Source organism: Halichoerus grypus, chromosome 10 (genome assembly GCF_964656455.1).
Source record: "Halichoerus grypus chromosome 10, mHalGry1.hap1.1, whole genome shotgun sequence".
Taxonomy (NCBI): domain Eukaryota; kingdom Metazoa; phylum Chordata; class Mammalia; order Carnivora; family Phocidae; genus Halichoerus; species Halichoerus grypus.
Genome location: NC_135721.1, coordinates 44,040,516 through 44,112,604, shown reverse-complemented (window position 1 = coordinate 44,112,604; position 72,089 = coordinate 44,040,516). Strand labels below are relative to the sequence as shown.

Below are 72,089 nucleotides of genomic sequence, written 5' to 3'. Positions count from 1 at the left end.
CAGGAGTTGTCAGCTGGCTATTATGCTCATACTCTCATTGTCTTTATCCAATTCTTGTTTGTTTTGAGAGCTGTGTATTTAATCTGTCATGATGTGGATTTCTGCCAATCACTGTAAGCCAATGAACTGGACAAAATCTTCTCCCCAGTTGGATCAGCACATCACCACAGGCTCCTGGCCTCTGGTGGTGTGTCTGTCATTGACTTTACCCTCCATCTAGAGTTCAGGAGACAAAACAATTTGATAGCAATAGCAGCTGTGAAGAACATCTGGATAAGAGTTAGGTGAACTGAGGTACGCTATTTCCTATTATCTATGAATGTAACTTGGTGATTCATCCCTTTAGTTTTAACAGAGCTCATCCCTTTCCACCTCCAAACCTCCTACCACCAAACCACATTTGTTCATTCTTAAGTAATTTTTCAAGTGCACATCTGGGGGACCATAGCACAACTATGTAGATCTCTGCAATTTATGTGTATATTTAACACTTGGATTTATTTACAGATTTCTTCCTTATATCTAAAACAGAATTCTCCAATATCTCATTCCTTGGAATATTCATTTCATGAGCTACTCATAGATTTATTTAATTTTGTTGTATATATATATTTTGGAAATACTCCTTAGGAGTATATAAGTTAGGTAGGGTTTTTTACTACAGGGCTTTTCCAAGTCTTTGTATGCAAATGAATGAAAATAAAAGAATGTAATAGGATTTGCAGCTCATTAGGCATTTGGTCACAGGTTTCTGTATGCCTGTTTGTGTATCTCTATTTGGGAGAAATACCTATTGACAGATCACAAATTTAAATCAGTTTTAATAGTAGTCTAAAGCATTGTTTTTTCAAAGCATGGGTTGCGTCGTACTGTCATTTGAACTCATTAAATCGATTTAGTGGGTAATAACTAGTATCTTTTCTTTTTTTATTTTTTTTAAAGATTTTATTTATTTATCTGACAGAGAGATAGACAGAAGAGCACAAGCAGAGGGAATGGCAGAGGGAGAGGGAGAAGCAGGCTCTGCACTGAGCAGGGAGCCTGATGTGGGACTCGATCCCAGGACCCTGGGATCATGACCTGAGCCAAAGGCAGATGCTTAACCATCTGAGCCACCCAGGGGCCCTAGTATCTTTTCTTAAATGAGAGAATAAGACAGAAAATTCCACAGTATATTGCACGAAGACATCTAATACTTTTTTGTGAAATTTTGATTTTAGTTTTGAGCGTGTGTGTGTGTGTGTGTGTGTGTGTGTGTGTGTGTGAATGTATGTGTGTGAAAAGTGTTGGGACATAAAATATACTTCATATTGTAAATAGCAGTCACAATTTTGAATGCCACTAGTCTGAAGCATAGGCTTTTAGGTAACTGTAGGAGGATTAAATGAACTACCACTAGGGGGAGAGGTGGCCTAGCAGAGAGTAAAGTCCTGGGAATTTAGAAGCATGCATGAGCTGACTGCTTCTAAAAACAGAGTTAGAAAGAAGACATTAGGGAAAGGAAAAAATAAAAAAGTTTATTCCTACATCCCCTACGATGAAATGTCTGCTATACATCCCAGGGAACAGAAGGAGCAAATCTTGCAAAATCTTGCACATGAAAATGCACAGTATGTAAATAGCAGAAGAATCAGAATTGGGTAGTTCAGCTGTGTCCCTAACTAGAGAGCTAGGGCTGTGTGTGCAGAATGCTGGACACCAGAATAAGTCAGAGAGACCTAGGACCTGAGAGCTCCTTATGCCATCAGAAACTGTGAGTCATGTGAGTGCCTAAAGAGTCACTTGTGGGTTTTTTTTGTCTTTTCTTGGCTACTGAGAATGAGAATGCCTCCTCTGTGTTGGAAGGATGCCCCTGTGGTGTGGTTCATGGTGAGAGGCAGCGTCAAGCTCCCATTACAGAAGCAAAGGTGGCAGATATCTAAAGGCGGTAGATCGTTCTCTGAAGGCTACGGGTATGGTCAAGGCATGACAATGGGATACCTCAGCCAGGTGGTAGTACAAAAAGAAACAATGAGGCCATTCACAATGGCTCTGGAGCTTGGGGTACTGCAGCAGTGGCAGGGGGAGTTCAATGGTCGTAGCTCACATGGAGTTTCATAATGAAATTGCTTTAACTACATGGTCTGGCCTATGGTTTTAGCTATCTGTCAGACTTTCCTGGTTCCTTCTTGTCCAGATCTGGGGCTCCAGCTTCCCAATGAATCTTTGATCTAATGAAAAACCTTTTTATTTTGTTTGTTTTGATCTTACAGCTTCACTGAGGTATATTTGAGGTACAATAAACTGTACGTATTTAAAGTATAATGGTGTTTTGACTTACATATACACCCATTAGATCATCAAAACAACCCAATAATAAACATACCCATCACCACTAAAGATGTCCTCCCTCAACCCCACCTCTTACCCTCAACTTCTCCAGTCTCTCCAATCCAAGGCAACCACTGATCTGTTCTCTAATACTGTAGATAAGTTTAATTTGCATTTCCTAGAATTTTATATTCATGCAATGATACATTATATACTTTTCTCTCTGGTTTCTTATCTTTAGCATAATCATTTTGAGATTCATTCATATTATTGCATGTATCCATACTTCATTTAATTTCATTGCTAAGTGATATTCTATTGTGTGGATATGACACAACTTGTCAACAGGAGTGTTGATGAACATTTGAGTGGTTTTCAGTTCTTCCCATTATAAATAAAACTGCTGTGAACATTAGTATACAAGTTTATGTAGAGACAAATCCTTTTCACTTATCTTGGGTAAATATCTAGGAATGGGATCACTGCATTGCACACTAGATATGTATTTAACTTTTTAAAAACTGCCACACATTCTCTAAAGTGATTATATCATTTACATCAATACCAACAGTACATAAGATTTCTAGTTGTTTTGCACTCTCAGTATGGTCAGTCTTTCTAGTTTTAGTCATTTGGATAGGTGTATAGTGACATCTCATTGTGATTTTAATCTATCTTTCTCTAGGAGTGAAGTTGAGGAATTTTTCATGTGCTAATTTACCAGTCTTACAGTACAGCTAAGTATCTTGATTGTGGTGATGGTTACAAAAAGAAACACATGTGATAAAATTGCATACAGCCACACACACACACACACACACACACACACACACACTTAAGTACATGTATATAAATGGTAAAATTTGAATAAGTTCTCTGGATTGTACTGTCAGTTTCCTGGTATCAATTCTACAGTTATGCAAGATTTAACATTGGGAGAGACTGGTGAAGGGTTCTGGGGCCATTGTACACTTCTTGGCACATTCTTATTAATCTGTAATTATTTCAAGCTGAAAAAAATGTTTTTAAATTAACCCTTTCTTAAATCTTTTATCTCCCCAAGCTCCTTTGTATTTAACTCCTCACCTTCTCATCTAATTTTTTAAAAGTGTTGCCTATACTAACCACATGCTACTTCATATCTCCATTTTATTCTTTATGTATTACAGATTCACTGCTGCTGAATTGTGCTGTGTTCTGGATCTCCTGATACCACTAAGGTAATCAATGAGCCAGCATTTGTCTAATTATTTTTGTCCCTCTCATCTAACCAGACTTAACCTCTGTGGTACTGTTAATCACTTTTTCCTTCCAGAAGATCTCTAACTTCCTTGACTTTCTTAACACCACACTTTTCTGGATCTCTTCATATCAGTGAGTCTCCAGTTCCTACATAAACACTTATCTTCTACCTAATCCTTAAATTATGTGTTAATTGAGATGCCAAATTAATTATTGTATGTGTTAATTGAGATGCCAACTACAGATACAAAATATTAAACACGGCATAAGTTTATTTGCCTTTCATATCAGTAAGCTTTTCATCTTGTTGCTGAGGCACCTCTAATTGAATTGTACTTGTCTGCTTGACTGAAATAGAGACAGAGCCCTCTCTAAATTTCAGCAGTGGAAGGGAAAAGAGTGGCATCCTGAGCCAATCACCTTATCTGTATGTTAGAAATGACCCAGCAGTTGCACACATCACCTCTTCTCCTATCCCAGGGACTAAACTCAGTCAAAGGGCCATGTAGCTGAGATGCTGGAAAATGTGGTTTCTGGCATGATGAGCATAAGAAAGCTAAAAGCTCATTACTGTGGAACAGTGGAAGAATGGATTAGGAAGAACCTCTAGCAATCTTTTATTGGCAATATTCCTCAGGGTTTCATCCATAGTTAGCTTATTCTTTTATTTTATACATTTTCAAAAGGTAATTTCATCTAATTTCTTGATTTTCACTTACTTTTAGTCCCAATCATGGATCTCCTTCTACTCACCATCCCTATTCTTTGAAATCAACTATCTACTTGCCTGCTTGACTTCTACAGGTACCTTAACCCATTTTTCTATCCCATCTAGAATGGTGGTTTTCAAAGGTAGCCATCTAGTGGGTCAAAGCCCAGGATGTTTCTAAACATCCTCTTCTTCCTTTTCTGCTGGTGGCCACCCCAGGCAAAGATAAGCTCCTGCCTGAGAATTTATATTCTTCCCCTTGATAAAACTGTAATATCATTTTAGCCTAAAATTTTCAGAAGAGGTAAAACTAAGAAAACCCTTACTTATAGCTCTGACCTTAAAAACATTTTGAGCTGGCTAGAAAACTCCTGAAGACCCAGGTCACCCCACCCCAGCTCAGTCTCATTAGGAAATCTTAACTGCTTGCTCTGCTTGCCTCTGGGATTCTCCATGCCTTAGGCCAGTGAAAGGAAACATCTCTAAAGTACTTTTTGGTATGTAAAGCCTTGTCATCTATCTTTTCCTTACTCAAGTTCATACTCTGTTCCTCAGGAACTATTAAAAAAGTTTTTCCATTTGAAGAAATATAGGAAGACATTTTCTATGAGAGATTGTTAAGGAACAATATGGCATAAATAGACAAAAAGTAATAATTTGTCCTGGGATATGCACAGCCTCAGAGAAGTGAAAGAAACAGAAATGCCTTTCTAAAATTCTCTTCTTCTGCCTTCTGAACACCATCAGTTATTCACTCAAGAGGCTGATTGGAAGAAAAGGAAATATTCTGTGGGAAGACATGCTGAGGTATTAGGAGAGAACTCAGAGACAGTATAAACAAAGGGATTTTATTCATTAGCAATTTTAACTATGTCAAGTGACAATTACCAGAAAAGGGCCGTAAAGATTTTAGGGGGAAATCCCATTACATTAAAATTGACGTATATGAACTCATCCTACATTCTTTTTTTCTTTCAAAATGAGTGAATTTTATTTTTTAATTTATTTTTAGGTGTACAACATAATGATTTGTTATTTATATATATATATGTATTACAAAATGATCAAGCTAATCCTGTCTTTACTTTTATCTTGTCACCGTGTTGTCTTTAAAATTCTCAACTGACTAAAGTCAAGTCAACAACTGCAGAGGCCCTATAATATTTAATATACTGGGAATTATACCCAAAAAATACCCTAGAATGCTGGTGTTGGAAGGGACCTGTGATATTGACCATTTCGATACTTACACTTTATTTATCCCTCAGAGTTCTGCCCTGAACGGAAAAAGAATGTAAGGGAGCAGTTACAGATAAAGATAGCTCATGTTAAGTGTTATTTAGGTAATGATGAGATGAAGAAATCAGTTGAAATTACTGAATTCTGGTTCCTAGTTTTTGAACTTGATCAATAGAATCAGAAAACATATTTTCAAAGCTTTGGTTAATATGGTTAGCGTCCACTGAGATGTCCTCCAATGATCCCTGCTTCCTGGTATTGACACCCTTTGTGTAACCCCTTCTCCTGCACGTGGGGTGGCCCTAGTGACATGCTTTTTACCAATAGAATATGACAAAGATGATGGGATAAAGTGCCAATCAGGTAACAAGTAACTGTGACTTTGTGTTACTTGCATTCTTTCTCTCTTGCACTCTCAGTTAACCACTCTGAGGAAGAAAGCTGCCATGTTGTGAGCTGCCTACATGGAGAGAAACTTGGAAACTACATGGTGAAAAACTGAGGGAAGCATACAGCTTGAAACTAGCAAGGAACTGTGCCCTCAGTCCAGAAGCCCATGAGGAAATGAATCCTTCCAATAAGCATGTGAGTTTGAAATCTAATCTTTCTCCCGTCAAGTCTTCCATTGAATCTGCAACCCTGAATGACATCTTGATGTTGGCTTGTGAGAAACTCAAACACTTATTATTTCATAGCTTCTGTAGGTCAGAAATCTGGGCCTGACTTACAGAATGTATGAAATAATAAGTGTTTGCTTTTAGGTTACTGTGTTTGGGGTAATTTATTATGTCGCAAAGGATAACTAACACTGTCAGTTTCTTAATATGATAAAAGGGCAAAGATGACAACTTTAAGGCATATGGTTATTTTTCTAGAAGTACCAAATTGGGTATATTCTTTATGCAAATTAAAGCAGCTAACCATTGTTGAACTTGAATTCAAATATTTTAAACTGGAACTGAGTTTTCTGTTTGGCCATGTAAACTGAGTGTATGTCGTAGTGGCTATATATTTCTGGACCTTTTTTTCCCCAGTGGAGATTTGTATCTGTTATGGATTGTTGGTTTGATTATCCTATGCCCATTTACTAATCTTGTCCATATGTAAAGGGATGGGGGTGGGAGGGTATATTGTTCAACAAGGTTGTCCAAGAATGTCATGAGCTGATCTTCATTCTAAGTTAGAAGTGAACAAAGACTAGCTTGATCTTGGCTAAGCACAGTCTGAATCAAGGAATGGATGTCTCATGTCTGGGTAAGTTAATGAATAATGCTGGGATATGTCATGATTTTGTATGCTATTCTACTGTGAATCTCCTTAAGGTAAGGATGGGGCAGCTGTTGTCAACTGTCCCAGGTTAAGGCTGGACCTAATAAAGGAAATAAGTAGTCAGGAACAGACCTTAGCCATAAGGGAGAAGAATTTCCTTCCCCTCCCTAGGTCTCTCACTATTTGACCTTAAATTTGAGCAAGAAGGGCATGCTCTAGGCCTTGCTATTCCAAATATGGTCTTCGGCATGACATTGGAGCTTGGTAGAAATGTAGAACCTTAAGCCCCATCTCCAATCAACTGAATCATAATGTGCATTTAAACAAGGTTCCCAGGTAACTTAAATACACATTAAAATTTTAGAAACATTGTTCTAAAATATATTTGAGTGAAATAAACTGGCCCCTAGCACAGGGCATTAGACTCCAGACCAGACAAGGAAGCATCCTTTGAGGATGGGCTATGATCTGGGCTTGTAGGATACAACCTTCAGTTGTCGACTTTCCTCATCTGCTAATAAAGTGTTTTAAACACAGCCTGCTCCCAGCTATTATTGAGGGCATTTAAGAAAAGTTCTCTGCCTATGATTGCCATAAAGCCACACGGTAAATAACAATAGCAACCTGAAAGAAGCTGGTCCAGAAATTTGCTGGAGATGGTCCAAGGCAGAATAAACAGAAAATGTAAGTGATACAGATGGAAATGGGTTGGCTGAGGATGCAAGCGATGCCCGTAGCGTTCTGTGGAACATGCAGGCAACCCCTGAGAATTCTCAGAATGACACAAAGAGGGGACATTATAAAAACTTGGGTTCCACAGAGTCAAGCAGGATGAGACTTCAGTATCCGTGAACTAGGCAATGTTACCTTATTTGGTAGTCACATATTGGTGAGATCCTGACAGTCTGGGAGCACAGACAAGGAGCCCCTACTTCAGAAACTTTTCAATTCAGCATCAGGTTCAATTCTTGCTAGTTGTACCCCTGGTGTGTTCTCTGTCTCTGCATGGATTTGGCCCCCAGATTTTTCTAAGTCTTTGCTGTCCACTGCCATGTAAGCCTCTGGATTCCACTGCCTTTCTAATTGGAATTTAATAGGACATGTCCCTGATTCTGGATATGCGTTGGATTCTTTTGGTCCCAGAGCCTTCTCTGGCCCACTTCTCTACTCCATTTCCATAACAGAGCTCACAGCAGAATCTGCATCTACCTTTCCTTTGTATCTCCTCACAATGCCTATTTGTAGGATAGTGAGAGGCAGGGTGGTGGAGGGAGGGATAGGGCATGTGCAGGAAGGTCTGGGCATGACATATGGTGCTGAGTTTCTGATCATAAGCAAAACTCACTCAGAAGACATAAGATTTCACTAAAGAACATAATAGCTTACCATTAAAACAACAAGAAGTGACAAAGCATATGCTTGTGACTTACAAAAACTGCTAATTAAACAAAATATGCACATGCTGGCAGCTTACTAAATGTGGTATGTCACCACTTAGATTCCTGGCACCCTCAACACCCCTCCACCCCCATCTGCCAACATAATCTGAGTTCTGCAGACCATATATTCCATCTGTTTTTCCATCTCTGCAGTGCCAGATCTCCCTTGAGAAAAACTCAGGAATGCTCACCAAGAGTGGGAGATCTCTTCAGGAGATCCTAGCCACTCTCTGGATCTTGGTATGAGGTGAGAACAGCTGGTATCCAGATCTTGCTAGCTTCAAGCTGACAGCTCTCGACACCATCAGGCTCCAGATAAGCTGTCCCCTGACAGGAAAGAAGCAATAATTGAAAGTATTTCAAATTTGACACAGGCTATTTATTCTCTCACAGACCTAAATGCATCCACATCCAACTGCCAAGTTTCTAAGATGTATGTAAACCTACAGATTATCTCAGGTAAAAAACCGCTTCCCTACTGAACAAAAGCCATTGGGTTCTTTGCTTCTTCATATTTCTCTAAAGTTTCCAGTGTTTTCATGACATTCTTCTCTTTCCTTTACTTAATTCTGCTCCCCCCACTATCAAAACCTTCAATTTAAACTTCCTCTCTTGATAAAAATTAAAAGATCCTATTTCTGACAAAAGGAGTCCAGGAATGAGGGAACAGGCCTGGAAGGAGATGGTGATAAGCACATCAATTGTAATAGGATTAGGGAAAGCTTCCTAAAGAAAATTCCAGTAAATTCAGAGGATTCAAAGCACTGAGATCCAAAGGTAGTACTGTAACCCACCTTTTAGGTAAATAGCAACATCCAAAGGTAAACTTTTACTCTGGTTACTGAGTGACCCTCCAGCAGATCCTTCCCTTCAGAAGTTCTTTCAGAAACTATTTTTGATTGACTCTGAGGGGAAAAGAATCTAAGATCTTAAAACTCTCTTCTAGAAGGTTCCATAATCCAAGATGAACATTGGCTGTCCCCTAAATTCTGCTTTTCAGGACCAGAGTATATTAAATCACAGGAAGGAAAAAGTCTTGTAATATTGTAAATTGGTATTTTGTCTCCTCCTTCATCCTCCACATCCTCTTATTCCCTCCCCCTGTGTGACTACAGTTATTATTGAATTAATATTCCTAAAGGAAGTCACTCAAGTAATTATTCACACACACAAAAATATCCTGAAGCCTTCTTCTATAGACAGAGAACAACTGGCATAATTTTTAAAGTTCTGCCTCAGTAGTCATCCTATTACAATTGATGTGCTTGTCCCCAGAACTGATTGTCTCATAGATTGCTTTAGGCTTTGGACACACAAGAGTTATCATTTATGAAAAGGGATTCATTTGGATATTACTTCAGAATGGACACTGCTCTTAACCAAATAATAACCAAAATTTATTAATGTTGTCCAAGAGCCTGACATTTATATAGTTTCTACATTTATTGACTTATTTAATCATCAAACCAACCTTATGAAACAAGTACTATTACTATCCCAATATTATATATAATATGAAGGAAGGGAGTTCCAGTAGAGCATCTGGAGTGAGCATGACCTTGCCAGCATCTTGATGTTTCCCAGTGATATTAATTTCAGATTTCTGGCCTCCAGAACTGTAAGAGAATAAATTTCTGTTGTTTTAAGCCACCAAGTTTGTGGAAATGTATTATAGCTGACATAAGACACTAATACAATATATAACAAGTGAAGAGGCAGAAGAAATTTTCCTCAGTCCAAAGTGCTCCTAGCTGGACTGAGAATTAAACTGACAAGAGACAGATTAACAAGAGAAAAAAAGAAGTTTTATTATGTGTGAACAGAGGCCCAATAGTGAAATTGAGACCTGAAGAAATAAATAAGACAGGCAGTTTTTTATACTTTTTAGACAAAGAGACAATAAATCTGTGAAGAATTGACAGGACAAAGAAAGCTTAGCTTTGGGAGCTTCAATTAAGGAATTCTAAACAGAATTTGGGCTGGGGTAGTAAATTGGTAAAAAGTAACAAGGGTTGTGTATGCAGGTTTCTTGGTTTTGAATTTCCCATCTCTGGTGATAAGAATGTCTCTTTACCTCCTTCTACAGAGAGGGTGCCTTTCACACGAAAGATTTATTTCCCACTTTCAGGGGACAGAGGATGTTCTGAATATCCTTCTTGCCTAGATAGTCTCTTACGTAAATTTTATTGAAAATATTTAATATGCCAAACGACACATTTTGGTGTGGCCTGCCCTTGGTACCTATACTACCTGAGAAGGATCATAGAAGGCCCTCAGTTTATGCCAGTTCTTTCCAAGATGTTGGACAAAATATAGGATATTAAGAAAACCTGAAGATTCCAGATATAAAATTCACCATCTGCTGAGTTAACTACTTCAGGCTTCTCTCTGCTACAACTGCAGATATTTTGTATCCAAAATGCTTCAGGCATGGACAGGTGGAAATTTCTGTACCAATTAACTTATCTGTTCCTCTACAAAGACCATTTCACAGATAGATGGGAAAACACTATCATGGAGAAATCACAGATATCATTCTTTAAGATGATAACAGATCTTTAAAAAGTGTGAGAAAAAAAAATGGCTTTCAAGCTTGTGGGTGAATTTTTAGGGGAATCTTTAGAAAACCTTTACCATTAACAGCATTTTCTGGTATAAACCTTGCCTAGCTGGCAGGTATAGTTTGAAAAAAAAAAAAAAGTGGCTGAATCTTGATAAGGTGAGTCTATTGGGGAATAGTTGCTCATGATTCAGTGCATTGCTTATGACACAGTACATAGCTCCCTAGACCCAGATGATGCTAATATTTCATTCAAAGGTATCTTCCTCTTCAATCCACCCTGCTTCTTCCAACAGTAGATTGGTAGATTTCCTTCTATTCCCTGTAACTGTGAAGTCTCCTTTCTTTGGTGTTAATCATGGTAGGAGTGGGGGGTGGGGGGGAGGTTGGGTGAATCCAAATAACTAAGCATAATTTCTGGTGGCTTTAGGCGGTTTCTCCATTTCTTTTCCAGCTCAGAAACCTCTCAAGACCCACTTAAGAAAGCAAGAGTTAGTAGTTCCATAAATTTAAACATGGCCATTAAGTTTAGCATAAGTAGATAGCATGATACAGGTGTTCTCAAAAGTATCAAGCAGGTGGGAACTCTAGGGAGCTGATGCCTAAGGAAATGTCGTGTAGCTGGATATAAGGATGGGTTTCTAGGTTCATCAGAGCTGTTGGTGTGAAGTCATTGCCTCTGAGAGGGTGCAGTGAAATTGAATACTTACAAGAATCACCAAGGTATATACATTTGAAACCGAGGGAACATAAGCAAATACAGAATGAATGTTTAGGGGGAAAAACCACTAAATGTCATAGAAAGAAGGATGGGTATATCAAGATAAATGGGGAAGTAAAATGTAATGGAATACTAAATAAAAGTTCAGTCAAATAAGCTAAATCTTGACATAACATTGAATGAAAAAAAGCCAGTTGCAAGAAGTTACACAGTACTTGATAAAATTTATATATGCTTTTAAAGGACATAGATTCATAGTACATATTATTTATTGATTAATTGACATGTGGCTTAAAAATGAAAAAAAAAAACAAAGTAGAATAATATCCAGAAAAATTTATTGGTATTTGCCTGGAGAATTTACAATGAAGTTTTTTTTTTCTTCTTATAAAAATTAAGGATTTTAAACAAAGGAGACATTTTTATTCTGACTGGCAGGTTCATATGTGTTTGGTTAATTAGTCTCCATTTACTAAAAATAGTTATACTTTTTTAAGAGCTTATAAACAGGGAAAAATAACTTTTTTTCCAATAAAGAATGGGGTTAGTGCTATTCTTCAGAATTATGGAAGAATGCATGTAAGAAGAGTTCAGTATGCTTGGTACCATGATAGGTTTCCCTTGCTAAAAATGAACAAGCAATTAATTTTAAAAAAATAAAACAAACAGTACTTTGTGGCATATTTCTTTTCAATGTGAGAGTTTCCATTACTTTAAGACTTCAAACAAGCAGTGAGTTTCCAGGTATAAAAGACCTAATACTTAAAAATGCATGATAAAATATATTGTAGCTGGCGTGATATAGAGAGGGAACACCTGCAAGATAAAAAGAAGGGAGATTTAAAACAAAGAACAACTGACGCAGATCTCTCACCAAAATCTTTATTGCCCCCAAGAGCTGTTTACTTATTGTAAGTTATCCTTATTGCTTACATATATGGCTGGCCAAATTCTTCATGCAAGGTAATAAAAATTGAGGACTTTTGCTGTGTCCCAAGTAATGCCTTTTTCAGGGAAACCTTATTTCCCAGTCCTTTAATATTATCTCCTTATCCTCTCAAGCCTCAAAGTTCTGCCCTCTGACCTCACCTCACAAGGTTCACGAGAGCTCATTGCAGGCCTTCCCCATCATATATCCTCTGGAAGTCTTCTGATAGCTGGAAAGTGGTATCCTGGACATCTAGTGTTAATGCATCTCCAAGTGAAGTAATGTCTTAATAAGCCTTCAATAAAGCTTAGGATGTTTCAAGGCTATGATTGATATGTGGTGCTCCTGGCCTCTTCCAGTAGCTATATACTACTTTCTACCCTTGTACTAGGTATTTTTATGGCGATATTATCTCACTTTTGCTTTAATTCTTGGCAGTCATGTGGATAGGAGCCTGTCTACCAAACATTAGACTGGGAAGAAAATGAGCTAAGGAAGTACAGGATGGACTGAGGTCTTTCTATGGGCTGCTTGTGTTCTGCAGGTATAAGGAAACCTACTTATAACTTAGTCTTTTCTACTTTAAAGGAAAATTCTAATTGATTTAACACATACTTTGTGGGGTGTTTTGGGGGGGATGTTTTTGTTTTTCTTCTGCTTAGCACTCTAACTTTTTTAAAAAATTTATTTAACATACACTTTTATTGCATGTTCTATGTGCCAGGTACCATCCTAAATTCTTTACAAATAGCAACCTATTTAATTCCCATAACAATCTGATAATATAGGTGCTATTATTGAATGTTTTATTTAAAAGATGAAAGAACTGAAGATCAGAGAGGCTAAGTAACTTAAGATCAAATCTCTACTAAGTATTGGAGCTGGATTCATTTGAACTCAAGACTTTTTTTGGTTTTTGTTTTTAAGATTTTACTTATTTGAGAGAGAGAAAGAGCAAGAGAGCACAGCAGGGGGTGGGGCAGAGGGAGAGGGAGAAGCAAGCTCCCCCCTGAGCAGGGAGCCCACCACAGGGCTAGATCCCAGGACCCTGGGATCATGACCTGGGCTGAAGGCAGGTGACCTGAACTCAAAAAGTTTTACTTCCAGGTCATTTTTTTTTTTTATAGTAACAAAGCTTGCTGATCTCCCTCTTATTAGTGTCTTTATAATCAACACATCCAGCTCTCTGAGGCTTGACTGATTTCAGTAAAAAACCACCCATCATTGATCTTGGCCATAGCCATAAAGACCCCACAAGAAGAGCTCAAAAAGTGAATAAATGTAAAACAACAAATACCTAATACTTTTTTTTATTGAAGTATAATTGCCACACAGTGTTACTTCAGCTTCAGGTATACAACTTAGTGATTCCACAAGTCTGTGTGTTATACAATGCTCACCACAAGTGTAGCTACCATCTGTCACTATACAACCCTATTACAGTATAACTGAATATATTCCCTATGCTGTACCTTTCATCCCCATGACTTCTTTATTCCATAATTGGAAGCCTGTATCCCTCACTCTCCTTCACCCATTTTGTCCATCCCCCATCCCCCTACCCTCTTGCAACCATCAGTTTGTTCTCTGTATTTATGGGTTTGTTTCTGCTTTTTGTTTGTTTATTCATTTGTTTTTTAGATTCCACACATAAGTGAAATTACATGGTTTTTTCTTTCTTTGTCTGACATATTTCACTTAGCATAGTACCCTCTAGGTCAATCTATGTTGTCACAAATGGGAAGATCTCATAAAGCTGACTTAGAAGGGATATGCAATATTACATTGCATGTATATATCACATCTCCTTTATCCATCCCTCTATCGATGGAAAGCATCCAATACTTTAACCCACAATTTGTTTACGCACCACAGCATCACAAACCTGTGTGTGTGTGTGTATTTGGGAGAGGCATATTGTTCTTCCCCATCTCAGCATAAGTATAAGCAATTCCCACCCGTGGTCACAAACACATGGGGTCAGATAAATTGAAGTCAGGTTGGAGGTTTGGAAGGACAGAGAATAAGTCAGAACCCCGACCTCTCCTTTTTCTCATGTCTCAGCTTGTGTCCAAGCAAATAAAGGACACAAAAGCATTAGTGAAAGAACTAGCTATTACAGAAAAACATCCATGATCTCTCCCTCCTCTAAAGCTCAGATCCTTGAATAGTCAGAAATGCATACTCTATCAGGCTACAGCTATCTTATTTATTTAATTTGTGTATGGGGTCTCCAGAAAATTTGTGAATTCCTCAAATCCAGAAGCAGCTCTTTCCCTCTAGATCCTTCTTCTATATGACTTTGAATTTGATTATGAGGGAAGGGCAAGGGTAGAAGTTCAGAGGCCTTACAGAGGGCACTGACATAAGGAAATTGTGGCATCAGGAATAACCTCTTCCTGGTACATCCTGCGAATTGTCACAGGTAAGGTGTAGTTGCCCTACCCGCAGGTAGGTTGGCAAACTGTGCAAGTCAGAGTTGGCCTTGCCCTTCCCCAGCAGCAACCAGATGCCCAGTTCCCATGACCCTGAGCAGTCCAGGAAGGAGCAGAAACCTTCCAGGAATAGTGACGGGTGGGGTTGGGGGATGACATGAGGAGGCAGAGAGTTTGTGAGCCTGCAGTAGGACAATCTGTGGGACACAGGGACAAGGGAAGCAGGGAGACAAAATGAGCAGTGACTCTGTTTGGGACAGGGGAGAAGGCAGTTTGAAATTCATGTAACTAATCTCCCAGAAATCTCCTTTTTTATTGATTTATAATCAACTGATTAGTGACCTTAATTGCCTCTTCAAGCCTTTTTTGCCATGTAACATAATATAACTCAGGAGTTGATATCATATATACAAGCTATGCTCACACTGAAGGGGGGATATTATCATAAGATCAAGGGTCATTAGAGTCGTTAGAATTCTGCCAGACTTTTCTGCCATTCTTGCTTTCTTGAGATGGACCTCACTCAAACTTGTATAATGGGAATAATTTCTCTATTTCTTATATGAAAGCACCTGAAGGACATGAGACCTGAGAAATTTCTTCTCTGACTTCACATGTACTTACCTGTGGCCGTTCTCCCAACCAGCTCCCACTTATACAGAACATCAACTTATAATTGTTTTGCTCCACTCCTTTAGAGAAAATTTAGATTGCTCAAGTTATGGCTTCTAATCCTCAATAACAGTTCCTTTATTCTTGATAGTAGCTGAACTTCCACGCACCTTCCCATGGTAAAGTCCCATAAAACATTCCACCCTCTTGCTCCAAGTCAGAATGTTCCTTGGAGGTTTATCAGGCCAGGCATTCTCAAATAAACATGTTTGGCTTGATTTTCTTCCAGTATTTGGTTCACTGACTTGGATAGCCATTTCCAGAAATCCCTTCATGTGTCCCCACCCTTGAGTCTCACAGAATGGCCACTTGTGGAAGGCCCCTCCTGAGCAGCACTACACTCTTTACATTGAAGCAAGGTCTATGTCTTTATTCTCTCTCTTCTTTGCCCTTAGTATAAGCCTCTTGATTTGATTTGTTTCACTACTCAGTGTTATCAGGACAAGGTGGGATTGCAGTGCTAAGGAGATCAGGGTTTTTTGTTTCTTTTATACTTTTACCATTTGAATATGAACAACTACAAGTCATATAATGAACTTCAGAGTCATTGCCTTTTAACATGACAAGGATTATGGTGCCAATAGCACTAAACATTGAAATTCTGGTAGGATTTTATGAAAGACAAGTTAGAATGTCAGTGACCATTCAGGGGAATTTGTGATATGAATAAGACAGTCTATTCGTGTGGTACCTTATAATCAAAAGGTTCAAAGATTCCAAATATTTAATCATTAGCATCTTTAAAACTATTGTGAAGATAGCTTTAGAAACATAGAAGAACTCTAAAAAGCAGTAGTATTTGGACTTACTTCAAGATGACTTGGACTGTCTGAATCCAGAACCTTCTGAGTTCCAGAAAAAGAAAAAGTCACTGATAACTGGCAGAAGGCAAAAGACTTGATGACTTGAGCAACATGAGCCCCACATACTCACTATAGTCCCCCTTACACAAGTCCCAAGTCCCATGGGTGGGGGGACATAAATGGGCTGGCACAGATGTCTTCATATGCACTGGGTTATATTATAAGGGAGGAATATTTCTATCATTATGCTATAGGAGCTTAGGAAACCTGAGTCTTTATAATGGGCAGTAAGTAAGCATAGCTTTTATTTCAGAAGGAGATATCTTAGTTATATTGGAGAGTAAGTATACCTTTCTTCCTTTACTCTGGATGGAAACACTATCTCTATTTTCTAAAACCCTAAGTAAGCCTGTCCTTTGCTTTGGAGGAAAATGCCATGCCTTTTTTTTTAAATTCCAGTTTAGTTAACATACAGTGTTAGTTTCAGGTATACAATATAGTGATTCAATACTTCCATATATCACCCAGCACTCAACATGATAAATGTACTCTTAATCCCCTTCACCTATTTCACCCATTCCCCTATCTACCTCCCCTCTGGTAACCACCAGTTCATTCTCTATATGTGAATCTGTTTCTTTGGTTTGTCTCTTTTTTTCTTTGTTTATTTGTTTTGTTTCTTAAATTCCACACATGAGTGAAATCATATGGTATTTGCCTCTCTCTGGCTGACCTATTTCACTTAGCATTATACTCTAGATCCTATGTTGTTGCAAATGACAAGATTTCATTCTTTTTTATTGCTGAGTAATATTCCATTATACACACACACACACACACCCCACCTCTTCTTTATCCATTCATCTATCATTGGACACTTGGGTTGCATCCATATTTTGGCTATTGTAAATAACGCTGCATTGAACATAGTGGTGTATATATCTTTTTAAATTAGTGTTTTTGTATTTTTAAGTAAATACCCAGTAGTGGAATTACTGGATCATATGGTAATTCTATTTTTAATTTTTTAAGGAATCTCCATACTGTCTTCCACAGTGTCTGTACCAGTTTGCATTCCCACAAATAGTGCACAAAGGGTTCCTTTTTCTCCATATCCTCATCAAAACATGTTGTTTCTTGTGTTTTTGATTTAGCCATTCTGACAGGTGTGCAGTGTGCCTTTTCTGTTTTTAAAGGTTTTATTTGTTTGTTTATTTATTTATTTATTTATTTAGAGAGAGGGAGTGTTGTAGAGTGGGAGGTGGCAGAGGGAGAGGGAGAGAGAGAATCCTAAGCAAGCTCCACACCCAGCACGGAGCCCAACACAGGGCTTGATGCAGAGCTCAATCTCATGACCCCAAGATCTTGACCTGAGCTGAAATCAAGAGTTGGCTGCTTAACCAGCTGAGCCACCCAGGCACCCCTTTTCTGTTTTTAAAGATTCTTAACTATACAGACATCCTTCAGGACAGTCCAGGACAGTGTCTCTCTTGTAGAAAGTACAAAAAATGTCAGAGACACATGGACAATTATCTCTCAACTCTTCTTTGAACATTCTTTTCTTCCCCAATAAAACAAGAGTGTTCTTCCACTTGTGATAGTCAATGATTTTTTAGAAAGAGATGATTTGTATGGGCTTAAGAATCTGGGGAAGGATCTATAGGAAGTTGGCAACGAGAGATGCTGAGCATTCGACAGTTTTTAAAAAAGATGGAATTGAAGAATGAATGTATATAAAGCATTATACAACTAGAAAACTTTTATCATCCGTATGACAAATTCACAGTAACACTTACCTTATTATAGGCATGTCCTGCAGACGGCATCTCTGGTTAACATTTCCTTAATAGAATACCTCTTGGGTTTTAGTTAACCAAATTCCAACCACATATACAATGGGCATATCTACCAGCACAATGTTTTCAGCCAAAGTTTATATAAGAAAATTTTATATATGTATTTCCAAATCTCAATATAATTCTTTAACAAAATTTCAAGTGGGCTAAATCTCAGGTTACATTCCAAACACAGTAGATAAAGATCAGTTCAGTCTAACCCTGATTTGAGAGAAAAGTTTTCAAGATATTTAGTAAGGCACAATATCACAAATATTTCCAAGTGTCCTTTTATCTATTTTTACATTGCTCTGAGGAGAGGGCAGTATTTTGATTATATCTTCACCACATGACTTAATCCACTTCTTTAAATATATAGTATCACCAGCCTAGATTTGAAAAATCATGTCATCTAAACTTTAAGTACCAGTGTGTCAGAGGGAGGCTAAGTATAACCATAGCATATTTACATAATTATTTGGCCAAAGGGAAAGTACAAAGAAGAATGCACAATGTAAGTTGGCAAGAGAACTGAAAACTACAACCAAAGGTATGATAAAAATTGGAAGAGTGATATTTTATGACAAGAATGCCCCCAGAGAAATGACAGTTGGCCCTGAATGAACTGGGCTCAAAGCCTACCTTGCTTTTAGATATTTCAATTAGGTGATCCAATACATACCTTTATTTTTTGAGCCAAAGTATGCTGGGATCTTTCTTACCTACAGCTACAAATGTCCTATCTTATACCATGGGATTCTCCAACTGGAAGAACAGATTCTGGTCCTCACAGTTCCTTTCCAAAGGAGGAGGTCAAACTAAAATAGGAATTGGCACAAGCACTGTCACTGTGAACTGTTCTAACCCATCTTTATTACTTTAACCAGGGCAGAAAATCAAGACCCATGGGGTTGTACATCATAAATTCATTTAAACTGATAGAAAAGTGTTTCCACCAAAAATGCTAAATGGGTATTTAGTCAAGGCAGTCTATCTTTGAAAGAGCAAAAAGAATTTAACAAATATTAATTTTTAAAAAGTGACAATGTCCATTCATCTCATCTATTTATTCAAAAAGTAATAACCCTGCTTAGCAATGTTGTAGTATTCTTTGTTCATATGGCAAATTTTGTCAGTGGTCTCATATGACAACTTCTTTTCCAGATTAGGGAACTAGCCAAATACAGTTTGTTTCACAATAGAAACATGTGGCTAGGGAGGGGTGGTGATAAGATGGAAGACAGATTAGTGGTCTTGATATACACAAATACATGAAAAGTCCGGGTCTTGCCTTCAGTCAAAGGGAATTTCTTCAAAAGAGCATCATTTTTTTTCACTCAAAAAATATTAACAAAAATCCTATCGGATGTTAAAGTCATCCCAACTCCAGTCCTGACTGAGGTCAGAATCTTTTTTTTTTTTTTTTTTTTAAAGATTTTATTTATTTGACAGAGAGAAACACAGCGAAAGAGGGAACACAAGCAGGGGGAGTGGGAGAGGGAGAAGCAGGCTTCCTGCAGAGCAGGGAGCCCGATGCAGGGCTCAATCCCAGGACCCTGGGATCATGACCTGAGCCGAAGGCAGACGCTTAACGACTGAGCCACCCAGGCGCCCCAAGGTCAGAATTTTTAAGGACAAAAGAAGGAGGACCCAGTAGAGTCTGTTCTCACAAGTGCCCCCTAGGGACAGGGCAATGCATAGTTCAGTGGACCAGTGCCAACTGACCATGGCAAGGAAAGTAACAGAATTTGAAAGATATTAGAAAATTGTACAGTAATTTGACAAATCACTCATATGTCTGTCAAAACTAATAAAAAAAATTAGGTCTGCATTTTGATTATCTGTTTTATCCATTTAATTTTTAGATTTATTTGTAGTCTATTTTTCAAAAATTGATGAAACCTATTCATTTTCCTTCACTCCGATAGTTAGGAAGTACTGTTCTAAACATTATCTGAACCTCTAGACTGGTTGTATCATGCCATCAGAGACCTGGAGGAATTTGTGTGCAGCAAAATGTGTGGGAGAACAAGGTGCACAACCCAAATCCTACATGAACAGTATTGAAACATGTCATCACAAACTTGCTGGTAGTGATACATATTTAGTTACTCTTCCAGAAACCAGGGTTAAAATGGGCAAAAAGAAGACCCACAGAGTCTCCTCCCCCAACCACTTCCTCCTCCTCGGAGTTTCTCTATGAGACAGAAGCACACAAGAGAGGTAATTACAGACTAAATTTATTTATTTTTTATTTTGCCATTTGAAACCTAAATTATGGAAGACACAGAGGAGTTTTAAATGAGGCTGAGAAGAAGGGAAGGTCATAATGAGGTGGTCATGTTTAGAGGTATAGGAGAATGTTTCTTGCAGGGGTATTCTTTACACTTGGTCCCATGTCCATGATGAGTTGCGTGCAAAACTCAGGTTCCTCACGTCTCCCCAGAACTAGTCCTTGAACTTGCAGACATAGGGTAGGCTCATAAAACAGTTGTAATCTTTCCATCTCAGATATCCTAGAGAGACAAAGGAGCTCAGGTAGATGTGGCTGGTGGAGCTCTTGAACCCACGTGAGAGGCATCCCAGATCCTGCCCTAGGATCCAAAGCCTCTCCCTCATCCTCATCAGTGTCCTGCTCCAGAGGAGGGAGACTCAAAGAAAAGAGAGATGACAGGGGATGGGGGAAGACAAACCAACACTACATTTCCTACCTCAGGAGGATTCTCTAAAGGTCATGCCGAGAAATGGAGAAAAAGAGGATGGAAAAGTCTGGGCAGAAAGTAGCTCCTCTCTTACTTACCTGTGCTTCTTGACAGACTCCCACAATAGCCAGGGTTTGCGATGGTGGAGGGGTCTCTCTCCCAGGCAAAGTAATTCAGCACATCATTGCTACTCCACTCCCATCCACCTGCATTGGGCTCATAGCCCTATAGAAGATGGAGTGTGGTGAGGTTGAATAGCCATGAGAGTTCTCCTTGCATGAACCCCTCCCCAGCATCACCAAATTTGCTCTGCTCATCTAGATGCTCCCCTGGAGCCAGAGCTCTCCTCTGGGAAACTCTTCCCAGCTCCTTCCTCTTATTGGCAGATTCCAAACCAGTAATCACAAAGACCTACAGAACCACCCAGAGTAACGTGTTACTGACTCAACAGCAACTAGTGGTGCATTTGTAATTACCCCCTGAACCTCAAAGACAGTGTCTGTTCTATAGAGCAAAAATGGATCCTATCTTCACTTAGGATTCCCTCAGCACAATATGTGCAGACTCTGTGAAGCTCAGAGAACTGAATTACAAGGCCTCATGTGCAAATTGTGTACAAGCATGACAGGAGGCAGATTAACTTCAGCTGGAGACAAGGGACTTCCACAAAACTCAGCTGGTGAGCCGCTACAGAGCCCTCCCTTTCCCCCTCATGTCCTCCTGGATCTCTGAGCTCCAGGGCTCTTTAAGGCATTTACTGGGCAGGTACAGGGGACAGGGAGTGGGCTTGGGGGGGGGGGGGCAATAGCATCTTGAGAGGTTATGAAGAGAAGATGAGTTCATACCTCTGTGGGGTCATGGAGCCCAATCCAGATATTTGAGTAGGTGTTCGCACTGTTCTTGACTAGGGAGGCCACAAAGTTTGCCTCAGACCCAGTGAGCACAGACACAAGGTGTCCCGAGGACCTCTTCTGGCAGGCCATCTGTGTGGGGAAAGGAGAGACTCGGGGGAGGCTGAGACATCATTGGGGGGAGGGTAGGCAGAGGTAGGGGAGAAGGGGTATATATGCAAAAGGTGTGGGTGCTCAGTCTTGCTCCCAAGAAATTCTGGAGAATGGAACTGACCCCCCTCAGGTCTCTTACGTACTTTCCCTTAAAACCCCTAACTGAAATCCAAGTACTCACATCTGCATCCATCCAGGATTTTGGTGTCATAAACAAGGCATAGCAGTGGGAGGCATAAGCCTTGGAGCCTTTGGGACAGCTGATCCGTGGAGCGGGCACATCCTTCTGGGAGTCTTCACCTAGGGTGGGAGGAAATAAAAGAGAAGGAAGAAGTAAATAGGAGAGTGGGGATCAGGGTAGGGAGGTGACCTAGGGGAATATGTATGAAGCCAGTGCTTGGGAAATGATGCCAAAATCCTGACTGCCTCTCTCCATTGCCAACACTTTCAAGATTTCTTGATCTTGAACCAACCCCACTAAATGGGGAACCTTCTCTTTTCTTTTCATCCTTCCCTTTCAAAGTCCAACCCTTCCCCACTCTAGGTTGACCATTCTTGCACTGGGTCCTCATTTTCCTTCCCTGTATCTCATTACTGACCCTTCACGCTTTTCCTCTTTCACCTACCAACACAAATTAGAGTGCTGGGACAAAATGGAAATGACCTCCTTGCAGTGCTAGTGGCCCACGGTGATGCTGGCCACCCCTAGTTACCCTGAAGGAAGGAGTAATGATGGACAAGTTATAGGCAGTTTCTTTGTGTGAGGATATGTGTCACCACTTTACCACGGGGGCCTTCCTCTTCTTCTTGGCCCTGAGCATTCACAAGGACCCAGTGTTAGGAACAGCGAAAGCTCACCTTGGACCCGAGCCAGGAGCATCAGGCAGGAAAGCAGCATCCAGGACAGGCTGGGGAGGGCCATGGGAGGCAGCATCGTGTCTATGATCTGAGGAAGCAATCAGAGATCACTAAGGAAAGCATGATTGGAGAGAGGGCATGCAGAGATGCCACTCCTCTTCCTTGTCTTTCCATTGTTTAGTCCCCTAGGAACAAATTGATCTCAGTGACATCTATCCCCTTGTATAGCTCTGGGAAGAACTGGAAATCTGTGGCCCTCCTACCCCCTGAGAACTGACAAGCTTGCCTGTGCTGAGACCAGAGCTCCTGTGTTTCTGACAGGGATCCTCCTGTACCTTCCCCCAAGTATGTACAGTATAATTCCTGTCATGGGTCTCATCTTCTCTCAGCTTCTACTCACCTGTCTTGCAGGGATTTGCAATGGTTTCTCAGGTCAGAGAAGACTGGGCTTTTATAAGAAAATTTGAAGGAGGGGCACTGAAATGAATTACAGGATTGTGGAGGGGACAGGGGTCATGGGAGGTGCTTGGCATTGGTTCAAGGAGATTACCACCACAGGGAGGAGTCTCTTCCCATCAAAGGCTGGGAATTGCCACAAATATTTCCTCTTTCCTGTTTGCAGGTCAGAACTTTCCCAAGGAACAGGTGAAGTTTGTTCTTTCCCTGCCTCTTCTGTGTTAGGGGCTGTTGGCACAAATTGTAGTATTAAAAAAGGGGAACATCTAATGGAGTAATTCTTCTGGTTGATATCTCAAGAACTCCCTTCTGTAGGCATACATATGTACTTCTTCCTGTCTTGTGCAGTTAAATTAAACAATTTGGGGTGATAAGTGGAGGCAAGTATGGCAATTACAAGTATCACAGGTCTCATAGGTGAGAGCATAGAAGGAACTAAAGCCAAGAGTGGAGATGATATTTCAGGGTTGCCTCTTAAACATGGTGGTTAATTTTAAAGAAAACTCAGAATCATCTGATGATTCAATAGTTGAGCCAAGATATTATGGAAAATCAGATGCTTAAACTTGCCTTGCTAGTCTCCTGAGAGATGGAGCTTACCTAATGGATAATTACAATGGGATAAAATAAGAGGCAATGGAAATTAGAGCATAAGGAGGATTAGAGTTAAATGATGCAGAGCCAAAGGAAAAAAAAAAAATGAGGGTTAAAGAAGGGTCAGAACAGGAATTGGATGAAATTGTAGATATCGTCCTATATTGCATTTAAGTTAGAGGTGCGACGTCAAGATGTTCACTACCCTGGGCTGCTAACAACCTCCCTTGCAAAGACTATCATTTGGCTCTAGATGAAAAGACATTTATTTCTGTTACATTCTTACTGGGAGAGGGTCCAGTTTCATGTATGGATACTGAGAAAAGTTCCTAGGTCAGATTTACTTCTGAGTTGGCAATTTTGGCAATAACAAGAAACATGTGGCTCATACTATGTGTTTCAGGTTTGGTTTGGCCAGTCCTGGACAAAGTTATGCTGGGATTTTCTACATACCCTGACTCTCACAATAGGTTTTTAGACCAGCCTGTGTGTAAACATCTATGGTAGGGATTTGTGATGAGATCATGCAGTTAAGCTCATAATTGATTCATGTCCTCAGAATCCAATGTCAGTAGAACCCAAAAATAATCTAATAAGAAATATAGCTAACAGATTCTTTTGTTAAAAAGGGAAAAGAAAGTATTATGTCACAAAATATATGCAAAAATACGTAAATCCAAAGCCATAACTATAGTGAGAACTCAGTAGAAATTAAAGTTTAAAAGAACTGGAGGAGATTATGCTAAGTGAAATAAGTCAAACAGAGAAAGACAATTATCATATGGTTTCACTTATTTGTGGAACATAAGGAATAGCATGGAGGACATAGGAGAAGGAAGGGAAAAATGAAGTGGGGGGAGTCAGAGGGGGAGATGAACCATGAGAGACTATGGACTCCGGGAAACAAACTGAGAGTTTCAGAGGGGAGGGGAGTGGGTGGATGGGTGAGCCCGGTGATGGGTATTAAGGAGGGCACTTATTGCATGGAGCACTGGGTGTTATACACAAACACTGAATCATGGAACACTACATCAAAAACTAATGATGTAAAAGCCAAGATGTCCATCGACAGATGAATGGATAAAGATGTGGTGTATACACACACACACACACACACACACACACACACACACACACACACAGGAATATTATGCAGCCATCAAAAGGAATGAAATCTTGCCATTTGCAATGACGTGGATGGAACTGGAGGGTATTATGCTGAGTAAAATAAGTCAATCAGAGAAAGACATGTATCATATGACCTCACTGATATGAGGAATTCTTAATCTCAGGAAACAAACTGAGGGTTGCTGGAGTGGGGGGGGATGGGAGGGATGGGGTGGCTGGGTGATAGACATTGGGGAGGGTATGTGCTATGATGAGAGCTATGAATTGTGTAAGACTGTTGAATCACAGACCTGTACCTCTGAAACAAATAATACATTATATGTTTAAAAAAAAAAAAAAAGAAAAAGATAGAAGGAAGAAAGAATGAAGGGGGGGAAATTGGAGGAGGAGAGGAACCATGAAAGACTATGGACTCTGAGAAACAAACTGAGGGTTCTAGAGGGGAGGGGGGTGGGGGGATGGGTTAGCCTGCTGATGGGTATTAAAGAGGGCATGCACTGCATGGAGCACTGGGTATTATATGCAAACAATGAATCATGGAACATTACATCAAAAACAAAGGATGTAATGTATGGTGATTAACATAGCATAATAAAAAAAAACTAATGATGTACTGTATGGTGGCTAACATAATAATAAAAAAAAAGAACAAAGGAAGCTCAAAACAAAAAAGAAAGAAAAAGAAGAACAACAACAAAAAACAAAATATGTGTTATTGGCTTGGAAATGGGCTGAGGATGGAGTAAAGTATTATTGGAGGTCAGAAAAATGGACACCTACATTGTGCAGTGTGGAAACATTTGGAAAACTGTCATTTGCTGTAATTTGGAGGACAGCTAATATATCTAATGAATTTGAAAATTTTGAAAAAATAAAAGTATAAAAAATAATGTATCACGCAAATATGATAATTAAGATGATTGAGAGATAATCTTGCTACATTAAAAGAATTATTTGAGAAATGAGTAATGGCAATTACAAATCTAGAATGGAGTATGTTCTCAAATTCTTGAAAACTCAGTGAAATGGAGCAAAGAATCCATTTTAGATTAATATAACCTAAAGAGATATAGTAACCTAATCAAGTGAGTAAATTTTAATTGGGTCTTGATTAATAAAGTAAGTTATTTCAGGGACAACTGTGAAATATGAATATGGGCTGATATTTGATAATCCCAGAATTTTAATTTTTTTCTTGTGATAATGTTATTATAGTTAGTGAATTTCCTTATACTTCTGATACTTATAGTGAAGTATTTAGAGGTGAAATGTCATGATATATACAACTTATTTTCAAATTATTCAAGAAAATGTCTGTGTGTGGAGGGAGGAGAGGTCAACAGGAAATAAAGCAAATATATTACAATCTGGTAACAATTACTGAATCTAAGTGTAAGATGTAAGAACATTATACTATTCTTCCAATTTTTATATGTTTAAAATTTTCCAGATAGAAAGTTATAGTTTAACTTACATGTTCACTATCAATAATAACATATATGTATTTTCTCATCATTACCATAAAATAGAAATATCATAATATAGAACAATATTCATGTTCAATCATATATAAAAATACATATTAAAAATAAATTTTACAAACTCAAATAAAATATTAAAGTATTATAAATAAATATTTAACACTTAGATATGTAAACAGTTAACAAGGAAAAACAATGCGGTAATTGATTTTCTCTGTCCAACCAGAAAAAAATTATATCTTCAGAGTTAAAAAGAGTGATCATCAGACTCCACCTTTCAAAGCAGAGCTTAAATAGTTTTGAAGATGGAAAACCTCTGAGTCCTTCATTTATCTGTAAGAGGTGGACTTATAATGGCCTGGGGCGCCTGGGTGGCTCAGTCGTTAAGCCTCTGCCTTCGGCTCAGGTCATGATCCCAGGGTCCTGGGACCGAGCCCCGCATCGGGCTCCCTGCTTGGCGGGAAGCCTGCTTCTCCCTCTCCCCCTCCCCCTGCTTGTGTTCCCTCTCTTGCTGTGTCTCTCTCTGTCAAATAAATAAAATCTTTAAAAAAAAAAAAAAAGAGGTGGACTTATAGGCACTCCAAAATTTCTCTTCTCCTTTTCAAGCTGTACTTGATTTCCTGTCCTTCTGAATCTTCCCCATTGCTAGGTAGAAGGCATTTAAACTCAGATCTTCCTATTAGAAGTTATTAAAACTCAGTTTTGTTTCTATTTTAATTGAAATAATGTTATACTTATAATAAACCTTAAGGTTATAATATCCTTAACTGCAATGTAAGACTTTTGTTTTATATGACAGGTCACTAAATTCAGTAAAATTTAGTTGTTATTGTTTTATTTGTAATTGTTCTTCCTAACTATCCCCATTAACCGGGCCTGAGAAATTTACTTAAAAAGCTGGTTTTAGGTTATTTACAGACCACTTCTTGGTGGTGAGAAAGAAATCCTTACTTTTGGAGTAACCAAGATTGAGCTCTAAGAAGTTTTCTTTGCCAAAAGATATGATGTCCAACTTGTACTTTTCATACCTATCAACTTCCAAGTCCAACAGTATTTGCAGATAAGCCTTAGTATAGTTATTCTTGGAATTAATACAAGGGGGAAATAATCACTTTGTGGGAATCTAGGCTATTTCTTCCAAGGATGGTGAAATGTGAAGAGTTCCTGGAAGATGACTCAGGAGAACTCATATCAAAAATAACCTTGAAACATATTTTATTGGAGATTTATCATTAAAGCACAGCCTATTGGGATATATTAACCAAATACCCAGGCTGCTACTTTGGTCCTTTCACCTTATCCTAAGACTGTCAGAACAAATGGGAAAGGAATAAAATGAGACCCCATACACTTTGTGAAACAAGGCGGGCTGGACAAACCTCAAAGTCCCTGAGGCCAAGGAGGGAAGTTGTCAGAGACTTGGAGAGTTGATAGCTGCTGACACTTGGTTAATCATATGTAAGTAATGAACAGTAACTATTTTATCACTGTGCAGTTATTGGGGCAATAAAGTTTTTATCAGGAAACTCAATTTTTATTTGGTTTCAGTGCCTCACATTGGTCTTAGAACAGTTCCTGTTGCTTATCATGTTAGTTCTTCTAATATATTTATTGTGTATTTTATAAAGGCTATTGTTCGTTATTTATTTTCTTTTAGGATAAACTAGTCATAATACAAAAGTTATCTTCATTTGGGAAAAAATTAAGATTATGTTTCTAACTGATTATCATCAGTTATAATTGGTTTGTTGATGGCAACTCTGCAGATCTGAAATGCATTTCCAGAGTACATATTTCTTTTAGAAACAAATAAAAATAAAAATCAGAAATGCTTTCATAGCTATGTTTTCTTTTTATTATGAATTATTTTTATGAAACAGAAAACAGTAAACATCTACGTATTCACCATCTAGAATGAACAGCGATGATATCTTGCCATCTTCACATCTTTATTTTTTTTTAAGAAATAAAAAAGCAGACAGAAAAAGCAATGAAGAAATAGCATAGCAGTTACTTTTTACTTCTTATGTAATTCTCACTTCTTCTTACTTCTCCATTAGGAATTTTCTAATCCTTCCAATTTACATTTTTGAGCATTTATTGTGTATAGCTATGTCAACCCTATATGGTATTATTTCATCTTTCTAGATTAACATTCATGTGCCAAATTTTTATAACATTCTAGAATTTTTTTTTTCATTTGGCCTTAGGTTTTAAAATTTACTTTGAGATAGTTCTAATTCTTTGATTTTAACTGCATTGTAGTATTTACTCATCTAAATATTTCAAAACTATGCATCCTTTCCTATATTGGTGGAAATTTACGACATTAAGTTGATTTTAAGATGTGTAATTTGTCATATTTTAAAATCTCTAAAATCTGGGGGCACCTGGGTGACTCAGTCGGTTAAGCGTCAGCCTTCAGCTCAGGTCAAGATCCCAGGGTTCCCTGCTCAGTGGGGAGCCTGCTAGCCTGCTTCTCCCTCTCCCTCCACCCCCTCCCTCCCTCTGCTCGTTCTCCCTCTCTCTCTCAAAATAAATAAATAAAATCTTTATAATAATAAATAAATAGGGGTGCCTGGGTGGCTTAGTCAGTTGAGTTGAGCGTCTGCCTTCCCCTCAGGTCATGATCGCTGGGTTCTGAGATCAAGCTCAGCATGGGGCTCCTTGCTCAGCGGGGAGTCTGCTTGTCCCTCTTCCTGTACCCCCCCACTTGTGTTCTCTCTCTCTCTCTCAAATAAATAAATAAAATCTTTTAAATAGATAAATAAATATAAATAAATAAATAAATAAATAAATAAATAAATAAATAAAATCTCTAAAATCTGAATACAGTCCTAATAATGACAAAAATGGTCTTCATCTTTGCTGTGTAGGACAAGGATCAGCAAACTTTTGTAAAGGGCCAGATAGTAAATAGTTTGGGCTCTGTGGGCCATACTGTCTCTCAATTCTGCCATTGTAGCATGAAAGCAGCCAAAAACAATATGCAAATGATAAACACATTTGTATTCTAGTTGAACATTAATTATGAGCACTGAACTCTGAATTTCATATCATTTTTATGTGTCACAAAATATTCTTTCTTACTGAAATATAATTAACATAAAATGTTATTAGTTTCAGGTGTACAACATATTGATTCAACAATTCTATACATTACTCATTGCTCGTCATGATAAGTGTAGTTACCATCTGTCCACCATACAACATTTTTACAATATCAAAATATTCTTCTTTTGATTATTTTCTAACCATTTAAAAATGTAAAAAAAATTCTTAGTTTATCGGCCGTATAAAAACAGGCAGTGAACCAGATTTTGGACCACTGAGTATAATTTGCTGACAACTGGTAGATACAAAATTAGAAAGAAATTATTCAAACAATAACATAATTAATTATTTAATTATAATATGGTAAGAGCACTGAAGAGTAAGTATAGGATTTTGAGAGCATAAAACAGGAGTGGTGTGACCTGATCTTAGCAGACAGTTAACAAGTTGGTCTGATTCCAAAGGGCATTGATTTTCATAATTTTTGTTCCAATTGGAACTAAGAAACAGATGTTTAGTAGTAAACCCAGACTAACCAAAGGAGCTCAAAAAAGCACATTCATTTCAAATGTGATTTTTTTCAAATAGTTGTAGCAAGTTAAGATGAGTTAAAGCATCATTTATTGAAAAAAGCTGTATAAGAAGAAAGAAGTTCAGTCTCAGACACTCTTCTCCAAAGTAACTTATTGCCTGTTCAAAAAAATATAAATTCCAACTGAATGTTGTGTTTAAGAAACTAGACTATACAGGTCCAGGTTCTCCATCCAAAATCTACTTTCAGGTCAGAGATCCACAGTCAGCATCCATGACCAAGGTGAAGTCTAGGTCCAGGTGCAAAGGCTGGTCCAAAGTTCATATCTATACAAGGATAAAGACCATGTCCAAGGTTGCATTCCTAGGTATATTTCCACTCTGGATCTTGTCCAGATTCAAGATCCAGGTCTAATACCAGGTCTAAGATATAGGTCAAATTCATTTCTGATTTACGGATTCGATGTCCAGGTCAAGGTAAAGTTCCAAGATCATGGTAAATTTCTAAAGTCCAATTTCGCATCTATGTTTAGAATTGAAGTCCAAGTTCTATGTCCAGGTCCAGACTAAGTCCCAAGTCTAAGATTAGATGTCTAGGTCAATGTCAGGGGAAAACACCCAAGTTCATGACCATGGAACATAATTAAGGTCAGATTCAGTGTTCTAGACAAATTCAGATCCAAGTTTTGGGTCTTATATCCCATTCCAATGTCCAAGTATAGATGATATGTTCAGATTAAGCTCCAATATGTGAGATCCAGGTCTTGGTCTAACATCTAAATTTGAAATTATGAAAAGTGCAGGTAAAAGGTCCAATGTCCAATTCCATTGTCCATATTCAGTACAGATTTATGGTCCATGCCTATAGTCCAGATCCAATGTACATATCCTAGGTCAGTCCCATGTTCATGACTGGAGTCTTGGTCCAAGGTCCAGGGCCACATGCACATTTAATGTCGATCTCAAATTCCAGACAGTCCAGGTTCCAAGATTTTCCTCCCTCTCCTCCGCCATAGTATCTTCTTCTTTTTTTAATATCCGTCAATTCCCCCTTTTTCTCCTTCCACTCAAATCTAAAATTTGCTGATCCTTCAGAATTTTTCCTCCTTCTCTTCTATTCTTTTATTCCTCTCTTCTGACACCTATTAATTCTCCCCCAATACTTTCTTCCATTCTTTTCCTTCTCCTGTCTTATGACACTTGCTGATTCTCTAATATTTTCAAAAGCTTTATAAGAACAAGAAAGCTCAGAAATATACATTCCTCTCAATTTCACTTTCCTGTTATGGGTGCTTTTTGTCTCTCTATGCTAACTACTTAGGAAAAGATTAAAAATTATGCCTGGAACAAAAGATCTTATCTGAGCAAGGTCCCTGCATTCTGACAAAGACTCATCCTTTAAGTGAAGAGCACGGTGATAGTTACATGCCTATGATGTAAACAAATACCATCTATGTTCAGGACTTTAATACTTAATGAAGCCTCATATGTTGGTCCTATGCATAATTAGTGAACATATTTCCCTTGCTAGTCTCATCCATCTTGCTATAGGGTTTATGAATATGCACCTCACAAAACCTTAATATATCAATGCATGTAGTATATGAAGGCCTTTACTGGAATGTAGCCAACTTTTGTATGTTGTATTTGATAAAGTATATGCTCAGAATTAGAACTTGGATTCCTAATTCATATATATAAGCAATCTACAGAAAGCAATTCTTAGTATGATAAAAACCAATAAATTATAGAAGGGTATATTAATAACATTTTACATAAAAGTAAAACACTTCTGTAATGAAAAATGTCTGATAAAGTAAGCAGTCAAAAGACAAATCTGGGAACAACCGTTTTTAACTTATACCAAAAATGTACACAATATGTAATGATTTTCTATAAATCAATTTAAAAATATCAATAATTCAATAAAAATTGTAGGGAATATAAACAAATATTTCACAGTAAAGGAATTACAATATTCTTCATACTACAGTATGATCAATCTATTAAAAGTATGCTCACATAATAAAATAATTGCAAATTAAAACTGCACTGAATCATATAGGAACTCTGTGCGTTCTGCTCAGTTTTTCTGTAAAATTAAAACTTCTCAAAAAGTAAAGTCCCTTAATTAAAGTAAAACTGTACTGAATCTATCATAGTGGCAAAGATCTGCAAGTTTGATTATAAACTGTATGAGCAGGACTGTGAGGAAGCAGAATCTTCACACATGAAGTGAGAGAAGATAAATTAACGTGATGCCTCCCTTTCGGGCAATTTGGCCATATATATCAAAAATAAGAAAATGCATATATCCTTTGATCCCAAAGTTTTACTTCTTGGTATTTATTATACAAATATATTTACATACAATGCAAAATTAACTATGTTCAAGGTTTCTTGTTACAAGACTAGTAGTAAGAGGAGAAGAATAGAAATAAGCTAAATATATATCAGGAGAGCAGAATAAACTACGATGCTTCTATTCAATGAAAGACCAGTTCACAGTCCCTGAATCAGATGTGTTTCAGAATTCAGAATTTTTGGATTAAAAGGTACTATGGTAATTGTCCATTATATGACACTCCCAGGAGAGACTAGGACAGCACCTCTTTATCCACCACATTAACATTCTGCAGCAATATGTTTGAAAAATCACATTAAATGGTATATAAAGACCATACATTTTGAAGTATCTTCACTTCAGGTCAGCTCAGACAGGGTGAGATTGCATCACCGGATTGGGAAGAATAGTGGTCCCTCAAGGTGTCCATGCCCTAATCCCTGGAACCTATGAGTTCTAGGATTATGGGACATTACATTAGGTTGCATATATTTGGTTACATGACAAAAGGAACTTTACAAATGTAATTAACATTAGGGACATGGAGATGGGGAGATTATCATGTATTTTCTGGGTGAATCCAATATAATTACATGAGACATTAAAAGTAGATGACCATCTCTGGCTGAAAGAAGAGGAAGCCAGAAGAGAAGAGGAAGAGATGTGATAGAAAGGAAAGTCACAGAGAAGGACTATATGCACCGCTGCTGGTTTAAGGTGGAGGGGGCAAAAGGAATACAGATGTCCTTAAGGATTAAGAGAGACCTAAAGCCAACAAAGAAATGAAGAATGAAACTGGACCATTTCCTTACACCACACACAAAAATAGACTCAAAATGGTTGAAAGACCTAAATGTGAGACAGGAGTCCATCAACATCCTAAAGGAGAACACAGGCAGCAACCTTGTTGACCTTAGCCACAGCAACTTCTTCCTAGAAACATCGCCAAAGGCAAGGGAAGCAAGGGCAAAAATGAACTATTGGGACCTCATCAAGATAAAAAGCTTTTGCACAGCAAAAGAAACAGTCAACAAAACCAAAAGACAACTGACAGAATGGGAGAAGATATTTGCAAATGACATATCAGATAAAGGGCTAGTATCCAAAATCTATAAAGAACTTCTTAAACTCAACACCCAAAGAACAAATGATCCAATCAAGAAATGGGCAGAAGACATGAACAGATATTTTTCCAAAGAAGACATCCAAACGGCCAACAGACACATGAAAAAGTGCTCAACATCGCTCGGCATCAGGGAAATCCAAATCAAAACCTCAATGAGATATCACCTCACACCAGTCAGAATGGCTAAAATTAACAAGTCAGGAAATGACAGATGTTGGCAGGGATGCGGAGAAAGGGGAACCCTCCTACACTGTTGGTGGGAATGCAAGCTGGTGCAACCACTCTGGAAAACAGTATGGAGGTTCTTCAAAAAGTTGAAAATAGAGCTACCATATGATCCAGCAATTGCACTACTGGGTATTTACCCCAAAGATACAAATGTAGGGATCCGAAGGGGTACGTGCACCCCGATGTTTATAGCAGCAATGTCCACAATAGCCAAACTGTGGAAAGAGCCAAGATGTCCATCGACAGATGAATGGATAAAGATGTGGTGTATATATATATATATATATATATATATATATATATATATATACAATGGAATATTACGCAGCCATCAAAAAAAATGAAATCTTGCCATTTGCAATGACGTGTATGGAACTGGAGGATATTATGCTGAGCGAAGTAAGTCAATCAGAGAAAGACATGTATCATATGACCTCACTGATATGAAGAATTCTTAATCTCAGGAAACAAACTGAGGGTTGCTGGAGTGGTGAGGGGTGGGAGGGATGGGGTGGCTGGGTGATAGACATTGGGGAGGGTATGTGCTATGGTGAGCGCTGTGAATTGTGCAAGACTGTTGAATCACAGACCTGTACCTCTGAAACAAATAATACATTATATGTTAAAAAAAAGAAGAAGAAGAAGATAGCAGGAGGGGAAGAATGAAAGGGGGAAGTCAGAGGGGGAGATGAACCATGAAAGACTATGGACTCTGAAAAACAAACTGAGGGTTCTGGAGGGGAGGGAGGTGGGAAGATGGGTTAGCCTGGTGATGGGTATTAAAGAGGGCACGTCCTGCATGGAGCACTGAGTGTTATACGCAAACAATGAATCATGGAACACTACATCAAAAACTAATGATGTAATGTATGGTGATTAACATAACATAATAAAAAAAATAGGTTAAAAAAATGGAGAATTCAGACTGACAGATGCAAGGAACTGAATTCTGCTAAAAACATGAGTGAGTTTGAAAGCAGATTCTCCCCTAGAGCCTCCACAAAGGAAGACACTTAGATTTTAGCTTTGGGAGACCTGGAGCAGAGAACCACAGCCTGTGTTGCAGAAACGACAGAATTGCAGATAATAAATTTGTTCTATTTAAAGAATATAAGTTTGTGGTAATCTGCTCAGGCAATAATAGGAAACCAATATAATTATCAAGTGAATGATAAACATACTTGTGTGGGGTTTTTTTTTTTAAAGATTTTATTTATTTATGAGAGAAGGAGCACGGGGAGGAGCAGAGGGAGAGGGACAAGCAGACTCCACGCTGAGTGTAGACCTACACATGGGACTCAATCCCAGAACCCCGAGATCATGACCTGAGCCGAAACCAAGAGTCGGGAGCTTAACCAACTAAGCCTCCCAGGTGCCCCCAAAATACTTGGTTTTTAACGCCTTTTTCTTCTTCCTTTTTCTTTAAACTATTTATCATATATAAAAATTCACAAATGGTAAATGCATAGTTTAATGAGTTTTCAATAACAATACATCAGTGCATCCAGAGCCCAGATCAGAAAATAGTAATTACCAACATCCCAGGAGCTCCACCCCTGCTTGCTTCCACAGAACCCTGGCTTCAAATACATAAATGAGTTTGGCATCTTTCTGTTCTTGATATAAATAGAATCATAAAATATGTACTGTCTAGTGTCTGGCTTCTCTCAATTAACTTTGTGTTTGTGAGATATGTTCAAATTATTTTGTGTAATTGTAGATTGTTCATTCTAATTTCTGTCTAGCGTTTCATTACATGGATATACTGCAATTTATTTATCTTTTCTTCTACTGATGGACATTTGGGTAATTTTCACTGTTTGGCTTTAAGAATAGTGCTGCTAGGAACATCACATGTCTTATAGTATGTCCGTGTACACTCTATTCTTAGATATATATCTAGGAGTGAAATACTGAGCAATTTAAAGTTTTATTTTGTTTTTCTGAAATGCAGATGAGGAATTGAGGACCCATACTATGTAGCTATAAAAAAGAATGTAGAAGCTGTTTATGCACTGATGAGAAAAATTTCTAAGGTATGATTATAAGTGAAAAAAAGGTACAGACCAGAGTATATTGTATTTTGTGTACAAAGGAGATAAGACAATATATTAATACTTGCTTTTATATGCATGAAAAAACTCTTAAAGGATAAAGAAGACAGTAATAAAGAAAGCTCCCTTCAAAAACAAGGGGTGGTGGTAGGAATCCAAGAAGACGGGGCCAAAAGTAGGAGCAAACCTCATGCATACATGTACACACACGTGTATGTGTATGTATACACGCATATGTTTGTATAGATGCATATATGTGTATATATATGTACCTAGTTTTTTTCAACCGTGGTAAAGTACTCCTCAAAAATGAAAATAAAATTAATGGTTCACCTTTGTAGAGGTGATATTCCCTTTTTTACACATGGTTACATTTGGCCGTAGAGTTTCTCAGGAAATTACCCACTTTCTAGCCAGTTTCCTAGACAGTAGTGATCGGCTCCAGCTTTTAGCAGTGCAGTCCTTCACCCAAGGCCGGTGCTACCTTCCCTGGCACTGTTCCAACTCTCACTCTAAGAAAGTGGCTAGAGGCATTGATTGCCCTGTTTTATAATGAAAACAAACAGGCAAACCTAAACATTTTAAATTATTAAATTAAGTGATTGTATTTTAAAATAAAATATCTTCATTTTGTTTAAGGCTCTAAAGGGAAGATCCTGCACCCAATTTTCCCTGATTTAAAACCATGGCATGTGTTCCTAAGCGAAACTTCATAAAAGAGAAGTTAGCAAGCTATCTGTTCACCCTAATGAAGACCTGCTGCATATTATCCAAATAGGAAAAAATATAAACCTGGAAAATCAAGAAGTGTTTTTCAAATGGCCAAAATGATGAGCGTCTTTGTTTCTTCCATCTATAATAAAAATTCCCATGGCAGCCTGGCCTCCTGAAATGAACAGCCTCATGGCAAGTCTTGGCTAGCTGAGCCTGCTGGGCCTCCTTACCTCCTCACCTCCTTTGTCTCTGCCCTGGGAGGAAAACACAGGGAGGACAAGAAACCTACTCTGCTGACACATAAAGCCAAAAGACATGATTATAATAATGACTCACCAATTTCTGGCCCCAAGTCAAAGCTCAGTGAAGGCTTATACCCCTGCTCCTCCTCCAAACAGTCATAAATCTGGTTTCTTCTGCATAAGAGGCCTTTATAATTGATGGCTACGTTTCAAAGACAAAATAGTCAATATACTGGGCAAGTTTCCCTATCCATTTCTTGTAAGCCATACATGAAATTTATAACCCTTCTAACTGATCATCACTCCAGGAATGTATTGATTTTTTTTTTAAAACACATAGTTGACATCTGTGATTGCTGGCTCCAAATAGAACTGATATTTAAACAGCAAAATCATTCTAGTCTTTACATTTGTATGGGATTAACAGTTCCCATCATTTCACCCCATTTTCTGCAAATTTCCAGCCCTGGAAGAATCTGTGATTTATGGATTTTGTATTGAAGGAACAAATCAGCATTTTTTCAGTGCAGGAGCTCTGTTGAGAATTGGGGTTGGCAAAATTTTAAAGATGTTCCCCACCCCACCCCCAATATTTCTGCCCCTGGTTATTCAAACGCTAAGCTAGGTATTGTGGTAAAAGAACTTTGCACATATAATAAAGCTACTAAGAAGCTAACTTTAAAATAAGAAGATAATCTTGGATTATCTGGGTGGGCATAATTTAATCACATACACCCTTAAAAGGAGAAGAAGAAGGCAGAAAAGTCAAAGAGATGCAGTAGAAGTCAGGAAAGATGAGGCAGGAGGGGAGGACAGAGAGATCTTAAGTGTGAGAAGAACTTGACTTATCACTGCTGTCTTTGAAAATGGAAGAGGGACATGAGCTAAGGAATGTAGTTACTCTCTAGAATCTGAAAACAGCCCCTAGCTGACAGCCAGCAAGACAACAGGGTCCTCAGTCCCACATCACAAGGAACTGAATATCGCCAATAAGCTGAATGAGCTGAGACATAGATTCATCCTAGAGCCTCTAGATAAGGGATACAGCCCTACTGCCATGTTGGTTTCAGCCTTATGAAACCTGGGGTAGAAAAACAGCTGAGGGACGCCTCGGTGGCTCAGTTGGTTAAGTGTCTGCCTTCAGCTCTTGGTCATGATCCCAGGTCCTGCATCAGGCTCCCTGCTCAGCGGGGAGTCTGCTTTTCCCTCTGCTCTTCACCCCGCTGTGCTCTCTCTAACTCTCTCTCTCTCTCTCCCTCTCTCAAATAAATAAATTTTAAAAAAGCTTAAAAAGAAAAACAGCTGAGCCATGCTCTGCCCAGATCTCTCACCCACAGAACTGTGAGATGATAAAACGTATTTTTAAGTTGCCAAATTTGTGGTTATTATTTATGGAAACTATAAAAAAAAAACTCTAAACATTAGTTTTTATATAAGAAGTAAAATTTTCCTCTAGTACATGACATGGTGTGGGCCTCACACAAAACTTATCATCCACTTGCGAGTATAGTCATCAGCATTCTTACTTGCATCTGCCTCATGGTGTCATCCTTTCCACCGTGCTCTCTTTGTGAGGAAAAATTGTGACTCTATCACTCATGAGTAAATGTGTCTCAAAGGTTTTTGTCAAGAACTGAGTCTTAGTCATTGTTTTATTTTTCATAGCACCTGGGGTAGAACCTGGCACATAGTTAAGTCTTCAATAACCACTTGTTGACTTGAGGTCAATGATTTATGTTTTTCCCATAAATACCATCTGAACACTGTTTATTTTCTGAGTTGTTCTTTCCCACCTCTATACCAGTTGAGTAATCCTAGCTGAGTTGTAGCTGCCCAGAAATGGGACTAGGCAATGTTAACACAACCACAACCCCCTGACACCCTACACTTGTGAAACAGGTTACAGTGTTAAGCTTCAGTCTGTGACTGTGGCTAGAGGTCAGAAGAAACACAAAATGAGGGGTCAGCTGCAGTTATATCTAGAAGTCAGTCTGAGAAGAGTCAAAGGTTGGTCTGTTGATCAAGAAATGCTTCTGGATCAGCTTGTGACCGGCACTGATAGCAATTTCTGCTTATGTTCAGGGTGGAGTTCTAAATTTTCTTTGGAAATTTACCTTACTCTTCAAATTATTTCCAAGGCTTCTTCAGCATATTTACTCTGTGTAAAAATAACAAATCCCTCCTAACGAACCAGCTGAGCACCTTCAGGAAAACTATTTACACATCCTTAGCCCCCAGAATTGGGAGGGAGACTTTGTGAGAATTGTGGCAGCCACCATTGATAATAATGCTGTTGCTGTGGGAAATTGCCTTGATATAATGGTAGATTCCAAGTCAGAGGTCACGGAACAGAAAGGCTCACTAGTGAAATTAAAATGCTCAAACCATGCAGTTTATTGAAATCAATTCAAAACATTAGGTGAAAATGCAAAGGGAATAGATATAGTAAATTAATACTTAGGAAAAGTGCAAGCAGAGTGGAAAAACCACACTACCTAATTTGGGGCTACACAATTGTAATTAATAGCTTACCTATTGCTATGTAACAAAATGCCCCAAAACTAGCAGCTTAGAGCAACAAATACTTACTTTATTACAGTTTTGTGAGTCAGGAATGCAGGAGAATCTTGGAATAGAAAAAAATAGGAAAATTCTGAAGAAATTTGAATAGAATATGAACTTTAGTTAATTAAAGAAAAAGTGAACTGCTTTATTTTTTTTTTTAAAGAGTTTGTGAGTACTACAAATATTGAGCCTTTACTTCCCATTATTTAAATCTAAAAATGATATCTTGGCTGGTTATGAAATTCTATTAGAATAGACCTTCCCCTTAGCTTTTTATGCAAATGGTCTCTTTTCTTCTGGAATCTAATATTTTGTGGAGAAGAGTGAGAGTAATGTAATTTCCCCCTCCTTTGTAGAACATAAGATCTTTCTACCTGGGTTCAGGTATTTATTTGTTAGTTTGTTTATACTAAATTATTTTTTAGTCTTCCATTACATTTTCACCATTTCTCAAGCCTGTCCTCAAAGTTACTGATATGCTTCTTTGTCATCTTAGGTCTAGTCCTTAGTGCTTCCTTACTTTCAGATCTATGATAAATTTTGTTTTTTGTTTTTCTTCTAAATCTTAATAAAAAGATGATATATATGGAATACAGGCCATAGAGACCAAAAGATTTCTAATTCATCCAATTGAAGAAGAAAAACAGAACAAAAAGAATAGAAAAATTAGTCAAGGAAAAAATAAAACTTTATAATAAAGGACTATCTGAATCCAGAACCTTCTGAGTTCTAGAAAAAGAAAAAGAATACTTACTGTCAAGATGACGTGGAGCTAGATGAAGGAAGTTCAAGAATAAGAAAAAATATTACCATCATAACTTTTTCTCCATGTCGTTGTATCTTCCATCTTCAGTACTCTCTTCATTGATAGCTTCTAGTTCTTTTGAGAATACAAAGACAATTTTGCAAAAGTTTTCTTCTGGGTTTTTTTTTTTCTTGGATTTCAACATGTATTCTGTACTTGAACTTCACTTCTAATGTCTATGTCCTTCTTTTTGTTTGACACAGTGTATTTACAGAGATCCAAGGCCAGATTGTCGTTTTACATACCTTTGAGTAGAAGTTCTATCTGTGTCGTTATTTTGCCTTAGAAAAAATACTGGAGGATTCCACTCAGCTTCTTTCTTCGCTTCCCTGGATACTTTTCATTTTTCACTTAGTGACTGAATTTGTGGTTTGTAATCTTGGTTAGATCTTGTGTTTTTTGAGTGTGGGAGGTGGCAGTGGTATCTGGAGTGAACTGACAGTTGGCTGCTGGTAATTTTAATTCGGGTAAGCTCTCTCTTAGTGCTTGCCAAATTTGCAATACCATCTGCCAGAGGGCTGTATGTGCTCCCTTGATTAGAAGTGTGAGGCTACCTCAGAGTTAATCCTTTACCTTGCTTTGAGGAGAGCAAGTTTCATGGTGGCAAGTGAGTGACTGTGAAATCCCCTTGGTCCCCAAACTTTTGGTTGCATTGTTATTAACTTACTTCAATTGACTTTCACCTGAACCTGCAAACCTGAATCTCAGCTCATTGTTGCCCAGTATTCTCTGCCCTGCTTCATCTCGTATCATTTAGGACTCTTCCTGAGTGAAGAACCCTAATGGTTTTAGCAGTAGGGTTTTTGTTTGGTTGTTTGTATAAGTAAAAATATAGAAGCTGAGCTAATTTTATGTAGGGAACTGATCTACCACCAGAGACCCAGTGTATCTCCAAATCTGTTCTGCCTGCTTCATTTATAGTTGAATATTGTTAAATCTGAGGAATGGACACATGTTGTTTATTACATTATTTTCTCTGCCTTTGTCTGTACTTGAAATTTTCATTATAAAGAGTAAAATGAAATTACCAAAATGGAGAACTCCTATGTCTCTCCTTCTGCTTTCATCATTTCAAAAAAGGGTTGTTTTCAAGGCCTTTTCTTTCCTTTCATCTATATTCAGACCTCTGCACTGTGATCAACATGTAAAGTGTTCTCTGTAGCTTCTTTCTTTTATTTGATCCAGATTTTGTGTTTCTGCTAAGTTTGTCATGTGGACTTGTGGCAGGTTGGTTGAAGATATATTTTACTGTACTATTTTAGACTTTTATTCGTTCATATGGTTTCTTTGGAAAAGGGAGTTAAATAAACAAGAACTTTTCCTTGACAAGAGAGTCTACTGAGAAGGATATTTATTAATTAATTTGAGCAGAGGTGTCAATATTGCTCTAAGTTTTTTTTAGATTTTATTTATTTGTCAGAGAGAGAGCAAGAGAGCACAAGCAGGAGGAGAGGCAGAGGGAGAGGGAAAAGCGGGCTCTCGGCTGAGCAGGGAGCCCCACGTGGGGCTTGATCCCAGGACCCGGAGATCATGACCTGAGTGGAAGGCAGACGCTTAACCGACTGAGCCACCCAGGCGCCCCTGAATCTCCCTCACTTTTATCTTGGAGTGAATTTACTAGTTCCAACTCAGTTCTATGCATCCTTTACCATCATTTTCTCTTCTTTGAAATTATAAAACTGCCCAATCCTCTCACTTGGATTCAAGGAGAGTGAATGACAACACTTAGAACTGTGGTGTCTTATCTGTCATACTCTTGCTTGGCCATGTGAGCTGCTTCCTAGAGAAGTAGTCTACACTATTGTAGATATTTTCATATCCTACTGTTTTCTTGTCCCTTGTTTAGCATAGCATGCTACTGTGGTTCATATCAACTGCAAGGAGTCAGTGGTGACAGTTGTGTTAAAACCCAGAATTGCCAACCTAAACACAGTGGTTCTTGGGAGAACATTTAATTCAGTGGCTGCTTTACAGGTAAAATAGTAGGATCTGTTTTTGAAAGAGAAGAGGGGAAACTGATACAAAGGCAGAAATTTGTGAGAGAGTCCCTGGGGAACACAATAAGCATCTGTTTTGTCTGGAACATGTGGAGCCTTCTTCCCAAATGAACACACAGCCTGCAGATGTCACTGCCATATCTTCATTATAGGCAATTTTTTTCAGGGCAAGAGAAATTCAGCATAACAGCTGTCACATTATATCGTTTAATATCTCATCCTTTTGTGATGAAGGAAGCCATAACCAACCAAGTAAGAAAGAAGTGACTACTGGTGTTCTGACTTAAATCAGTGAAGGTCTTCTTTCCACTTCTGCAAATCTTGAGTGTTCTGTAATAGCAGCTCTGAACTGCTTGTACTATGTTCTTCAGGGAAAAATAAAGAATTTGGTGAGATAAAGCTAGCTCATTAAAATTTTCCCCTGTGATTATGTTTTTAATATATTTGGAAGTATTAGAATATCTTGTATTTATAAATAATGATGAGGATAGATGGTAAGTTCTGTTTTATTCTTTGGTTTTTTTTTTTTAAGATTTGCTTATTTTAGAGAGAGAGAGAGGTGGGGGAGGAGCCAAAGGGAGAGAATCTCAGACTCCCCACTGAGCACAGAGCCAATGCAGGACTTGATCCCACGACCCATGAGATCATGACTTGAGTCAAAACCAAGAGTCGGACACTTAACCGACTGAGGTACCCAGGCATCCCTATTTTACTTTGTTTTTTAATAAAATATAGAATTAGCAACCCTACTATACCATCCCATATCTAATTCATGACATTAAAAACCTTGATAAGTACTTCTATAATTCTTGAGTACTCCAAATACGAGATAATATCTATAATGGCACAATGTCTGACACAGAAGAGCATTTAATGAAATGTTTGTTACCATACATCTATTTATAGCTTTAATACAGTTAACCCTTAAACAATATGGATTTGAACTGCATGGGCCCACTTATATACACATTTTTTTGCAGTACGGTACTCTAAATGTATTTTCTCTTATGATTTTATTAACATTTTCTCTTCTCTAGCTTACTTTATTATAAAAATACAGTGTATAATGTGTATAACATAAAAAATGTGTTAATAGACTATGCATGTTACTGATAAGGCTTCCAGTCAACATTAAGCTATTAGTAGTTTCCAGGGAGTCAAAAGTTAATACACAAATTTCCTACTGTGCAGGGAGTTCATTTCATGATTTCTCAGAGGATGTAGTTGCCATTCTGCCAACAAATTGCCAACATTTTATGAACTCCCTGTTCTCTAGGATTCTTTCAACAGGCCTGCTTAGAGAATAAAGCTAACATGGCCCTTTGGAACTGCCACCATGGGGAAGGAACTATAAGTTGGTAGGCATGAGAATTCAGGTTGCTCTCTTCGAAGCACTCACAATGTGCTTCTGAGAAGTCTTTAATGCCCAGTGATCCCCTCTTCGAGTGACTACTGCTTTCTTATCAATGATATCTCTAGGTCCATTTGCTATTCCTATCTATTACCAGGGACACCCAACTGGTAATCCTCCCTCACATCATGATAGCACTGAATCACTAGTTAATTGCTGCTTCTCCTAATCCTACCTCAGAAATAGCACCCAATACAGAAATGGGACCCTTCTCAGAATCTTTCATTAGGAACGCAATTTTACAAAAGATGCATTTCTCCTCCCTCTTGGATAGCAGCACATAGTTCCTTTGGGGTACCTTCCCTTGCTGACTTGAGTTATTATATCTGATTTTGCCCATGTAAAACCTTGTCTCTGGTGGTCTTTGGAGGATAGGGCTTTTGCAGAAACAAAGCGTTTATGACCTGTATCACTCACCCTCCCACCACAGGTAGTACCAACTCCTCTCAATTTTGTCCTGCTAATCTGAAAAGCTTTCATTTTACCCATCCTTTCTGTGCTGCTTGCTTCGGAACCAGAAAACAAACAGTTATACCCCAGGGATTTCAGTATGTTTATACCTGCCATCAACTTTTTTTGCCACACAAGTCTGAGACAGAGGGGTGGGTAATATCATCTGAGGAAGAAGTAAATTTTGCCATCTCTGAATTCATAGCAGAGAGAGAGAGCAAGGCCCCACATATGGAGGTGATTCATTCAATATTGCTGAAGGAAAGTCTTAGGACCTAAAATATAAAAGATAAATAATAAACTTGGGGTAGAGATGTCAGGGCAGGGTGGAAGTGTGGGAGTGGACTCTGTTTTATGTATCTAGAGTTTGACATGTAGCCCTTTTAGGCCTTTTAAGTGACACATACAAATCTGTAGTACTTAGGTAGTTCTAACTATTTTCACAGGGTCACTCCAAATTGAGCAGCTCTGACATAGACTCAAGCCATACTCTTGTTATTCAGTGCCTTTTCAGGAATGATTTTATTTCTGACTCTATTAACCCTGTGAATTTCTCTCTGGTAGAGTTAAATAAAGAACATGTTTCTTTATTTCAGTAGAAAACTACGCACCATCTACAGCATACCCTTTGGATCATCAGAGTCTAGCCATGCTCATTGTCATTGTCTTTGAGCTATTTTGCAACTCTTTATATAAATTGTAGGTGATGTATATGTTCCCATCTAGTAGTGATGTGATCCCACTCCCACCCACCTGTGGGCAAAACAGTCCCATTTGCAATTCATTTTGTCCCATTTGCAATTCATTTTGACATTTCTTTTACCCATATAAATAAATCTGTGCTGTTTTGACTTTTCTTTTGAACTGCTTATAATTTCTGCCTGCTTCCCTCATATGAGTAAAATAAAATTTTTAACATGTGTTCAATCAGTATGAGAGTCTGATTTTACCTTTTTCTATACATTATCTTTGAACAGTATCTATTTCACAGGATTGCCTGTGAATGCCTCATACTTAATCACCATTTTGCTTTGGTCCATGAGTAAAGAATTGAGTAACATTAGGGATTTTTACAGTTTCTCTGAAATTTGTCAAAATGTTCACTTTAGGTACCAACTTATTTCACAAAGGAAATTCATTACACTTTAGGGAAGTGGAAATTATGCCATCTCAGCAAAAACTGCAGTGCAGTTTACTTGTAGAGATGGCTTGGGGTCAGGGGTTTGTATGCTCAGCTATTTTTTTGTTGTTGTTATTGCAGGATTCTTGTTTAGGGATGCATACTCCTTTATCTCTTCTCAGCATCTCTTATGGTTCTAATTTATATATATGTATATATTATATATTATATATATATTTAAAGATTTTATTCATTTATGTGGAGAGAGAGCATGTGAGAGCACGAGGTGTGGGGGAGGGGCAGTTAGAGAGGGAGAAGCAGACTCCCTGCTGAACTAGGAGCCAGTTGCCAGATGTAGGGTTCCATCCCAGGACCTTGAGATCATGACCTGAGCCAAAGTCAGATGCTCAACCAACTGAGCCACTCTGGTGCCCCAGGTTCTAATTTATATTTTTAGAACAAGAGAGTGAGATGGTTCAATTGACCTTGGTGTTGTGAACATCCCTCTTCTCTAGATTGTTTCCCACATCATTGCAAGATTTGCTTCCTTTCTCTGGATCTGTTTCCTCATCCATTTGTGAATACCAGTCCCCAGGAAAAACTTTTTTGATCATTCTTCCACATCTTGAAGCATGCAAAGTGCTGGAAATCACATTATCTCCGCTTCCTGTGTTTTCTCACCCAGAGATAATGCACTATGTGGAAATAAACAAAGACCACCATATTACAACAAATAGACTGTTTATTCAGAGCTTGCTATAACAAGAGTCAGCTGCCATCACTTGCATTTAGCTGAGACAATCCCAAAATCTGGAATGTTCACAGTGTCCTCAATGTCCTTCACTCCCTGGTAGACATGTCCAATATTAACCAGCAGCTGGAGGTGTATGCAAGCAGAGGTGACTCTGAGAGTGTGGCTGGCGGGAGTATGGACGGCACACCTTTTACAAGATGTTTGGGTATTTCAGCCTGGTGGGGCTTCTGCGTCTGCACTCCCTGTTGGGGGATTACTACCAGGCCATCAAGGTACTGGAGAATATCGAACTGAATAAGAAGAGCATGTATTCTCGGGTGCCTGAGTGCCAGGTCACCACAAATACTATGTCAGTTTTGCATATTTGATGATGTGTCACTACCAGGATGCCATCTGGGTCTTTGCCAACATACTTCTCCACATCCAGAGGACCAAGAGCATGTTCCAGAGGACCACATACAAGTATGAGATGATTAACAAGCAGAATGAGCAGATGCATGTACTGCTGGCCATCGCCCTCACCATGTACCGCATGCAGCTGTGGGAGAAATATGGGGACAAGATGCTATGCATGCAGAAGGGTGAACACATGTTAAAAATGCGTAGGTCTATGAGAAAGTCTATGAGGAACTTTTCAGCTACTCGTGCCCCAAATTCCTGTTGCCTTTGGTCCCCAACTACGACAATGTGCACTCCAACTACCACAAGGAGCCTTTCCTGCAGCAGCTGAAGGTGTTTTCCAATGAAGTGCAGCAGCAGGCCCAGCTCTCTACCAACCGCAGCTTCCTCAAACTCTACACCACGATGCCTGTGACCAAGCTGGCTGGCTTCCTAGACCTCATAGAGCAGGAGTTCTGGATCCAGCTCCTTGTCTTCAAGCACAAGATGAAGAACCTGGTGTGGACCAGTGGCATCTCTGCCCTTGATGGCAAATTTCAGTCGGCCTCTGAGGTTGACTTCTACATCAATAAGGACATGATCCACATCACAGACACCAAGGTCGCCAGGCACTATGGGGATTTCTTTATCCAGCAGATTCACAAATTTGAGGAGCTCAGTCAAACCCTGAAGAAGATGGGACAGAGACCCTGAGTACATTCACACTCTAGTTAGGAACTTATTTTGAGGTCTCTGTAGGTAGAGCATATTTTTGTCACTGTGAAGCCTTTACCTAGATCAGCCATCAGCCATTCAGTTGAGTTGAAGTTTATTTGAATTAAGGACTGAAATGCTTTAAATAGGTCTCAGTAAAAGATCTTTGGAGTCAGAAAAAAAAAAAAAAAGATCATCTGGGTTACAGGCTGTTTCTTGGGTCAATGCTGTTTAAGGAGATCGAAAAATAAGGCGCTTAAATGCCCATGGCCTCCATTTTCTTATCTGTAAAAAGACTGACCAACATTAGGAGTCCCGTTTTTTTCCCTCAAAAAAATGTGAAGCTGGAAAGATGGCGGAGGAGTAGGGGACCCTATTTCAACTGGTCCCCGGAATTGAGCTGGATAACTACCAGACCACTCTGAGCACCCATGAAACCAGCCTGAGATGTAAGAAGATCTGGATCTCTACAAACAGAATATCGCAGGCAGTTGGTTTTGAGGTACGAAGCGGAGAGCCGTGATCCTGCGGGCAGATATCGGAGGATAAACGGCGTTGGGAGGGTGCCTGGACGTGGGGAACCTACACCACCGGTGAGTGACAGCCTCGCACGCTGCGGACGGGGCACAGACTCGCAGACCGGTAGCGTCGGGAAAGAACTTTAGGGCAGCCCCTGGGGTGGAAAACCAGACCGGCGGGGTCGCGCGCACGCGAACTGCAGCCGCCCGGACAGAAACCGGAGCAACGGTCGTGCGCACGCGAACTGCAGCCTCCGAGTTGGAAACCCGGTGCACCGGGGTCGTGCCGGTGAACTGCAACCCCCGGGGTGGAAACCCCAAGCGGCGGAGTCGCGGGTGCCGCGAATTGGGAGCGGCTGGCGGTTTTAGAAGCACAAAGGGCAGAGACGTGCCCCGACCTGGAGGCAGGACTGGGAGCAGTTTATAGCAGCACGGACAGAAACAGAGACAGTGTGGCCTGGAGAGCTCACTGAAGAACAGACTGCGGTCTCTCTGCTCTGAGGCAGAGGGTTGGAAACGGTCTCTTCTGCTCTGACTCACGGAAGAGACGCGGAAAGCCGCCAGGGAAAGCCGCCAGAGAAAAAAAAGCCCCAAAAACTGATTCCCGCTGAGCCCATCCCCCGCCACAGGGGGGAAGGCCAACTCCACCCAAACAGGGTTGCCTGAGTAACAGCGCGGCAGGCCCCTCCCACAGAAGACAGGCTGGGAAAACAAGAGGCCAGCAACCCTAAGGTCCCAAGAAAACAGGTGCATCTTGCTTGGGTTCTGGTCAATAATTTGGACTCTATACATTCCCTCAAACACCCATCAACAATGACTAGGAGGAGGAGCCTCCAAAACCGAAAAGACTCAGAGATTATGACTTATGCTGCAGATTTACAAATGGATGCAGACATAACCAAGATGTCAGAGATGGAATTCAGGCTAGCAATTGTGAAGACAATGGCTAGAATGGAGAAATCAATTAATGGCAACATAGAGTCTCTAAGGGCAGAAATAAAAGGTGAATTGGCAGAACTTAAAAATGCTATCAATGAGATCCAATCCAATCTAGATAATCTAACAGCTAGGGTAACTGAGGCAGAAGAGAGAATAAGCGACCTGGAAGACAGTATAATAGATAAAAAGGGAAAAGAGGAGGCCAGGGAAAAACAACTCAGAATCCATGAAAATAGAATCAGAGAAATAAGTGACACTATGAGGCGTTCCAATGTCAGAATCATTGGAATCCCGGAGGGAGTAGAGAGAGAGAGAGGGCTAGAAGATGTATTTGAGCAAATCGTAGCTGAGAACTTCCCTAATCTGGGGAATGAAACAAACATTTGAGTCCTAGAGGCAGAGAGGATCCTAAGATCAAGGAAAACAGGCCAACACCCTGGCATGTAATAGTAAAACTTGCAAATCTTAGAACCAAGGAAACCATCTTAAGGGCAGTTAGGGGGAAGAGATTCCTTACGTACAGAGGGAGGAACATCAGAATAACGTCAGACTTATCCACAGAGACCTGGCAAGCCAGAAAGGCCTGGCAAGACATATTCAGGGTACTAAATGAGAAGAACATGCAGCCAAGAATACTTTATCCAGCCAGGCTTTAATTTAGAATGGATGGAGAGATGCAGAGCTTCCACGACCGGCAGAAGTTGAAAGAATATGTGACCACTAAGCCAGCCCTGCAAGAAATATTAAGGGGGGTTCTATAAAAGGAGAAAGACCCCAAGAGTGATCTACAACAGAAATTTACAGGGGCAATCTATAAAAACAACGTCTTCAGAGGCAACATGATGACAATTAATTCATATCTTTCAATAATCACTCTCAACGTGAATGGCCTAAATGCTCCCATAAAACGGCACAGGGTTGCAGATTGGATAAAAAGACAGGACCCATCCGTATGCTGTCTACAAGAGACTCATTTTGAACCTAAAGATACATCCAGACTGTAAGTGAAAGGATGGAGATCCATCTTCCATGCCAGCGGACCTCAAAAGAAAGCTGGGGTAGCAATTCTTATATCAGACAAATTAGATTTTAAACTAAAGTCTGTAATAAGAGACACAGAAGGACACTATATCATTCTTAAAGGGTCTATCCAACAAGAAGATCTAACAATTGTAAATATCTATGCCCCCAACATGGGAGCAGCCATCTACATAAGCCAACTGTTAACCAAAATAAAGAGTCATACAATACGTTAATTGTAGGAGACCTCAATACTCCACTCTCAGCAATGGACAGATCATCTAAGCAGAAAATCAACAAGGAAACAAGAGCTTTGAATGATACATTGGACCAGATGGACCTCATAGATATTTACAGAACATTCCACCCTAAAACAACAGAATACTCATTCTTCTCGAGCGCACATGGAACTTTCTCCAGAATAGACCATATACTGGGTCACAAATCAGGTCTCAACCAATACCAAAAGACTGAGATTATTCCCTGCATATTCTCAGACCACAATGCTCTAAAACTGGAACTCAATCACAAGAAAAAATTTGGCAGAAATTCAAACACTTGGAAGCTAAAGACCACTCTGCTCAAGAATGTTTGGGTCAACCAAGAAATCAAAGAAGAACTTAAACAATTCATGGAAATCAATGAGAACGAGAACACATCGGTCCAAAACCTATGGGATACTGCAAAGGCGGTCCTAAGGGGGAAATACATAGCCATCCAAGCCTCACTCAAAAAAATAGAAAAATCCCGAATTCACCAACTAACTCTACACCTTAAAGAACTAGAGAAAAAGCAACAAACGACGCCTAAGCTATGCATTAGAAGAGAAATAATTAAAATTAGAGCAGAAATCAATGAATTAGAAACCAGAAACACAGTAGAGCAGATCAACGAAACTAGAAGTTGGTTCTTTGAAAGAATTAATAAGATTGATAAACCACTGGCCAGACTTATCCAAAAGAAGAGAGAAAGGACCCAAATTAATAAAATTATGAATGAAAGGGGAGAGATCACGACCACCACCAAGGAAATAGAAACAATTATTAGAAATTATTATCAACAACTATATGCCCATAAACTGAGCAATCTGGATGAAATGGAGGCCTTCCTGGAAACCTATAAGCTGCCAAGACTGAAACAGGAAGAAATTGACAACCTGAATAGGCCAATAACCAGTAACGAGATTGAAGCAGTGATCAAAAACCTCCCAAAAAACAAGAGTCCAGGGCCTGATGGATTCCCACGGGAATTCTACCAAACATTCAAAGAAGAAATAATACCTATTCTACTGAAGCTGTTTCAAAAAATAGAAACAGAAGGAAAACTTCCAAACTCATTCTATGAGGCCAGCATTACCTTAATCCCCAAACCAGGCAAAGACCCCATCAAAAAGGAGAATTTCAGACCGATATCCCTGATGAATATGGATTCCAAAATCCTCAACAAAATCCTAGCTAATAGGATCCAACAATACATTAAAAGGATCATCCACCACGACCAAGTGGGATTTATCCCCAGGATGCAAGGGTTGTTCAACATTTGCAAATCAATCAATGTGATAGAACACATTAATAAGAGGAGGGAGAAGAACCATATGGTCCTCTCAAATGATGCAGAAAAAGCATTTGACAAAGTACAACATCCTTTCCTGATTAAAACTCTCCAGAGTATAGGGATAGAGGGAATATTCCTCAAGTTCATAAAATCCATCTATGAAAAACCCACAGCGAATATCATCCTCAATGGGGAAAAGCTGAGAGCCTTTCCCTTAAGATCAGGAACACGTCAAGGGTGCCCACTCTCACCACTGTTGTTCAACATAGTACTAGAAGTCCTAGCAACAGCAATCAGACAACAAAAAGAAATAAAAGGTATTCAAATCGGCAAAGAAGAAGTCAAACTCTCTCTTTTCGCAGACGACATGATACTTTATATGGAAAACCCAAAAGACTCCACCCCCAAATTACTAGAACTCATCCAGCAATTCAGTAATGTGGCAGGATACAAAATCAATGCACAGAAATCACTTGCTTTCTTATACACTAATAACGCAACTGTAGAAAGAGAAATTAAAGAAACGATTCCATTTACAATAGCACCAAAAACCATAAGATACCTCAGAATAAACCTAACCAAAGAGGTAAAGGATCTATACTCTAGGAACTACAAAACACTCATGAAAGAAATTGAAGAAGACACAAAAAGATGGAAAAATATTCCATGCTCATGGATCGGAAGAATAAACATTGTTAAAATGTCTATGCTACCCAGAGCAATCTATACCTTCAATGCCATCCCGATCAAAAGTCCAATGACATTTTTCAAAGTGCTGGAACAAACAATCCTAAAGTTTGTATGGAATTGGAAAAGACCCCGAATTGCCAAGGAGATGTTGAAAAAGAAAAACAAAGCTGGGGGCATCACGTTGCCCGATTTCAAGCTATATTACAAAGCAGTGATCACCAAGACAGCATGGTACTGGCACAAAAACAGACATACAGACCAGTGGAACAGAATAAAGAACCCAGATATGGACCCTCAACTCTATGGTCAAATAATCTTTGACAAAGCAGGAAAAAACATGCAATGGAAAAAAGACAGTCTCTTCAATAAATGGTGCTGGGAAAATTGGACAGCCACATGCAGAAGAATGAAACTCGACCATTCTCTAACACCACTCACAAAGATAAACTCAAATTGGATGAAAGACCTCAATGTGAGACAGGAATCCATCAAAATCCTAGAGGAGAACATAGGCAGTAGTAACCTCTTTGACATCGGCCACAGCAACTTCTTTCAAGATACATCTCCAAAAGCTAGTGAAACAAAAGCAACAATGAACTTTTGGGACTTCATCAAGATGAAAAGCTTCTGCACAGCAAAGGAAACAGTCAACAAAACAAAGAGGCAACCCACAGAATGGGAGAAGATATTTGTAAATGACACTACAGATAAAGGGCTGGTATCCAAAATCTATAAAGAACTTCTCAAACTCAACACCCAAAAACCAAATAATCAAGTCAAAAAGTGGGCAGAAGAGATGAACAGATACTTCTCTGAAGAAGACATACAAATCGCTAACAGACACATGAAAAAATGTTCATCGTCATTAGCCATCAGGGAAATCCAAATCAAAACCACACTGAGATACCACCTTACACCAGTTAGAATGGCAAAAATGGACAGGGAAAGAAACAACAAATGTTGGAGAGGTTGTGGAGAAAGGGGAACCCTCTTACACTGTTGGTGGGAATACAAGTTGGTACAGCCACTTTGGAAAACAGTGTGGAGGTGCCTCAAAAATTTAAAAATAGAGCTACCCTGTGACCCAGCAATTGCAGTCCTGGGTATTTACCCCAAAGACACAGATGTAGTGAAAAGAAGGGCCATATGCACCCCAATGTTCATAGCAGCAATGTCCGCAATAGCCAAACTGTGGAAAGAGCCGAAATGCCCTTCAACAGATGAATGGATAAAGAAGATGTGGTCCATATATACAATGGAATATTACTCAGCCATCAGAAAAGATGAATACCCAACTTTTATATCAACATGGATGGGACTGGAGGAGATTATGCTAAGTGAAATAAGTCAAGCAGAGAAAGTGAATTATCATATGGTTTCACTTATTTGTGGAACATAAGGAATAACATGGAGGACATTAGGAGAAGGAAGGGAAAAATGGGGGGGGGGAATTGGAGGGAGAGATGAACCATGAGAGACTATGGACCTGAGAAACAAACAGGGTTCTAGAGGGGAGGGGTGAGGGGGGATTGGTTAGCCCGGTGATGGGTATTAAGGAGGGCACATACTGCATGGAGCACTGGGTGTTATACGAAAACAATGGATCGTGGATCACTACATCAAAAACTAATGATGTATTGTATGGTGACTAACATAATATAATAAAATTAAAAACTACAAAAAAAAAAAATGTGAAGCTTTTCAAGCAGAGTAAAAACTCTTTCAAAGCGCTGGTTGGAGTTTCCAAGAGCATGGCCCTCGTGAGCCCAGTTCTGAAGGCTGCTCGTCCTGACTTTCACTGTGACCTTGACAAAGCACCAGAAATAACCAGCAACAAATTTTGTATGCCAGGAAAATAGGCTCCAAGTAGGATGCCTGCCCGACCTATGAAATGCTGTGAACCCAAACAGATCTTTACTCTGGATCTTACCCGCCTCACAATTTTAGGCCCCAATATTAAAATGTAGTATTACCACTAAAAGAAAAAAAAAATGGATTGGAATGCCATGGAATATAACATCCCCTTACTTCACCCCCTGGCATTCTATGATTGCAAAGCTTTGAGTGCTATCATTTACTACCAAACCTTTGAGATAATAGAAAAAGGTCTACTGAAGCATGGTAAACTTAGACTAACATGGTTTACCAGTAGACTTGAGCACCTTTAAAGTTTTTTAATTCCCTCTTCCATGTAGACTTTTTCCTTTGTCTTTTTCCTCCACCATCTTTTCCTGCCCCACTCTGCTCTTCACCTCCCTCCTCTCTCCAGCCTCGTAGGTTGCCACATTTGTTGGCTCTCGCACTTCTTCCCACAGCTCTGTGGTTGCTTGATTGTCTTCTCCTTTTCTAAACCTGCCAGTCCCCAAACTCCAAAATCCTGTTCACTGCTAATGGAGAGCAGTTTTGGTCTCTCTCTAATCACTATTTTAAACTAAGCCCAGGTCCAACTTTATGTTAAAAGATAATTTTAGAAAATGGCAAAATCATAACTCTCCTACAGATATAAAAATGAACACATTTTTAAGATTTTAGTTAATTCATGTAATATAGGGGAACTGGTTCAGAAGAAACATCAAAAAGCACAAACATATAAAGGAATTGAATGGCAAATGGAGGCAAAATGGATTTTCCAAAATGGAAAAGTCAATGGAGACTCTACTGGACAAGACAGAGTTTGCATATCCATCAGTTACCTGCAACTTAAAAAGAGGTGCAAAATAGCTCAAAGATAATAAAAAGGCTTGGAACCAGACTTCCCAGAAGGGTGTGCTATGGACAGTGTACTTCAATGAAATACAATTTTTCCCTATATTTAGCATATCCAAAAATGCATTAAGAGGCATGCACTGCTGAACAAAAAGTCGCCAAGGCTTGGAATCCTCCCTTTGAGAATGGAAGCCCTCACCAATGCTCTTAAAATTACACTAATGAGTGCTCTTAAATTATACTTTTTCTTTACTATGATCAAACTGGGAGGTAGTATCTGAGCATCAAAGATAGCAATATGTTTTTGGCTACTTATCTCCAGTGAAGCCTCACAGGGGTTATTTCTTCTTTTATGTCTCAGTTGAATTGTATAAAATATGGCAGTTATCTCTTATCATTGTCACCTGAGTGAGTTGTCTGTTGACATCCTGGCTATGGTATCTTTCACCATCAGTGATTCATCTCAACTTATTAAATGTTGACATAGATATTAATATCCAAGGGTCAAGACTTAATTTCTGTCCTATTAAAAGGATGTTTCAGCATCTAAATAATGGGATTGCATGATGTCAGAACCAGAAGGAACTGGAGAAATTATCTGATTCAATACTGTATTTCACAAATGAGGAAGGGGGCCTGAGAGGGGAGGTGATTTGCCAATCAAGGGCCAGTGGCACAATGGGAGCTAGCACCCAGGAATGCCATGCTGACATTGTTTGTTTTGCCTTTTGGCAGCTGCATCTGAACCAGCCACCATAGTCCCTTTGGTATCCTCCTGTAGTCCTCTGTTTTCCCCACCACAGGAATGTTTTCCCTACTCCTAATGTTCCTGATGCTTAATTCTCATGGGTTTGTATGCTAATTCCTAGTTAAATAAGGAATTGATAATGGATGAAGCTCTAATTCCAGAGACTATTTTGCCTTGGATATGAGAGTCTTGAAAAGCCCATCAGAATTAAAAATAATAATAATGAATTTCTTATGGTGAAATGACAGTCTTTGTGAAGAATTTAAAACATGTCTGCAATTCTTTGATATTCCAATCACCAAGAGGTGGAGTTTAATTTCTCTTTCTTGAATATGCTTTCAATGATTCAGATTTTCTGAAGATTAGAATGTACTCAGAGTGACTCTGCTGACTTCTGCTGGGTCCTCAAAAGTCATAAGACTTCAGATGTAATGTATGGTGATTAACATAACATAATAAAATAAATAAATAAATAAATAAAAATGAGGAAAACTCCAATGGAAAAAAAAGAAAGTCATAAGACTTCTGCCTGGCTTTCTCTTGGGACACGTGCTTGTGCAGGTCACAGCTTCCATGGAAGAAGTCAGCTACCCTGATTGCCATGCTGGAAAGACCATCTGGAGAGACCACACAGAGAGATATTTCTGAGGCACCCCAGCATCTCCTGCCTACAGACATTTGAATCTTCCAAAGGACATGAGCGAAAAAATCTTCAAAATGGCACAGATTCCAAGCAAGAACTGCATGACTAAGCCCGGTCAACACCCAGAACTGTGAAAAGTAGCAATAATAAATAACCATTGTAGTTCAGTTTGTGATGGTTTGTTACACATCATTTAGATCACCAGAGCAGCCCCTTTGAGAAGCAGGGAATATTTGGGTCCTGAAAACTTCAGTCTAGTCATAAAGAAGATTGTTAAGGTACAGAGGAGTCTCTAGTTAACTAGCATGCTGTTCCCATTTCTACAGCTTGACTGCATATGTAAGAGCTCATTACAGTAATTCACTTTTCAACAGGAAAGATTGAAGTGATGATAAGACCCAGACACTCACTAAGCATAGGTCCCTGTTTCCCATGGCAGCCTTCATTGACAGTGAAGCCATTTTCCTCATTGCTTGGTGGAGCACGCTACAGGAGCAGTATAATGAAATAGAGCATACTTGCCCATGAAACCTTTGCCCAACACAATTCCATGCACCTTGAAAAGCCAAAGATGATCTAATTTTTGACATAAAAACACATTAATCATTTTGCAGATGTAAACTGGTTCAGGGAGATGAAATGATTTGTCTGAGACCTCCCCATATTTCTGCTGCACATGGTTTTGAATGCCTGGACCTTTCTTGTGTTTCTCTCATTGGACTTCAAAAGTTCAGTTCTCTGCCTATTAAGGATCTCAAGAATCTAAAACCAGTAGAAAGCTTCAAATCTCCTTTCAAAAATGGATTTTAGATTGTAAAAACATCAATGACAGTCAAGTTTCCTCTATCGATGTTTCTTTGCTTCTTTTTTTTTCATTCATTGAGCAGATGTTTATTTTATAGACATTTCCAAGCAAGCACTTCAGTGTTGGATCTCCCCCCTACAGAAAGTGCCAAGACCTGTGTTAGGACCTGAAGAGCACCCAGTGCTGAGTGAGAATTCAGCAAATAAGGGAAAACGTTCCTTATAGTAATGTTTCAATAAGAAAAAAACCCTGACAAGTGCCTTTAAATATAATAAGAAGCAGGGCTCCAGTCTGAAGCAACATGACCAATATATTTCATTGCAATTACATCACCATAACCAGATGATAAATAGTGCCAGTCCTCAACAAAATTGTGAATTCTCTCTTTGTCAGTCTCAATATCCTCTTTATATACCTTTTTGTTCTTTTAGCTCTCTTCTCTTAACTTTCAAGCCTCCCAAGCTTTCCTGTTCTTCTTACCTACCTTCTCTACCATTCTGATTGTCTCCTGAATATCCATTCCTTCCTTTTCTTTGTATAACAACTTTGTTATATGAGTGACAATGATATATCCTCAGCTTCAGGAGGATCCTATTTGCTACACCTAAACCTAATCAGCTTCAGGATGACCTTAAACTAGCTAACATCACTGAATCTTTGAGACACAGGGTAAGTACAGTGTTTGTTGGAAGAAGCCCTCCTTTCCCCATAACTATGAGCAAGGAAGATGTAATACGGTTACTTTTAGCACTCCTTTCAAAAAACCAGCTGGTAGATAAGGCCAACACACTGAAAAGAACAGAGTCAAGAAAATCATGGAGAAACCAAGATAGAGCCCTGATAAGACAACTCCAGAAGGCCACCTTAATTTCAGTTATATGATCAGTTATTGCATAAGCTAGTATGAGTTTTGTTTTCTCTTCCCAGCAACTGAAGGTATCCTAAAAATCAATGATAGTATCACATCTCTTCCCTTACAAGGTCCACTGGAGCTTCCATTTTTGGTAATATTGTAGAGTGCATTGTTTGGACCAACGTTTTGAGGGAAATCAACTCAAAATGCCAAATAACCTATTATAAACATCTTCTTAAAAGCATCAAACAGATGATAAAGTGTTAAGAAATTATTAGGACAAAATCTCAGTGAAATCTATAACCTGAGCATTCAAGATGCTTTTATCCTAAAGACATTGCAAAGAAAGCAAAACTGAGCATGCATTATGAACACTTCTTTGGACAGGACTATAGAATTCATGAATGCTGAATATGAACTTCAAAGCCCAGGTCTCCCTTACGGTGAATGTCTAATAGGAGATTCTACCTCTTTAAACATGGAACCCCCTACACCTATCCCTTAAAGTAAGGGAGAGCCAGAAGTACACTCCCATCCACTTTCTATCTTGAGGAAATTGTAAGAAAATTTGCCTTGGCATTGAACAGAATAGGAATATGAATGTCACTGAGAAGCTGGGACCATAGCAGGGCCTCATTTGTACCTGCGGCCCAAATTACCATCATTTGGATTATCCCCTCCCAAAAAAAACAAAAAGAAATTTCTGCAGATTTCTAGATAGAATGGAACAATATGACAGACAGCATGAACATTTGTGAAGAAAGTGGTCTCTGACCTGAGCGTGAAGAAAAAGTTGTGGTGGTGGAGGGCTTTTCATAGAGAAGTGGCCCCATGTAGGCTCACTTGATGTGGCCATCAGGAGATGCACCTAGTCTTTGATGAAAATCTCCTTTGTCAAATTTGCTGTCCATTGCCTATTTCTTAAGACTCAATGAGGATGAATGAGAACATCAGAAGAGGTTGGGGAAGGCATATTAAGAACATGATGTCCCCAACAGGGCACCAAAGAACTGCAGTGTTTTGAGAGCTCTTCTTTTGGAATTTGGGAGAGAGAAAAAGACTTGAGTTGTGATGGTATTGAACTTTACCTCAGCCTTGTGCCCCCAGAAACAGTGATAGTTAAATTCTCCCACCTTCTGTGTTCTGGGAAATGTTTGACCAAAAAGGATTAGTTTGCCCTCACATATTTTAAGGTAAGACCAGTCTCCATTCTCTCCTGACTCCCATAGACTTACAGATGACATGGATGACTCCTGTCTGCCCGCCTCTGGAAATCTTCAGGGCCCTTCGTTGTGTTTAAAATGTTCATCATTTAAATGTTCATTAATGATGAACATTTCTCCTATTGCAGTAACCTGAATAAAATCATCTTTTAATTATTTGGTTAATTTTTTTCTTTCACAAGTGATAGAGTGGCTCTACAATTGATGTGAATGAATAATATTTGGAGTTTTGAAATATTTCAAGATTTTCCAAGGATAGGCTCAAGGCTGGGAACAAAGTCCATCTTGCCTAGATAAGAAAGGATATGTTTGCTAGAGGTAGGCCGATCTAATTAGGAGGACAAATCTTTCATCAAAACTTATATTTCTGTTAGTACAGAGGGTATTAAGAAAAAACAAATGAGAAGAAAAAGAATATAAGACATAAATTGGAAAGTGCATGTACTTGGAATTAGGCCAGCATTTGAATGCCAGGCTCTGTGGCTAACTAGCTGTGTGATTTGGGGTGAGCTTGGTGTAATTGCTGTTCCCAATGGATACTTCTTTTACTCTTCCAGCTAAATCTTGGCCATCACTCAAGCCACACATCTTGTTTTAGGCTTTTTGTGTGTTAGTGGGTATATCTGGTTCTAGTCCAGGACCGTCTCCATTTCTCCCTCCCAGTGATCACTGTAAGCTGTCCTGATTTGCCATTGAAACCTGTGCTATCACAAGAAATTATTTTAAGTTTAATTTGTGAATGCAGAGAAGTGGAAGCAGGGGCTTATCAGGAACGACCTTATAGTAACTTCATTTTTTTCTTTGACAGAGACTAGATGGGTAAGTCAGAGATATGTGGTAAAACAGGGCTCCGCCCTCATCAAGGCATTTGGCAATGATATTTATTATGGATGAGAGGAAGATGTAAGATGGATCACAATGAACTCAGGTGGATGTGAGCTAATAATAAAAATCCTGAAAGGATGCCAATGTAAAAAAATCTTTTTCAATGGAAAACTATGCATTGTCCACATATAGCACATCTGTATTCTCTACAAATGATACAGCCCTTCTGAGTTATCAGATTCTAGTCTTTTATTGTCTTTCAGCTATTTTATGACTCTTTAATTTGTTAGCCATGCAAATTCTGTCTTGTCCAGTAGAATCTTGAGTGCCTTCCTTCTGGTGGAAACATCAGTTTTGCCTCCATTACAATTCAGTAACTTTACTCTCAGTATATATTTGTCCCCTTAACCTTTTCCTTTGAGTTGTTTATAACATCTGCCCAATTCTCTCATTAAGTGAGTAAAATATAATCTTTTAATACATGTTCATTTTTTATCATTTTTAGAGTCTTAATTTTACCTTGTTTCAGAAAAAAATGAGAACTGAGAGCATTGATACTATATTATACAATACTGGGACCAGGAATACTTTCTTGTGTCTGTAGTCAACTAGCTATGCCAGAAAACAGCCTGCTCCTGGAAGATAATTAAAATTGCTTATTTGGCCAGGTGAACAGATTTGCTTTTCAAGACTCCCTTGAAGACCCTTAATCCATTAGCCCACCGATTGAAAGCTATTAACATCACAAACTACCCAACTGCATCAGTTCCCTGCCATGGTGGACTTAAAATAATCCAGCCCAGGCACTAAAAATCCCAGAGGCACCCTTCCCTACATTCCTCCTTTTGACCAACCACTGGTTCTGTTAGAAAAGCAGCCTAACCTTGGTATGGTAAGTTTGAAATCTCTCTTTTGCCTAATTAACAGATATTCTTGGTAGTCTGTGTGGGTGTGTATGGTAAAATGATTGACAGTGGGAATTATAATTATCAGCTGCTTCTACCAGATGACATATACTAGGTGCTCAATTTGGGATTATGTAATCAAATTGTCTTTTTTTTTTTTTAAGCAAAAATCAGGTCAGGTCTGCACTCCATACTAGGGATCCAGATCAGGATCTGCCAACATGTAGCAAAGTGTTACATATATACGTATATTAGGTGCCCAAAAAAGTATTTGAAAGTATTTGCCAATGGTAAGAGATCATTTTTTCCTAAAAACCCAGTAACTTGAGAAAAAAGTCTAAATAAAATAAAACATCAGATGTAGTTACAGGTTTGTATGAATAAAAAGAAGGGTATGTATTACACCTGCAAATATTCACTACATTTAAATATGCAGAGAAAATACAGTATAGTTCATTTATTTCTAACTAAAATGATCTGATCTTTCTCTTGAATGCCCCCAAATTCTCTTCCTTCCAATACTAATCCCAGTGTTTCTATGTCCCCCTTCCCCCCTCTAAGGGTCCCAGCTACAGAGGAGGGAAACTGAGGCATCTGTGGCTTTACCTCCTCAAGCTCTTTCTTTCCACAGTTACCAGAGCTCAGAAGTCTTTGCTTCTACTTCTTATCTACCCAGTACTTCCCTAATGTAAAATCCAAAAACAAATTCAAAACAAAGGGTGTGCAAGGACTTTTCTAGAGTACACATGCACAAAATACTTGAGAAAATAAGTTTCCAGGTCCTCCATTTCTTTTAGGTATTCTTTTCAAATTTGATTGGCCTGAGGAAGCACCATGATTTTGTTTCCACCTCATCTCTCACAGTCTCCCCTCTCATTTTAGCAAAGCAAACTGTTCATTTCCCCAGCAGTAATCTCTCCATGGCCTCTGGGTATGAAACACTGCAGCACACTGAACTAAGAGACGATTACAACTGATTGAAGCAAGACAAACTCTGACACCTACAGCTACACAGAGATTAAACTAGCCTGTCTCCTAGCCAGATAATATAAAGTCTCCCACCAGCTCAAAATATTTGATGAAAGGAGGAAAAAATGAGGATTATTTGTTGATTAATGAGCATCTGCCTAATAACAACTAAAAAACCTAAATTCCTTCCGTGATTCAGGCACTTTGCTTAAATTATTATAATTCCACAAGAATTCTCCTTGTAGCCCTCATTTTACAAATCAGAAAAGTGAAGCCAGAAAGCTGAAGACATAAGGCCAGAAGTTGGTAGGGCTCTGAGCCCAGACAGGCCAGCCAGCCCCACCTGAGCAAGCTGCCTCCAGTGCCCAGAGCTTTCCTCACCCTGCCTTCAGGTGGGAAGTGGAGGGAAGAAGCAAATGAACCCAGGAAAGTCTGAGCTTCCTTTCATAAACCAGATACTGGAGTCTTCATGAATTTCAACCAGTGTGAGCCAGTGAGAAAAGAATGTGTATAGTTAAGGAATAGCAATAGAGACACAGAGGAGACCTTCATTCGGTACATTTCTGAACATGTAAAATGTTTTACTGATTTGCTTCCTAATGAATGAATGAATGTAACACTGGGCTCAGGTGTTAAACAGGTGTAGCACTAGAGGGAGAATCTGGAGACCACTCAACTGCCCTAGTAGGCCTCAGTGACATGGTACAAATTATAGATTTACAAACTGCCCTGGTGACAAAAAGTATGCAGATAGTTTATACATATGAGTATTTATAGGCATATACAAAACTTATATGAGTAAAAAAACTTTAAAGTTTTTTTTAAAAAGTGAAGTACCAGAATCTTCCAAAACTCATTTTAGCTTTTGCTCAAGTCCTAAAAGCTCTACATTATTTTTATAGTTTCTTCTGTTACTAATATTTTTTTCTTAATCCTGGAAAAAGATTAAAAATAAGGTAAAGTTCAAAGAAGAAAATAAGATCCTTGATAACCCACAGTTAATCACCAATAATATTATGATCTTTCTTTCTATGTAAATGTATGTATATATAGTATAAAATTGCCAAATTTATAATTATATCATATATTCATTTATGTGGATACATGTATTTATAAATATATATACATATTTTTACTTCCTCTTTTTTGTCCTTAAAATTCTATCACAAGCATTCCCCCAAATTCTAAGAAGATACTATTTTTAATGGCTATGTAATATTCTAGCATGCACTTATACCACAATTCAGATGACCAAAATTCTATTGATGGACATTTAAAATTCTTCCATTTGTTAGTGTTATAAATAATGGGAAGAATCAGCACTCTTTAAAGCCTCCCCCATATTTTAATTAAAAAAAAATTTTTTTAAATCAATAGAGGGGCACCTGGGTGGCTCAGTCAGTTAAGCGGCTGCCTTCGGCTCAGGTCATAATCCCAGGGTCCTGGGATCGAGCCCCGCATTGGGCTCCCTATTCAGCAGAGAGCCTGCTTCTCCCTTTTACTCTGCCTGCTGCTCTGCCTACTTGTGCTATCTATCAAATAAATAAATTTTAAAAAATCTTTAAAAAAAAAAATCAATAGAGTATTTTGTAATTATGGAAGTGTTTTATTCTGCCTTGTCCAGTAACCACTAACCACATGTGGCTGTTGAGTTTATGCTTTGTGGTTAGTGCAACTGAGGAACTGAATTTTTCATTTATTTAATTTTAATACATTTAAATTTAATTACTCACATGTGACCTTATTGGTCAAAGCCCAGCTTGAGTTTAGTGCACTACTTTAGGTTATTTGCTTGTATGCAGGAATACCCCCATCTTGTGGCCTTCTAGAATATTGCCTTTAAAACTGTTTGAAACCAAGGTGTATTTGCAACTGTAAGCACAATATGTAGTTGTAACTTCATGATGTTCTTGGATCACAAGAGTATACCTAATAGCTTATATAAGGTAACTGCAAATTTAAAGATTGACATTGCTGAAACACAGTAGGTTCTCAGGGTGAATGAAGTCACATTGGAACAGTTAATGCCTTGACAAATCGAATTTGCTTTGCCATTTGAGATAGTAACTCTTTTGGTTGATCTTTTAATGAACAGCTGAAATCTCTAAGAGTTACTGACACATAAAATTAGGCCCTTTATTTGTTTTGCTATTCAAAAGTCTTCTTTGTTTTAAAATATTATTTAAAACTTTTATTCTCCTAGCAGCTTTTCCTGTTTGTCTTCACATTAACGTCTACTGATATTCCTGTTCTACAGATCCACTCAGCATTTTTGTTATAGAGTCCATATTGTAAATTCTAGTCTATTTGTCCTATATCTCCAGCTGATTCAACTCTTAATCCTTCCTCTAAATCTAGTACACAGTTCTCAAAATTGGCCTGATATATGTGTATGTGGGTATATATATACACATCTATACATATATGTATATTTATGTGTCTTTTGAATATATGAATTATTGGTGATTTAAAGAGGAGCAAAATTAAGATCCACCTTAACCCCAACTAAGTTTCTAACTAATTAGAGATAGACAATGGTCGAAAACAGGTGAAGACAAAAACATCAGCTTCACTACTGATAGAGTATTTTTTTTAAGTTTTTTTTTTATTTTAATTCCAGTTAGTTAACATACAATGTTATATTAGTTTCAAGTGTACAATATAGTGATTTAACATTCCATACAACGTCAGGTGCTCAGCACAGGTGTACCCCTTAATCCCCATCACCTGTTTCACACATTTCTCCCCCTCCCACCCGCCTTCCCTCTGGTAGCCATCAGTTTGTTCTCTATAGTTAAGAGTCTGTTTCTTGGTTTGTCTCTCTCTTTCTCTTTTTCTTCCCCTTGCTCATTTGTTTTGTTTCTTAAATTTCACATATGAGTGAGATCATATGGTATTTGTCTTTCTCTGACTGACTTATTTTGCTTAACATTATACTGTCTGGCTCCATCCATCTCATGGCAAATGGCAAGATTTCATTCTTTTTTTATGGCTGAACAATATTCCATCATATATATGATGTATATGATATATCACATCTTCTTTATCCATATATAATCAATAAACAATGCTTCCGTATCTTGGCTATTGTAAATAATGCTGCTATAAACATAAAAATGCATGTATCACTTTGAATCCGATTTTTTTTATTATTTGGGTAAATACCCAGTAGTGTGATTGCTGGATTGTATGGTAGTTCTATTTTTAACGTTTTGAAGAAACTCCATACTGTTTTCTACAGTGGCTGTACCAGTTTGCTGATAGAAGTATTTTTTAAAATATGACTTTGTGATATGGCAATGATAGAAATTCTAATATTGAACTTCAGAATTAGACTTTTCTAACTACTCACAAGCAGCCCTGGACACCATGGGCCTCCCTCAATGGCAGGTCCCTGTAAAAATTATCTGCCATAGAGGCAGACCAGAGGGGTACATATTATGAGCAGCTGGTCCCAGAGAGAAGAGATGGATGGAGAATGGAGGGAGGGTGGGAAGAAGAGAGTCTACTGTGAGCAGGGCAGGTGGCTCACACTCATAATTCTACTTTGGGAGAAAGATTTAAAGGCTGGGCAGACTGTTTATGGTAACTCCCTCCTCAGAGCAACTAGAATATTGACAAAAAGTATTCACACTAATGGAAATGAATACATGATATTCTAATATGATATTGGTGAAATTTTAGCTGTTCGGTGAAGTAATTTCAGCTTCACCTGAGAGCTGTTGAGGAGAAGAATAGATATTTATCCATCTTTGTATAGCTCTGCACATTATTGTTCATCTTTTCCAACCTGAAGGGATCATAAATTAGGTGAATGTAATAAATCACTCTAAAATGAGACTAAATACTGATGTCAGACTCATTCCTCCCAAAATGCTGCTTCAGTTTGCCTGGGAAACTTTGAAAACTCAGTTTGCCTGGGAGACTTGTAGCTCAAATAGAAAAGAATTGGCTCAAAAGTCATATTATAAAACTGTTTAAATCCGTCCAGTTACAATATAAAGGGAAAAAATCAGTAACTGCATAATAGTACCATAGCAATAATGATAAGCTACAACATAAAATAGAAATATTTTATTCACAACAGCAATAAAAGTATAAAATTCTAATTGTAGGAATTCACCTTAGGGATATACGTGCCATTGTACATAACGGTTTATGATAGGGATATTCATCACAGGAGTGTTTATAATCATCCTCATAAAATTATGGTGATAGATGTTTTTAAATGTGCTAACTTGGCAAAATTTTTAAATTTTCTGACAACCCTATATTGTCCCCAGCACTAAAGACTCACCAGTCCATGAAACAATAAATCTGAGAGCAATTTTATTAGATCTACTAATATGTCATTCTAGGAATTGGTGTTAGAGATAGTAGTTTGTATCTTTGTAGCTTATAGGCAACCCAGCCAGAGATACTCTTCTCCAGTGAGAAGAGATGCCAGGAAATTCACTTTGATTTGAGTTATTAAAGGTGAGCACCCCATTTGCCACCATCAAATATCCCTGAGAATATTTGTGATCCCTGAGGATAATCACTCTTAGAAATGTAGGAGGTATAGGCAATTGTTCAAAAAAGGATTTAATTGGGTCTTTTCTGTGTCAAGAGATTAAATGGCAATGATGCCCTATTCCAGGACAGGGTTCTGAGAACAGGCTGTGCATCACCTGGAAATACCAAGATCAGAATCCATAATAATGGCTTCAAATAATGAGAGTCAAAGCATGGTGCTTCTTTGACTAAGCCTCGCACCAGGGTCAGGATGGCAAGCACAAATGCTGCCAGTCAGGCATTATGAAGTTTGTATTGGGCTGGTGTAAAACTGAGAGACAGTAATGTTTGCCATGAAATGTGTGCTGCCAAATAAACCACTTCTGACAGTTGAATTTGGCCCATAGGCAACTAGTTTGTGACCCTTGACTGAGATAGAGAGTTAATCTTCCTTCAAAGAACCACAACTGACTGTGTAGCAATCTGGTCCAGATAGGCATTCTGTATACTGGGCATTCTGGTTCTGTTGTATGGAGAGGACACCATGTGGCAGTAAAGAGCAGTGGCAATGTGACTTCACCTCTCAGTAGAGACCTGATTTTCTATTAATAGAACAGGTGGGGTGGGGGTGGGGGCGGCTTCAAAATTTAACCAGGAAAGTACTAGATAGAGCAATTCATGTACAGTGTAGTTTTAGAGCATTCATATCATTTTCAGAGGTTCCTCTCACCCTCCTGCCTTTCCGTCCCTCCCTCCCTCCCTCTCTTCCTTCTTCCTTCCTTCCTTCCTTCCTTCCTTCCTCTTCTTTCTCAGTCTATCTTTTTCCTCTCATTACTTTGTGAACTATCTCAGGGTACATTATGAGATCTTCCCTCTCAGACTGGAGATTTAGCAGAGTGGATACTATGTCTTCCTAACTACATGAGGTAGTTACTAAGAGTGGGAGTTTCATTCCCTCAAGGTTCTAAACTGCTTCCCACCGGTACATGCTAATGGTATATCCATTGGTCAGAATGCACTCCACAGATAGAACTCTTTGTGCCAACTGCCTCATAGCCACCAATTGTTTATCTCCTTTCTATTCTCATACCCCACTTTCCCACATCCAGAAATATGAATGCAATATTGTTGACTGGTACATGAGCTAAACTGACAGTTGGTGGCACTGCTTCTCAACCAAAATTCCTAATGCATAAGAATAAGAAATTTTATTTCTTCATTCACCACAAGAGGTGATCTAAACTGTAAGGACATGAGAATTGCTAGGGTAACAGATTTCTGAACCCAGCCCCTTAGAATAAATAGAATAGGTCTTGAAATCTGCAGGTTTAGTATTCCAAGTGATTCCAATTTGGGTAGTACATAAATCACATTTTTTGAATTAAAGACATGGGGTGACAGGGCTTCAAACTCAAGAATAGGATGGGATAAAAGTTTCCTTCAGACATATCTTTCTGATCTGAGAGGTTTGCCAAAGTCTTCAGTGATACTGTGCTTCTATCATATATACATATGGATATAGACATAGATAGATACAGATATAGATATACTTATATATGTGTATATATATATAGAGAGAGATACATTTATAGGTGATATGTATATATAAAAACTTATGTCTACTGATTGTCAAGCAGTCTCAATTCTCTTAATGATTCCCTTTCCATTCATGAGCAAGATCAAAATGAATATTCATTCTACCCAACCAGTGAGTGGCTGAGATTGTTATATATGTGTTTATTGACCTTATTTCTAATATTTAACATTCATTTATGAGCATTTTAAATCATACTGAAAACTTAAAAACTTAAAAATAAAAAATAAATCATACTGAAAACTAAAACATTTTTATCATGAACACCCAAATACCTACCACCTAGATACTGCAATAAATATTTTACTATCTTTGTTTCATCAGTTATCTATATACCTATGCATTCCTCTGTTTCCATCAATCTATCTTATTTTTTGATATATCTTATTTTAATATAGGTTGGAGACATCAATACAAATACTTCATTATGTATCTTATTAACTAGAGTTCAAGATGTGTTTATGCTTTTTAATATAAAATTTCTATACAGTGAAATGCTCACATCTTTTGGATATCATTCAGACACCCATATTTACCTGTGCAACCCAATTCCTTATCAACATGCAGAACACTACCATCATCCCAGAAGTTCCCTCATATACTTTCCCATATGAGTAGATCCTCAACTCCATCTCTCAGAGGCAGCCATTGTTCTAATTATTTTCCACTATAACCCAGGTTTGCTTGTTCAGATTACACATAAATGGAATCATATATTAAGATTTGTGTGTGTGTGTGTGTAAGGCTTCTTTTATTTAGTGTGTTTTTTGAGATCCATCTATGTTGTGAATAACAATAGTTTTTTTTTCTTTTGTATTACTAGATAGTATTACAATCCACAAATATACTAGTTTGTGTATCTACTATATTTGATGGAAAACCAGGCTGTTTCCAACTTGGGGCTATTATGAATAATCCTGCTATGAACATTCAGGTGTAAGTATTTTGTGTAAATATACTTTTATTTCTCTTGGATTAGTACCTAGTAGTAGAATGGCTAGGTCAAAAAGGAGGACTATGTTTAGTTTTATTTAAAAAAATGCCAGAATTTTTAATAAAGTAGTTCTGTCATCTTAACCATTTTGATTTCCCACCAACAATATGTGAGAGTCCCAGTTGCTCCATGTACTCAGTAACAATAGGCATTGTCAGTCTTTTTAATTTTAGTCATTTGGATATCTAACAGTATCTTAGACTTTTTAAATTTTATTATGTTAGTATCTTAGACTTTGACCTAAATGTCAGCTTTTCTTTTTTTAATGAATCATGTGGCTTGTTTTTATATTCAGAGCCATCCAAAAATAACTTCTAAAAATGTGTTTGAATGTCTACTCTTATGTGTAGAATTACTAGGAGATGTGTGAAAGGTGAAAGAGAAAAATAGTCCCTATCCTTAAAGAGCTTACATTCTTAACATCCACAACATGAGACAATAAAATACAAAGTCTGTGTGACTAAGTTAGATGCAAGGTGCAAGATTAGAATAAAGATGGTCATTGCAAGAGTCAACTGCCAGGGAAGTCTTTAAGCTGAAGATTGAAAAGTGAGTGCTATTTAGGTTATAAAATAAAATGAGAAATGAGGTTAGCATTCCACTGGGGAAAATAGCCAGAATGAGGCCCTAAACTCAGAACAAGCAAGCAGTATGGAGGAGAGATGGAAATGCCCCTGCAACTCCATGTGCAGACTTTTGCAGCGTTCAATTAGGCTGTCACGAATATAACACCACCATTAGATCCCATGCCAAGATTTAGTTGTCTGGTCATTTTTCCTGCTACCTGTTTTCAATCAAATGATTTTTTATTTTACATCACAAAATTCAAACCCATATCTCAATGTACTAGTGAGATATACAGGCCTTGCCCTATGTGATGAATGCCAAAGTCTTACATGTGTTTTCTGTTATTTTGGACTTAGAAGCACCATGGGTAGCTCTTTACACATAAGGAGGCAGCATTCTGAAATGAGTGCAATTTCATCTTCCCTCTTTTTAAAATGGGCCTGAAACTTCTTTCCATCAGCTTTCATGCTATTTTTCGTTGGGAACATATATGACATAGCACAGAGAAAATAAACTTTGCAGTCAGTCAGATACACATGTGATTATGGTCTGTCTCTTGAGCAAGTTCAACTCATATACCTCAGCTTCCTCATCTCTAAAATCAAGATGAAGGTAGAGCCCACCTCACTGAGCTGTTGAGAAGATTACACAAGATAGTGTATGTTAAGTGCTTAACGCAGTCCCTGGCTCAATAAATGTCAGTTATTTTTATTATGTTCTTTGATCATATTTGCCAATTTTGCCTGATTCCTTACTCTGTTATTCCTAGGTTTCAGGTATTAAATATGAAAGCATATACAGTGAGCATAACAGGCATTGTATTTAGATGTCTGAATTTGCTGACAGATTATTTTATATCTTCCAATGTAGCTCAATTAATATATGTTTCTCCTGATTTCTCCTCTTTAAAATAATAGTCCATTCATAGTTTTGAATATTTTAATATGAAATAAACAAATATAACGTGCTTTATTATAAGTCTGAAATATAATCAAAAGTCATGCCTGAGAAGAATATTGAATATGAAATATCAGGTGGGAGTTTCTCATATCGTGATTATGGTGGCAGGGCTCATGGGGATTTTTTTTGAGATACAAGTAACTTCATCTCTAGCAACAGGCTCTAATGCAACATAGATTTGTATTTCAAGGTACTGCCATGGCCTTTATTTTATTAATTGCAAAAACAAACAGCTGCTCAGATGGAGTGATCTGAGGGACTCTGGGACAAACTCTCTGCTAAGAAATGTCAAGCCTCTACCACCTGGCTGGCACACTGCCTGAAATTGCTGAGGAACTCTCTGTTAAAATGAAAATATACCTGGGAAATTTAACACGTTCAGCAGTCTCTTGAGCCCTTCAGACCTTAGAGTAAACTTATTAATCTGATGGATTTCCCGCTGACCTTAAGTGCCAGCTTTTGGTAGAGGATGAAAGGAAACACCTTTGGATTTGTGGCAGTTCCCAGACAGCACAAACCAGTGTTTTCATTTAGGCATAGCAAACATCATGGTACAATGTATATAATGGAGCTAGGGATTGAAGGGAGGTAGGACTGGGAGTCAGAGGACATGGATTTAAATTTTATTCCATAATTTGATTTGTGTGCAGACTTGGTCAACCTTCAAATTCCTGAAACATGTGTTTCCTTACCTACACAATGGGGAAATTCATTTCTGTTCTAATATTCAGGGTGTTAGTGAGAATTAAATGAAGTAATATGCATGAAAGTCCTCTGGATACAGAAATGCATCTGATCTAATACACAATGTTATTCTTTTTGTAATGATTGCTAATGTAGAATCTTGGTGAGAAAATGCGTATTGAAGGATTGAAATAGGTAAGCATAAGACTGTCTATGCAGCAATAATTTGACTTACCATGAGTTTAGTGTTCTAAGATTAGGTTTTAATATTGCAACCATTACCCTGTTTGGTCTTCACAAAAACATGTGACTTAGACAGGACAGGTATTTCTGTCCCCATTTTACAGGTGAGAATGTCAAAATCAACACACAAAAGTCATCCTGTGCAGTATCTTTTCTCTCTGTACCCTACTGCTGGTAGAATAGCATGGTCAATGTCAAGAAGCTGAAGCTTACAGAAAAATATAAGAAAAAAGAGTACTTTTTAATATTTGGACCAAAAGAAGAAGGAAGAATGCTTTGTTAATTGAAACAGCTAGAGAAGTATTGGCACACTACAGTTAGAAAGGGAAATCTCAAATGCGTTGTGCTTTTAGGGAGAGTATTATTAAACTAAGGAAGGTGTAATATTTGACATATAGGCTCAGTGAGGAGACTAAAAAGGAGACCCTTTATACTCTAAAGGATTTTAGAACTCCTGGTCAAGATAAATGATGTAGTCTAAAACAGAATACCAAACAGAAATGGTAAAAGAAACAAGGTATTATTATAAGGCCAATGAGGTTCATGAAGTGCAGCTTATATCAGGCTAACCCAATTTTCTGAGCTTTTATTATTGTTGTTGGTAACATACTGCAAACTGGTTGGTTGATCAAAGGACAGAATTCTGTGACAATCCACGAGAAACCTTGTCACCTGTGAACCTCAGTTTATTAACAGCCACTCTTTGGATATCATGTTTCAGCCAATTATCAAGCTACCCTAGTTACTTAATGTCCATAACTCATGTCTCCATCTTGACTGCAAGGATAAATCAAGAGATTTTATCATATCTCAATAAAATATGATAATTTCATTAATCAACCAACTTTGGGCAATATGATATCAACCCTACCTCTGGGGGGGAACATGCTAGAGATTGAGTTCAACCACAGAGGCAATGAATCATCAATATTGCTTATGTAATAAAGTCTCAATAAAAACTCTTAACACTAAAGCTTGGGTGAACTTCCCTGGTTGGCAGTACTCTGTACATATTATCATAAGTTAATGACAGGAGAGTAATACATCCTAAGGATGCTTCCACCCAATGGAAGCTTCACTTTTGGAAACTTCCCAGACCATGCCCTATGTGCCTCTTCCTTTGACTGGTTCTAATTTGTATCTTTTTTCAATAATAAAACTGTAATCGTAAGTATAAAGCTATCCTAAGTTCTGTGAGTCATTCTAGTGAGTTATCAAACTTGAGGGTGATTTGGGGAACCCTTCTAACTTTCAGATGAGGTGAGGGCAGTCTTGTGGGGGTT

At 38.4% G+C, this 72,089-nt stretch overlaps 1 protein-coding gene and 1 pseudogene across 2 annotated transcripts; one reads left to right on the top strand and one right to left on the bottom strand.

Annotated features, from left to right (window-relative positions):
- Positions 1 to 20,386: 20,386 nt before the first annotated feature.
- Positions 20,387 to 40,421, bottom strand: LOC118518889 (lithostathine-like). Of its 2 annotated transcripts, none has more exons than XM_036065913.2 (6): positions 39,998 to 40,421; positions 22,727 to 22,814; positions 22,050 to 22,168; positions 21,710 to 21,847; positions 20,963 to 21,089; positions 20,387 to 20,678 (listed from the first exon to the last, which is right to left on the bottom strand). In XM_036065913.2, the coding sequence occupies exons 2-6, from the start codon at positions 22,800 to 22,802 to the stop codon at positions 20,611 to 20,613; spliced, it is 528 nt and encodes a 175-aa protein (XP_035921806.2). In that variant the 5' UTR covers positions 22,803 to 22,814; positions 39,998 to 40,421; the 3' UTR covers positions 20,387 to 20,610. The 2 variants fall into 2 exon arrangements, with proteins under 2 accessions (XP_035921806.2, XP_035921810.2); XM_036065917.2 differs by having other exon boundaries at positions 40,294 to 40,408.
- Positions 40,422 to 42,526: 2,105 nt separating this feature from the next.
- LOC118518892 (eukaryotic translation initiation factor 3 subunit L pseudogene) lies at positions 42,527 to 46,872 on the top strand (annotated as a pseudogene).
- Positions 46,873 to 72,089: the final 25,217 nt, after the last annotated feature.

What these genes read in the sequence shown, in the direction of transcription:
- LOC118518889 (XM_036065913.2), bottom strand. Translation starts at nt 22,802, where the DNA reads ATGCTGCCTCCCATGGCCCTCCCCAGCCTGTCCTGGATGCTGCTTTCC. An exon ending in AATCCTGGATGGATGCAGAT is followed by an intron (nt 21,848 to 22,049) that starts GTGAGTACTTGG and finishes TTCCCCACACAG; the next exon opens with ATGGCCTGCCAGAAGAGGTC. An exon ending in GAGTCTGTCAAGAAGCACAG is followed by an intron (nt 20,679 to 20,962) that starts GTAAGTAAGAGA and finishes TTGTCTCTCTAG; the next exon opens with GATATCTGAGATGGAAAGAT.